Source organism: Saccopteryx leptura, chromosome 4, assembly GCF_036850995.1.
Source record: "Saccopteryx leptura isolate mSacLep1 chromosome 4, mSacLep1_pri_phased_curated, whole genome shotgun sequence".
Classification (NCBI taxonomy): domain Eukaryota; kingdom Metazoa; phylum Chordata; class Mammalia; order Chiroptera; family Emballonuridae; genus Saccopteryx; species Saccopteryx leptura.
Genome location: NC_089506.1, coordinates 158,118,392 through 158,190,480, shown reverse-complemented (window position 1 = coordinate 158,190,480; position 72,089 = coordinate 158,118,392).

The window sequence follows — 72,089 nt, the reverse complement described above, 5'->3', positions numbered from 1 at the left end:
GAGCATCAGCCCAATGTGTGGAAGTACTGAGTTCAATTCCCATCAAGGGCACATAGGAGAAGTGCACATCTGCTTCTGCACCCCTCCATCCTCCCGCTTCTCTCTCTCTCTTCTCCTCCCCTCCTGCAGGCATAGCTTGATTAGAATGAGTTGGGCCCAGGCACTGAAGATGGCTACACGGCCTTTGTTTCAGGCCCTAAAAGATGGTTTCAGTTGCAATGGAGCAAGGGCCCCAAATGGAGAGTATCACCCCCTAGTGGGCTTGCCAGGTGGATCCTTGTGGGAGCACATGGGGGAATCGGTCTCTGCCTCCCCTCCTCTCATATATATATATAAATTCATAAGAAATGAATTCAAAAGATATATGTATATAACTTTTGTTTAATTTCTAACAATAACTTGCTTTCTTCTCTTATCTCCTCCCTTTATTCTTTTAACTCTATTTAGCAGATTCCTTTCTCACTCTTCCTTCATTCTCTCCATCTTTCTCCTTCCTTTCTTGACCAAAGAAAGGAATAAAACATATAAAAATCACCATTCTCTCTTGTTTTCTCAGAAAACAACATATTAAAAGAACCACTAGGCTTTTATGGTTTTATTAAGCCCTATCTGTTAATAAAAATTTAATCAGCTCAGAGGAAGTTGTTCTTTTTGATAAACAGCAGGCTGTGTGCTTCTTCTCAGCCAAGATTTCCTACTATAAATCACCTCATTCTTTTTATTATTGCTGGGTTATTCCTTATCATCCCAGAAACCTCAAGACAAAAACCTGGTCACCAAAATCCATATGGTACAAACCACTTTAGAAATATATGTGGGTCTCAACTCTCTGGTCTGCAGTTTGGGGAAGCTACCTTAACTGCCTCATAAAATAAATGTTGAGAAATTGTTTTTCTTACTCCAAAGCAACTTCTATTAAATTTTGCACAAGGACTTTCTAGGACAAATAGCATATATCACTTCTCCCTCTCTCTCTCAGGTATATAAGAGGAAAAGGATGAAGAAAGTCACTATATAATCACAGAAGGTGAATAATAAAATCTGTAAGAAATTAGGAATTAACAAAACAGGTGTTCATTCCCAAACATTTGAATGGAGAGCCTGCATTCTCTAACATCTGTTAAGAAATGCTGGAGGTGTTTTCTCTGAAACTATGTACCCTGTTTGATCAATGTCACCCCATTAAAATTAATAAAAAAAAAAGTTGCAAATTTTTTCTAATATTCTATTTACATGTGCTTTTTCCCACAGTTTCTTGACCTTTAAATATTTTCTACATTGACCAATTTGAACTAAAGATCTACTTAATATAAAAGGTGAATAATGAGCCATGATTGGTTGGCTCAGTGGTACAGCATCAGCCTGGTATGTGGAAATCCCTGGTTTGATTCCTGGCCAGGGCACACAGGAAAACTGCCCATCTGCTTCTCCACCCTTCCCCCTCTCTTTCCTCTCTATCTCTCTCTTCTTCTCCTGTAGCCATGGCTCCACTGGAGCAAGTTGGCCCAGGCGCTGAGGATGGCTCCATGGCCTACGCCTCAGGTGCTGGAATGGCTCCAATTGCAGTGGAGCAATGCCCTAGATGGGCAGAGTATTGCCCCCGGGTGGATCCCAGTCAGGTGCATGCAGGAGTCTATCTCTCTGCCTCCCAGCTTCTCACTTCAGAAAAATACAAAAAAAAGTGAATAATGATAAGAGACTAAATTATAAAGTGAATGATGCAGAGATGTCATTCCTGTTGTTGTAGAATTCTCAAAGTGAACATGCCAAGTTTCCTGAATAAACATACTATCATTATGTGACACAAAGTTTCTGCCATTTTGCCAAATAAGATAGAAACTTCAATTCATGTCTGAGTTAAAAAAGGCAAAATGACTTTTTTAAAGTTATCAGTTTGTTTATAACCTCCCCCCACCTCAGACACACAGGTGCTAGTGCCATATATAACCACAACCTGAGCCCCATTTAGTATCTTTTCTTTTCATTAAAGATAATGTCTACATTTTCTACCACATTAATTTCCACAGTGTAATATTAGCTAAAATGGTGAGTGATCCTTTTTTGTGTGTGATTTTTTATTTGTCTTTCAAAGCATAATGTTAAATAATATTTTAATTAATTAAGTACATCTATTAATATATACAATCTAAAATTTTGTGTAAAGAATTTAACTGTTTAAAAATATAAGTTGAAAACTGAAATTTATATCAAAAGTTATAAGAGTCATGACATTATGTGAAGGTAGTACTGAAAAATAGAAAGAACGTTTTAATAAAATTAACACAATTAAGCCTGACCAGGCGGTGGCACAGTAGATAGAACATCAGACTGGGACCCAGAGGACCCAGGTTCAAGACTCTGAGGTCTCTGACTTGAGCATGGGTTTATCTGGCTTGAGTGTAGGATTGCTGACTTGAGCTTGGGATCATAGACATGACCCCATGGTCACTGGCTTGAGCCCAATGGTTGCTAGCTTGAAGCCCAAGGTTGATGGCTTGAGCCCAAGGTCGCTGGCTTGAGAAAGGAGTCACTGGCTCTGCTGTAGCCCCCTGGTCAAGGCACATATAAGAAAGCAATCAATGGACAACTCAGATGCCACAATGAAGAATTGATGCTTCTCATCTCTCTCCCTTCTTGTCTGTCTGTCTCTATCTGTCCCTCACTCTGTCTCTCTGTCACACAAAAAAGTTTTAATTAACAAAATTGTGAAAACTAAAATATTTTAAGGATTGTAAATCTTAATAATCTATGAACTAAATTATAAGTCAGGATTGAGTGTCTACAACTTAAATAAATGGTTGAAATCCCAATATCTAAAATTATCTATTGAGGGAACAAGTTCACTTAAAATTGTCAACTATGAATGTATATTTACTTTATTTTATTATTTTCTGGATATATTTATGAACAGGATGGGTTATTAAATAATCTGTTTTCAAAATTTTATATTTAAAAAAAAATCACTGTAAAATAATCAGTCTAATTTAAGGAAGTATATTTATATGTGCTTTTAATGGTCTCAAATGAAGTATGATTGTCTTATTCTTATAAAGACAAATGTTTAGTTTCAATGTCCAATCTGAAATCATATCAGAGAACTTCTCATAATCTGTTATATTAAAATTCATTAGTCCACATTAAACTCTTCCCCTCAAGTTGCTTGTTTCTCTTGAAAATTGCGACATCAGGCAACTTGGAGCCTATATTCCTTTATGGCAATAACTAGTTAGAGCTGCGTAGTGGCTAATCCTTTAAAAAGGGTTGTACACTGCAGTTGATCTTTAAAATACTTCCACTTGTTGAGTTTTGTTAGAGTATCAAAGAAGAATATACAGAAGTTATTGGATTAGGCATTAAAGCACCCTTCCCCTTTTCTAATTACATATCTGTGTAAGGCTAAGTTTTCTTTATATATATATAAGCTAAACCAATATTTCACAATAGAGTACATGTAAATATCTTCATAATGTCAATTCTGACATTAGATTCACAAAAATATATAAAAAAAGATAAATGTTTAAAAAACAAGTAAATCGTTTAGTAAAGTATGTTTGTAGTAAAATCAATTTAAAGAGACTTAATGCATGCAGCTTCACTTTCAAACCTTTCAGATAAAGGGAAGAAAATGCAAATTATACAAATAGAGAAAATTTTTTCTAATAAATAAATTTGTTAAGACTAAGACAAAATTTTTAAAATTTTCAAACTAACAGCACATTTACCAAAAAATGAATATTTAAACTAATTTGTTTTAATTTACTCAGAATAGCAGCTATGCCTTGATTACTTTCTGTCTTACTAAAATGAAAGTGTTTTCCTAAAAGTAGTCTGATTTCTATGAATTCATGCATATTCATTTCAATTATTACATCTAAGTTGAATGTGCTTCACTTTCTAGCAACCCAAGCCATTTGTTCACACATACATAAAATTCTATTTACTTACCTAACTACACTTTCCTGCTTACTATGTTTAGTTTATTTATCACCTTACTCAATTATATCCTGAAAATCATGAAAAGCACACATCTGTTTTTGATGTTTTTTTATTGTTTTCAATGCATCCATCTGAGTGTCAGAAGACTGAATAAAATATTTAAAACAAACAAAAATTAACTTTTATGGAAACAAAAAGAAACTAATAAAATATTTTTATAATTTCAACTGACATATGATGGAAACAACTGCTCACCATCTGCCTGTCGCACTTTATTTACTGATGTTATTTTGTGCAGATATTTTGCATATATTGCAAAATTTTATCATTACAATAATATAGAATAATAAACATTTTATATACATTATAGATGGAGAAAATTGAGGGTTAGCAAGTTCAAGTGGAAAGTATATAGTAAGTCAAAGATATAATACCAGATTTGGCTGACTACACACACACACATACACACACACACACACACCCCTATTATTTCTGTGATATATACAATAAATACCTTTCAGGATTCAGTTCAAGAAACAGAAACTAGTCCATGTGTTCATAAAGAATCAATTTAGTAACAATAATTAAGTCTCACAATATTACTGGACATGCTGAAGAAGTAAGTGGCAAAACCTTGTATATAGGGTCAGAACACTAAACAGAGGAATCTGAGAAATATAATTTTTAGCTTGATATACTCAGTGATACCTAGGAGAATCGCAAAGTGGATGGGAATGCTGAATTATAATGGTTTGTATTCAGCACAATATGTTATCACAATTCCTCATATAGAAGATGCACCCTTTTTCAAAAAATATGGAGTCTAAAAACTGAGTGCATCTAATGAAGTGGTTGTAGATTTTTTTCACTTGTATTTCCCACATTTTTATGCTTGTTGTCTTTGTGCTTATTATTTCACACTTGTTACCAGTATATTACAGTAGGTTATGTTTTGCTGTGTTCTGCCCAGAAATGGCTCAGGAAAGATTATTATACAGTGCTGAATTCAAGTTAAAAGTGGTCCAGTTTGCAAAAGTGAATGGAAATCATGCTGCTGAATGACTTTTCCTCCTCCAACTGAGAAATCAATCCGAGAATGGCTATGGAAAGGAGAAACCCTACTGAAATTGCACAGCAGAAGGCAGCCATGAGAGGAAATTCAGCAAAAGGCCTGATTTAGAGAGGAAGTTGAAGATATGGATTGAAGAGCAAAGGGCAATTGGAATTCCTGTGTCCACAAGGATGGTTCAGCGTGAGGCAAGAAAAATTGCTGATGAAAAAGAAGTTACTGATTTCAAAGGATGTAATTGGTGCTTCAGGGTCATGAAACAGAATGGACTTGCCCAAAAGATGCCTGAAAGCTATGAGCAGTAAGTCCTTGAATTTTATCATTTTGTCATTCAATGTTGGATGACACATCAGTTTGAGTTGGGGCAGATTGCAAATATGGACAAAGTCCCCCTTCAATTTGATGTCCCAAGCAACACAACTGTTTACAAGAAGTGGGTGAAAACTGTAACTGGAAGAAAAGTGAACATGAAAAAGTCACTATACAGTTGTTCTAGATTGTTGTGCTGACAAAACCAAGCTGTCTCCTATGATGATTTTCAAACACAAAACAGTGCCAAATGAACACATTCCTCGAGGAATGATTGTCCATGTTCATGACACGGGTTGGATGGATCAGGATGGGGTGAAGAAAGTTTGGAGAAGGAGACCAGGTGGGCTATTACCCAAACCTGCCCTATTGGTGCTTGATCAGTTCAGGGCACACATAACAAAAAACACAAAGAAGATTGCTTCAGAGAAAAAAAAAAAAACAACTTGCGGTCATACGTGGAGGCTTGACATCCCAGCTCTAACCACTTGATATCAGCATTAACAAAGCTGCCATAAGAGACAAATGGAACCAATGAATGTAGTCTTCTAGGGACAACTTGACACCAGCAGGAAGAATAAGGAAACCAACTATAGAAAAAGTTTGTACCTGGGTAAAAAGATCCTGGGATAATATCAATTTGAGATAGTTGTCAAGTCATTTAAGAAGTGTAGCATTTTAAATGCCATAGATGGAACTGAGAACAAGGCAATATATGAAGACAGTGATTCATCATCAGACACAGATGAGGACAAGCTAATGAATGAATGTTTTGACAATGATGAGGAGTTGTATAAATTTTATGATGAATAATACTTGAGTTCAATAACTTTATGTGCCATATTTCCCCAAGTATAGGATGCACGCTTTTTCAAAAAAATTGGTGTCTAAGAACTGCATGAGTCTTATACAGTGGTTGTAGATTTGTTTTCACTTGCATTTCCCACGTTTTCATGTGAATGAAGAGTTGTATTAATTTTATACTGAATAGAACTTGAGTTCAATAACTTTATTTTATACATTTTTTTTAAATAAACACATTCTTCAAGGAATGATTGTCCATGTTCATGACAAGGGTTGGATGGATCAGGATGGGGTGAAGAAAGTTTGGAGAAGGAGACCAGGTGGGCCTTACACAAACCTGCCCTATTTGTGCTGAATTAAGGTGTGTCTTATACATGGGAGCACCTTTTACATGGGGAAATATGGTCTGTATTTTTTATGGGACTTTCTTAGTCATAGAGGGCAGCAAAAACAAATGTAGCATAAATTCTGACCCCCTGTTAGATAATCAATTTACTTTGTTGAAATAACTGTATAAAAATAAGCATTAGGACACTGACATAGAGAAAACATGAGCCCGGCATATATACCGCAAGTCTTTTTTATATATATTTCATGCCAAAACAGCCTAAGCATATGCCAACAATGAAGCAGAAACATGCAATTCTTTTGTGCACCTTAGATATTTAAATACTGGAACTAGCTTATTTCTGAGGAAAAGATGAGGTTCAGTTAGTTCAAGAGGCTTTTAAAGGGAAATAATCTATTGAAATTGGGAAATGTTATAACTTCTATTTATCTGAATTTGTTATTGAAGATTCAGCAATATTTTAGGACACTTTCCTTTATGCAGCACTGCTATGGTTGTCATCTGGGGATAAAATTATAATTTTTCTACAATGTGTTTCATCTTTTGACGACTTGATCATATATAATCTATATAATTTTGGAGTTATTTAAAGGATTGATATAAAACATGAGGAATAATCAAGTTGTATGGAGAAAATTTTACAAGTTTTTTAGTAAAAGAAAAAAGTGATTTAAGAAAGAAGAAACAGCTTGAAATCTGCAACACTGGAGTCTATAAGATAAAGCAACACTAGGTACAAACTACAAAAAAACTAGGACTGCAACTCAATCCTAGATTTAGCTAAGCTATTACTCAACTATCAGAGTTACAAGATTTAGACTTTATCATTCACACACCCAATCTAAGGAAAATACCTGTAAATCCAGTAACCATTGCCACAATCACAGTGGCTTGGCCCATGCAGGTTCGTATTTGATTCAGACAGAAGGTAATGAAACAATGGAGCCAAGAACTGGTGGATCATTACATTTAATCCAAGCTTGCACCCGGCAGGCAAGAAATACACACAGTGAGAAAATACTTCCCTTTCCATTCAGAGCTCCCAAAGCCACTGACTTATCCGAGTTTCCTAGAATCAAAGGTTTCTACCTCACCAGCCTTATTCACCTCTGTTCCCCATCTTCTTCTCTCTGCTCAAACTCTGCACAAACTGGCTTCCCCTTCAGCATTCCGCCATCTTGGCTACTTCTCCTCTCCTCCACATGGCCTTTCTCTGCTCTCCTCTAGCATGGACTCCTCTGTCCCATTTTATAGTGTAGAAATCAAAACCTTTAATCCACTATACAAACAGGAAGTCTCTGATACAAAGTCACTTATCTGAGGCATAATGGGATTCCTCATGAGAGTGCACCGCCCCACATCATGCAACAACAGTGAAGGGTGTGGGGAAAAGCTTAGTGCTGAGAAGATCTTAGTATTAAAAGGGTGGGAAAGGCTTAGTCTTAAAACTAAGCTTTAGGCTATAACGACCCTGCCTGCTAATAGCCTGTCCCCCACATCCAATGCAAACTATAAGTGAGCAAACATATACATCATATTTGCAAACTTATTTAAACAACAATACCTGAGAAAGTACTGTAGTTAAAATATGAATAATTCAAAAGAAGAGCTCATTACAAAAGAAATGAAGCAATTAAAAAGAAAAAAATTAGTAATGAATACTGTATTATGTGTTGTTTAATCTAAATGACTGATAATTTCCATGAAAATTTTTCTATAATTCATTTTAAAACAATGTCAACAAAACTAACTGGTTTTCCAAAAAAAATTAGATTTGGGTTTATAAAAGATATCACCCTTATATTGTGCACTGTAACTTATCAGTTATCAGAAAAGGTGTTTGTTAAATCATAGAGCTATACCAAAATAGATTGAAATGAAATGTAAATATCATCATATCCAGTTTAAACCCTGAAAAGTTTTAATTGTTACAATCAGTTGGAATAATATGAAATATTGCTATAAAATTACAACCATGGTTCATCATTACAGGACAAGAAACATTACCTCTTATTTTAATCCACTAATGGTCATATTAGCAACCACCAGAACTTTTAGCGCAGTATAGAATCAGAAAAAAATTTCTATGCAGAATCACAAAAGTCATTTATCCTCTAAATTACATTGAAATGTAAAATATACATAGCAGTATCTAGATGGCCAAAGGCTATGTTTTCATCAGCATAAATTCCATTAATATCAATCATACTGTATAATAGGTTGATAATGATAACACACGATGTTTGATCTAAATCCAGAATACTCAAAGATAATGGCCAGAGATCAAAGTCCTAACATCAATATTTTTGGAAAAAGTCTTACTTTGAAATGAATCCAGTGGTTTCAAGACAGAAAAATGTTGTTGAAATTAGAAATAGCATTAAAGTTCCTCAGGATCCTAACTAGTAGTTCTTTAGATTCCATATTACTATGAGAATTTTAAGATGAGTGAGGAGGAAGAAAACTAGAAATGATCTTCCTAGTTCAATAATATTCAAAAGATTGCTATAAGCCTTCTGTAGCAGACAAAAGAAAATTGAAATGATTTTTATAAGAAATAACAGAAATTGATACAAAAGAGAATCCTGAGCATGAAATGAGTGTTAAGTGACTAAATTAGCCACATTTAAAAGCTTGGGTTCATACCTTATGACCCAGCAATCCCTCTACTGTGTATATACCCCAAAATCTCAGAATCATTGATACGTAAAGACACATGTAGCCCCATGTTCATTGCAGCACTGTTCACAGTGGCCAAGACATGGAAACAACCAAAAAGCCCTTCAATAGAAGACTGGATAAAGAAGATGTGGCACATATACACTATGGAACACTACTCAGCCATAAGAAATGATAACATCAGATCATTTACAGCAAAATGGTGGGATCTTGATAACATTATACGGAGTGAAATAAGTAAATAGAAAAAAACAAGAACTACATGATTCCATACATTGGTGGAACATTAAAACGAGACTAAGAGACATGGACAAGAGTGTGGTGGTTACCAGGGGTGGGGGGAGGGAGGACGCAAGAGGGAGGGAGGGAGAGAGTTAGGGGGAGGGGGAGGGGCACAGAGAAAACTAGATAGAGGGTGACGAAGGACAATCTGACTCTGGGCGAGGGGTATGCAACATAATTTAATGACAAGATAACCTAGACATGTTTTCTTTGAATATATGTACCCTGAATTATTAATGCTATCCCATTAACATTAATAAAAATTTATAAAAAATAAATAAAATAAAAAAAATAAAATAAAAAATAAAAGCTTGGGTTCAAAGCTCACCAAAGGCTTTGATAAAAATCTAGGGAACATACCATGGTAGAATTAAAAAAAAAATGGGGCAAAACCTCTGAGAGAAGAAGTATCATGTTCTTCTTTATTCAAAAAAAATATGAGTTGGCCCTGGCCAGTTGGCTCATTGGTAGAGCATTGGCCTGGCTTGCAAGATTCCTGGGTTTGATTCCCGGCCAGGGCACACAGGAGAAGCGCCCACCTGCTTCTCCACCCCTCCCCCTCTCCTTCCTCTCTGTCTCTCTCTTCTCCTTTCACAGCCAAGGCTCCAATGGGGCAAAGTTGACCCGGGTGCTGAGGATGGCTCTATGGCCTCTGCCTCAGGCGCTAGAATGGCTCTGGTTGCAGCAGAGCAATGCCCCAGATGGGCAGAGCATCGCCCCCTGGTGGGCATGCCGGGTGGATGCCGGTCGGGCGCATGCGAGAGTCTGTCTGACTGCCTCCCCATTTCCAACTTCAGAAAAATACAAAAAAAAAAAAAAAAGAAAGAAAGAAATACGAGTTGACAATCCCCTGACCTCAATGACAGCCAACAAAGTTCTCTGAAACATACTGTGACAACATGTGGATGATTTAAAAAGTTAAAACGCAAGCAAACTTATGTCACATTTGTGGCATTTTAGAGACAAGATGGTATATAGACAGTGAAGCCAGAGCCCAAGAGATCTATATTCAAACCTTGGCTTTCCAACAGACAAGGTGTTCAACCTAAGTGAGCTGTTTCTCTATTTGGGGGGAAAAAAAGTGTTTAATATCACTTAGTTTGAAAAGTTATTGTGACAATTAGTGAAAATTTTTATGAAGTGTACCTGAATACAGTAGTTTTTAAAAACAGGATCAGTAACTTGTGTTATTACATTTTTGTTTTAGTTTCTCAAAGTACATATTATTTTTAAACACATTGTTTAGTAGATAAAATATATTGCCCTTTTTTTAGAAAGTTATATATGCTGTGTGTATGCATATATAAATTATGTATTTTACATAAATATATAAACATATAAATATATAGATATACACAAACATTATAAACCTATGCTAGGATACTTGTTCATTCACAATGTCCTAAGACTTAGTATTTTCATAAATAATTCCTAAAATATAGCTCACTGTTCTTTATATTTGGCCATTTATCTACAGCTTCCGTTGTCATTAATATTTCCAACCAGAGCTACATGGGAAAAATATATGTCATTTTTTTCCTAACATGTTTTCAGAGGACTCAGAGAAGTGAGATAATATAAATAGCTCTAAAATGTTTAAGACTTATTTAACCCAGAACTTATTTGGAAAATGACGAGTATGAATAATTCTTCAATTTATAATGCTCTTTTTCATGTATGCTATTACTGCTGAAGCACTTAAAGTTATGAATATTTTATATATAAATAGAGTGATATTTTATGTACATAAGGATATAGTTAAATTACTGATCACATTTTAACTTGCCCTGAAAAAGGAATATTTCAATAGAAGGAAAAATATTGGTATAATAGAAAATAGCCTCTATACATAAAAAAGAATATCTAAGCTTCTCAAAATTACATGAGATCCACCATGGCACTTAGCTTGCCTATTCAACATAGCAGATTCTTATGTTTTAAAATCAAACATTAAAAAATCAACATGTTTTTTCCCGGGTTATGTTCAACTCTTAAATTAACATGTAAATTTAGTATAAACCCACCATATCCTGTACTGTTCCATTATGACCCCTAACAAAGCATGATGTTATTTATCAAACTTTGATACAAAGGCAGAATATATAGATAATAATTAACCCCAGTGCTAAATTAAATGAGTGACTGCTTGATTTATTCTTAGTGAAATGATCCTAATGACCATCTATCTTTTCTTCTGTATTAACTGTCAGTATCATATGCCATGCTAAAATGTTTTCATGGGAATTATAATGAAGCTAAGAAGTACATTTCTGGGACATATCTAAGTCCTATAAATAAAAGTATAGACATTTGCCCAATCTTTTCTTTTGGCAACTCTCAATCTCCATGATTTCTCAAATATTATTTAGAGTGACCTCTAACTATGAGAGATTCATTGTGGCTAATTTCCCTTCCCAGTATAAGCAACAACAAAACAGACAAAATGTATAAATGTTTTCAGATATTGTATATCAGAAAGAGGAAATAATAGATGGAAGCTCTTTTATCATCCTAGCTTTCTGCTTGGTGACACTTTCTTGACCAAGGTGCAAGGAAGATGGTCCCAAGCGAAGCATGTGAATATTGCTGAGTTGAGGAGAAAGATACTATATTTGAAAAAGATGAAAGACTAGAAATTGCTGGGCAGACAACAGGAACTGAGGTAGTAATACATATAAGAAGCTTCAGAAATCTGCACATGGATACAATTAAGTGATCCAATAAGGGAGTCTAAAAAGAGAGCAGCAAGGAAATAATATGGAACTAAACAGAAAAAAATGAAAAGGGCTATAGAAAAAGAAGAGAAATTTCAAGATACAAATGTTGAGTTTTAAAAAATAGCCTCTATGCCAATATATAGATCTAGATCTATCTATCTATCATCTATCCTCTCCCTCCAAAGTTCAAATCTTATCTATTTATCATCTATCTATCTATCTATCTATCTATCATCTATCTATCATCAATCTATCATCTCTATCTATCTATCATCTATTTATCATCTATCTATCTATCTATCTATCTATCTATCTATCTATCTATCTATCTATCTATCATCTATCTATCTATCTAATATCTCCCTCCAGTGGTTCAAATCCTATCTATCTATCTATCTATCTATCTATCTATCTATCTATCTATCTATCTATCTATCATCTATCTATCTATATCTATCTAGCATATATCAATATTAAATGATAAAGTAGATGGACTAAATGTTAATAATAAATAAATTTAAATAAAGGGCAAAGAAATTGCTTCTAAACACTTTTAGTTTGGTGCTGCCCAATTCAAACTGATGTTTGTTCAAGTAAATTCTTAGAAACGTTATTGTGCCTCTGTTTATCATTTAGCAGATGCTATGTTGGGAGAAGCTGGGTGAATGATGTGTGAAACTTCTTTGTGATATTGTTAAAACTTATAGTGTGTCCATAACTCTTTCAAAATAAAAAGTTATATAATAAAAAGCATCTTGTCATTGTAACCCTGCAGTCTACCTGAGGTCCCTCATAAAACATTAGGTTGCCTGTCTGTCAGTCCTACTGACTACACAAAATTTTGAACTTCAGTTTAGAGAAGGCAGGTTTGGCTGTAGTTCTTGTTAGTCTTGTGCATCATAAGTTTGTAATACTTAATGGTGTTCTGAAATAATTCTAGAGAAAAGGAAAATGAGTTCGGAGACCTCGTATATAGAGTAAAGATACTATCAAACACTAAAATATCAGCAATATTATCTTTTGCATTTTTTACTTCATATTTTGGAACTGTGTAATCTTAAAGATATAGATTTTAAGTGTAGAGAGAGTAACTGTTAAAATAGGACTGGTTTATTTTGATATCAATTATTTTTCATTTAAAAATCAGAGCCCATTTTTAAAATCTTTGTTAAAGTTCTAATAATGCCCTTCAAAAATAAAGAAAACTGAATATCTCTCTCAAAATAAAAATATTCATCTAAATTCAAGGCATTTTTATAACATTTAAGATATATTACGTATCTCCTAGGAAACAGTTGAGTGTGGTTGTATACGTATTTTTTTCATTTTGTTCTTTTTTAAACGAAGAAGAGAATTACAATGACTTTAAACTCTTCTGGAATCTGTCCTGTGGCTTTGAACCTTATAATTTTTAATGTGGTTAAAATGATCAGCCAGCCTAGCTATCATTAATCATGTTTATATTTATGTTCAGTTGTTAAATGGTCCCTTTGAACTAATATCTGTTAAGCCCAATCATTCACCTATGTTTGTTATCCAACAGAAACAATAATTTTATTAGAAATTTAAAATTTTTACCTTTTATTCAATGAAAAATAATTCTATCTTTTTAGACATAAAATAAGTAGTACCATGGATTTGCCTTTTATAGCTATAATAATCTTTATGCATTATTTTTTTAAATCCTTCGGAAAAAATTCTATGTCAGAAAGACCAACATTTTCTTTGAAAGTTTAGTGGAGTGAATGAATACTTATTCAAATAAAAAATACTTCTATATGACACTGTAATGAATGAAAATGAACAGTCCTAAGCAACTAAATATGACTAATCTAAGCAAGAGATTTGAAAGGGAATATTTTATATTTTCATATCAAAGATGTTTATCTGTGGCATATATATGTTGAATAAGTTTTTGTATTGTTATTTTTTCTTTTTATTCAACAAATTAATATTTACTGTTCTTGATCAACCAATGATAGCGAGTCTATGGTGGATATTTTTAAAAAATTTATTTTCAACCGCCTAATATTTATTTTCCACTGTATACAGATACACTACAAATTCAATAAAATAGAGTATAATTGAAATGGAAACACAGAGGACATGCTTAAGGCCTGGGCCCAAAAGTCTCTGGAGCAAATTCCACTTTAATAAGATAATATATTTGAATGTGAGCCTGACTAATAAACTATTCATAGTAAGCTCACAGTATTCTTTAAAGCATTATTGCTGTTTTCCAAGTCATGCCTACATGAAAAATACTGGTACTGTATTAAGACTATTAGTTTGAATAATTATTTTTGGATATTTTATAAAATTATTTAGTATTCTCCAATGCCAGGGCCTTAACTATAAAGAGGCCACACTGAATGATACACACTGCTTTCAGAGTATTGGTACAATTGCTTTCTACCCTGGTAGGAAAGTAATTTAAAATCTCTATGCTGAAATGATTACTGGGCAGAATGCTCTTGGTGGTGGAATTCAGAAGTGAAGTTCAGGAATATAATACAAACTAATTTCTTAGAAAGTGGTATTGTAGAATAATGAAGCAATGTAAAACATTTTTTTCTTAATAAAATTATAAAGTGAAATTTGGAATAAAAATTACCCTACAAAATAAAATTTTTAGTAAAAGTATAAATTGTAAAAGTTATTTATAAATTTGAATAAAAAGTATATTATAACATTTAGATAAATTTGAATTAATATAAAATTTAATAAAGCTATATAAAATTATTCAGCCATATTAAAATTTGTTTTATGATTATATTGAAATATAAAGTTATATTAAATATTAATATAATAATACTAGAACTTTAAATATTCCTTCCATTTTACATTTTATGAGTTTACATTATGTATTATTAAGGCTGTTTCTAAAGTATAATAAAAATGTTACATTTAGAAAGTCACAGAATATTTATTTGATTACTTATCCTAATAATTTTAAACAGCATTTCGGAGAAAACACATATAAAGCTTTGATTAGTTAAGGAGGGATTTAGACTAATCAATCTTAGATGACAAATTAGCACTCTTTGTTTAGAAACTTGGAGAATGACCACAAAGATAATTTAAGTGAAACCGGAATGGTAAAGAATTCAAAGATGGCAAACCAGGCAAGCAGATATCCCACCTGCAGTCACCCAGGACTGAATTAGATTACAACTACATTTGACAACAATCATCTTGAAAAACCAACTTTGGACTAAATGAAGAGCAGTTCTGTTGGGCAGATAAAATATATTATGCTCACTTTGTTAAAGATGGTGCTGCCCACATAGAAGCCATCGCCCAGGTGTGTTGAAGGCGGGCTGTGGGCAGGCAGGATCCTTGTAGCCTGGGGCTTGGTTTTAGGACTAAGCCTTTCCCACCCTTTTGGATGTGGGGTGGTACAATCCCATCATGACTCAGAGAAGTGACTTTGTATTAGAGACTTCCCTATTTTTGTATATTGGATTAAAGGTTTTGATTTCTACACTATAAAATGGGGGCAGAACAGGAGCTTGTTCTCTTGGTTCCTGAGATTAACATTAGAGGAGAGAGCAGAGAGGAGAGCAGAGAAAGGCCATGTGGAAGAGGTCAGAAGAAGCAGCCAAGATGGCAGAGTGTTGAGTGAGAAGCCAGTTTGTGCAGAGTTTGTGCAGGGAGAAGGAAGGAGATGGGGAACAGAGGTGAATAAGTCTGGTGAGCTAGAAACCTTTGATTCTAGGAAAATCGGATAAGTCAGTAGCTTTGTGAGCACTGAATGTGAGTGGGTTTTGGAGTCCAGTGTGTATTTTTACTTGCCAGACAGGTGCAAGCTAGGATTAAAGATAATGGCCCATCAGTTTTTGGCTCTGTTGTTTCTTTACCAAATGTCCGAATCCAGTGCGAACCTGCATGGGCCAGGTGGCTGTGATGGTGGCCTTGGCTACTGGCTTTACAAGTTGGAAACCAAAGAGTCACAGACACCACATCAGACTCATAGGAAGGGTGGAGACATGAACAGGGCTGCCACACTCCCAGGAGCTGCAGCAGGAGGGAGGGAAGGTCCAGAGAAACTCTTACTGAAGAAGGTTCACCCTGAGAGGGGAAGGTCCTAAGCCACAGGCTGGGTATCTCAGAGTGAGAACTTAGTAAGTATTAAAAATGAAATGGAAACCATAGAAAAGAACCAGTCAGAAATAGCAAATACAATATCAGAAATGAAGACAGCACTAGCAGGCTGAATGAAGTGGAGGATCCAATTAGTGATGTAGAGGACAAGATAAATGTAAGCACAAAAAGTAGAGAAGAAAAAAAACAGAGAGGCTCAAAAAACTGAGAAAATTCTAAGAGACCTTTGTGACAATATAAAGAGGAAGGAAGACTTCTAAGCTCCTTTTGTGTGGCAAGCATCATCCTAATTCCAAAACCAGGTAAGACACCACAAACGAAACAAAACGGGGTACATATCTCAATTTAAAGTAAAGGCCGTATATGACAAACCAACAACCAACATCATACTCAATTGGCAAAAATTAAAAGCAATCCTCTTAAGATCAGAAATAAGACAGGGGCATTCACTTTAAGCACTCTTATTCAACAGAGTTCTGAATGTCCTAGTCACAGCAATCAGAAAACAAGAAGAAATAAAAGACATCCAAATTGAAAAAGAAGAAGCAATACTTGTTATTTGTTAATGACATGATACTGTACATAAAAAACTTTGAAGTCTCATCCAAAAACTACTAGACCTAATAAATGAATTTGGCAAGGTGACAGGATATAAAATTAATATTCAGAAATCAGTGGCATTTATATACACCAAGAATAAACAGTCAGAAAGAGAAAATAAGAAAACAATTCCCTTTGCTATTGCAACAAAAAATAAAGTACCCAGGAAAATATTTATCCAATGAAGTAAAAGATTTATACTTTGAAAATTATATGATATTGAAAAAGAAATCAAGGAAGACACAAAGAAGTGGAAACATATACTGTGTTCATGGATAGAAAGAATAAACATTATTAAAATGTCCATACTACCCAAAGCAATTTATAGATTGAATGTAATTCCTATTAAAATACCAATGACATACTTCACAGATCTAGAACAAATATTCCAAAAATTTATCTGAAACCAAACAAGAACCCTAATAGCCTCAGCAATCTTGAAAATAAAAAATAATGTGGGAGGTTTCACACTTCCTTATATCAAGCTATATTACAAAACCATTGTACTCAAAACACCTTGGTACTGGAATAAGAACAGGCATACAGATCAATGAAACATAAGAGAAAACCCAGAAAATGCATGCCTTTATAATAAATGAATATTTGACTGAAAAGGCAAGAGTATACATTGGAGCAAAGACAGTTTCTTTAATAAATGGTGCTGAGAATATTGGACAGATACATCCAAAACAACCAAAACTAGACTACCAATGTATGCCATTCACACACAAAAAAAGAAACTCAAAATGGATAAAAGACTTAAATGTAAGTTACAAAATCATAAAAATCTTGGAAGAAAGCATAGGCAGTAAACTCTCAGATATCTACTGTAGCAATATTTTTGCCAATATATCTATGCAGGTAAGTGGAATAAATGACAAAATAAACAAATGGGACTATATCAAACTAAAAAGCTTTTGCACTCAAAAAAATCATTAACAAAATAAAAAGACAACCCACTCAATGGAAGAATATATTTGCTGAAACATGTGATAAGGGGTTAATCACCTCACACCAGCCAGAATGGCTCTCTTTAATAAATCAACACACAAAAAGTGCTGGAGAGGGTGTGGAGAAAAGGGAATCCTCATGCACTGCTGGTAGAAATGCAGACTGGTGCAGCCACTGTGGAAAACAGTATGGTGTTTTCTCAAAAGATTAAAAATAAAACTACTTTATAAACCAGCTATCTTACTTCTAAGAGTAGTATATCCTAAGAATCCCAAAATGGTACTTCAAAAAACGATATGCACCCCCATGTTTATGGCAGCATTGTTTACATAGCCAAGTTCTGAAAACAGTCCAAGTGTCCATCAGTGGACAAGTGGATAAAAGAGCTTTGGTACATTTACATGATGGAATACTACACAGCTATACAATGAAGAAAATCTTATCTTTTGCAATGGCTTGGAAGGAACTGGAGATTATTATGCTAAATAAAATAATCCAGGTAGAGAAAGATAAATATTATATGATTTTTCTTATATGTGGAATGAAATGAACACAATAACTGGAGAACAAAATAGAAATAGAGGCAGGGTCACAGGGAGAAGATGGGCAGCAGTCAGAGGAAACAGAGAATAATGAATGGAATCAAAGAAGGTGAAAGGATTAGCCAAATTATATATACATAACACAGATATACACAACAGGATAGCAAGTACCAGAATGAAAGAGGGGATGGAGGTAAGGGGAGGGTTAGCAAAATGGGTGAAATGGGAATAGAATGAGACTTTGCATGGGGGCATGATGTGGGGTTTGTGGGTGTTTTATGAGTAGGACACTTGAAACCATGTCAGCACAATAAATTAAAAATAACAATTAAAAGAAAAAACGGAATGGTAAAATTGATTGTAATTTTATTAAATTATAAAGTATATTCTTGTTTATGGCTTTATCCAAAAGCTTTTTAAATTGCTTATTAATTGTATATAAAGTTGAAAGTGTTATACATTGTTTTAATTAGAAAACATGTAAGCATTTTTTTTCTTATCTTTATCACTTAAGTACTTCTAACATCATTGTGAAATTGTAAAACTTGTTTTCTAGGCCCAAGTGTTCTAAACAATATATCAACAGTCTTAAGCTTAATGTTTTTACTTGGAAAATACAATCTGCATTTATTAAAACTCTCTAACAGTTGATTCAAAGATGATGATGAAGTAGGCAGACGTTCCAACTGCCACCTCGCAGGACCAAATTGGATTACAACTTAATTTAAGAACAATCATCTTAAAAAACCAACTTTGGATGAAGGAATAGAACTCTATAACTAAGGATCACAGAAGAAGCCAAACTGACGCCAGTAAGAAGGGCAGAGATACGGAAAAGGCTGCCCCGCTCCCAGAAGCAAGGGGTGGTTGAAGTTCCGGAGGGACGCTCACTGTGGAGAGGGTTTCCCTGAGAGCTGTAGGTGCTCAGTCTCAGGCCTAGAGTCTAGAATAGGTGCCCAGACAGAACTGGTAGTGAAAAGAGCTGGGTTTCTGTCTGCAAAAATGAGACTGAAATTTCTTAGACTCAGACCCTGTCTTAAGGAGTTTGTGCAAAGAAATCTCCTTCACAACCACTTACCAGGGCTCCAGCAGGGAAGAGCTGAGAGGACTAGAGTTGCGTGAAGAGAGTGTAAAGTTAGAGGCCCAGGGAGAGACACTGTGGGAGACGAAAATCGGAACCCCTGTGCTGAGTCATTCTCCAGTACTGCAGTTGTCATCTTTTTTGGGTGGAGCAATCCTCTCTGCATGGCACCAGCCTAGGGAGAAGGAATTGCTTTACCCTTGGGAGTCTTTCCTGCTCCAGTCATGGTGTCTGGCTTGTGCTGAGAAGCCAGGAAGCAGAGGTGCATCAGTGACTTAGTTTTCTGGTGTTGGGGCTGGAGCTTCTCCAGTCCCCATGCTCTAGAGTCTAAGACTGATAATTCTACCTCATGGGAGACCCAGTAGAAACTGTCAGGAGAGCAGGCAGACCACACATCTGGGTCTCAGAGTCCAGACTCACTGGACTCCTGGGGCCACACCCTACTGAGATCTGTGAAAAGTCAGGACAGACTGGCAACTGAGCCAAAGGGGTGGTGCCACACTCACCATCCTTTGTAATCCCTAAATATCTGTAGGAGCTCAATTCTAGCAGAGATTTTTTCATCTGCTGAGACCAACTGGCAGCAAGCAAACAGACATAGGCTGCAGGAGGCAGCACTCAGGGAAACTACCTCCAGTACCAGTGTGGGTAAAAGCCAGCCTAGGTGTGCAGCTTGGTATTTCCATGTGCACATGGATCGAGTAGAGGCAACCACAAACTCTGGATTGCTTGTAGCTCCAAGAAGGTTGCTGAGGACCAGTCACAGGCAGTGTGTCCCACTGGTCTGCATCAGGTTTCTTTCAGAGAGGCCCAGGGCTGGCACATCCAGGAGCCAGCTGTGGAGAGCATTAGTTCAGCAACTAACAACCCTTGCTAGAGTGGTATCCATAGAAAGGTCTTCTTACACCTGGCCCAGCTGAGGCGAATTTTGCTCTCTGTAATCAGTACCAGCACAGTGGTTCATGTGTATTGGATAGGGTGTTTCTTCACAGTCAGCCAGCCCAGGTGCTGTATATCCTGCCCTGATGGGCTAGATTCCACTGGAGGGAAGGATGAGAGGCTTGGAGCATGGACATTTAATGTGTGGATACTTGTGAGTCTACAGTGTTACCTTGAGATACGAATTTAATTTGTTCTGTAACTGAGCTCGTAAGTCAGTCAACTCGTATATCAAACTGCTGATACTGGACCCATGCACCAACGTGCCAACTAGTGACAGCTTCCCAAATCACAATTCATAGCTTGAAATTTCACTCAGATCTCAAACAAAAATATGGACCAAGTTGCAGTTTGTATCTTTAAAAAATTTGTATGTCGGTCTGTTTATATCTCAAAGTACCACTGTATTATTAGATCTGGTCAAGGGGCTTAGCCACCTATGAGGGGTGGTAGCACAGTCAACCCCAGGAAAGGACTCTCTCAGTCATTCTCCCTGAAACCAGGGGCTTACAGGCTGAACCAACTTCTGCAGAGAGGACTGTCAGCCACACTCAATTTGAACCTGCTGCTCACCTTGTTGGGGAGAAATAAAATTTGATTATCCAGCAGTGATTGAGGATTTTGGCTCTGGAATAGGGGCCACATTCCCCATATTGAGCTACTGACCAAGAGACTTCTGAAATAGGGGGTCCCACTAACATTGGATTCCCAAACACAACTGCCCTAATCAAACAAGGTTGTAACCTGAAGAGAGATTGGTTTGGTAAGGTTAGTCTGGGCCCACTCTATAGTCTTACTACAGAAGACTCTGTGGGAAGATCAGGCAACTGCAAAAAAAAAAGTGGAGCAGCTGAAAAATGCAGGCAAATCTTACAGAGCTTGGGGATTTTATGGAGCTGCTCTCATATATAAGCTGGAGGAAGCTGATCTGTATACACAAGTTGGCCTCTCCCACACTATCCAGAACAGTAACTGCAGACAAGTAGCCCACAGCAGGTTACAAACAATGGCTGATGCCAACCCAAAATATGGAAACAACACAACTGGTAGTGAGTGGAAGACAGCAACAACCCTAGACTCAATGAGGTACACAAGCAGCACATCCAAAGGAGGAGTCTAGCAGGTATCAGACACTGGAGAATAAATCCGCCCAACAAGACAAAAATTGCCCAGTGCATAATACACAAGATCAAGGTTGACCCTTTGAACTAGCCAGCCTAAAGGAATAACCATACCCACAAAACCAACAAAAGGTCAAGCTGCATGCAATACTGACAGACAACAGGAGGGAAATAGTACCCTCAAAAAGCATTCCTAGAGAAAGGGAAACAGGTGGCCTGGAGGTCAGTGTCAACGAGCCTATCTTCCTAATAAAGAAAATACAAAAAGTTCAAAGTTATACAGTGCTACCATATACAAAACCAAAATAGGAAGACAGAGAAATATGACCAAAATAAATCAACAAGAGAAATCCCCAGAAAAGAACTAAATAAAATGGAAATAACCAAACTACCAGATGCGGAGTTTAAAATAATAATTTTGGGGATGTTCAAGGATCTTACAGCAACAATGGATGAACATAATGAGCACCTAAATAAAGAGATAGAAAGTATCAAAAAGGACATTAAAATTATAAAAAAGAACCAGCAGAAAAGACAAATACATTATCAGAAATGAAGGAGGCACTAGAAGGAATCAACAGCAGGCTAGAGAAAGCAGAGGATCGAATCAGTGATTTAGAAGACACAATAAACATAAGCACAGAAGTAGAGCAGCAAAACAAAAAGAGGCTCAAAAAGACTAAAGAAGTTCTAAGAGACCACTAAGACAACATGAAGAGAAACAACATCTGTATCATAGGGGTTCCTGAAGGAGAAGAGAACAAACAAGAGATATGGAATCTGTTTGAAGAAATCATAGCTGAAAAATTTCTTAAATTAATCAAGGAAAAAGTTACAAAAGTTCAAGAAGCACAGGGAGTCCCATTATAAAGGAACCCAAGGAGGCCTACACCAAGACACATCATAATTAAAATGCCAAAGTTAAGAGACAAAGAAAAAAAAGCTCTATGAGACAACCAGTTAATTACCTACAGAGGAGCAACCATAATGATGCCATCTGACATCTCAAGAGAAACACTTGAAGCCAGAGGGATTGGCAAAAAATATTTATAGTGATGCAAAACAAGGAACTACAACAAAGAATACTTTATCAAACAAGGATATCATTTAAAATTGAAAAAGAAATAAAAAAACTTCCAGGACAAAAAAAGTACTCAAGGAATTTATTACAACCAAATTAGTACTGCATTAAATGTTAAGGGACCTGTTGTGAAAAGAGGAAACAAAGAGAAAAAAAAAGAAATCAAAAAGAGGAATGTAGATTTACAAAATATAATGGCAAAAAATAAGTACATGTCAGTAATAACCTTAAATGTAAATAGATTAAATGTTCCAATAAAAAAACATAAGGTAGCTGCATGGATAAGAAAACAGGACCTGTACATATGCAGTCTAGAAGAGACCCACCTCAGAAAAAAAGATACACATAGACTGAAAGTGAAAAGATAGAAAAAATATTTCATGCAAATGGAAATAAAAAAAATCTGAGATAGCAATACTTATATCTGATAAAATAGACTTTGAAACAAAGGCTACAATAAGTGATAAAGAATACTACATAATTGTACAGTGATAAAGGGAGCAATCCAACAGAAGGATATATAGCCATTGTAAATATTAATGCACCTAATATAGGAGCACCTAAGTATATAAAGCAGATTTTTTTTGTATTTTTCTGAAGCTGGAAACGGGGAGAGACAGTCAGACAGACTCCCGCATGCGTCCGACCGGGATCCACCAGGCACACCCACCAGGGGGCGACGCTCTGCCCACCTGGGGGCGATGCTCTGCCCCTCCGGGGCGTTGCTCTGTTGCAACCAGAGCCACTCTAGTGCCTGGGGCAGTGGCCAAGGAGCCATCCCCAGCGCCCGGGCCACCTTTGCTCCAGTGGAGCCTCGGCTGCAGGAGGGGAAGAGAGAGACAGAGAGGAAGGAGAGGGGGAGGGATGGAGAAGCAGATGGGTGCTTCTCCTGTGTGCCCTGGCCAGGAATTGAACCTGGGATTTCTGCACGCCAGGCCGATGCTCTACCACTGAGCCAACCGGCCAGGGCCTATAAAGCAGATTTTGATGAACATAAAAGGCAAGACTGACATCAATACCATAATATTAGTGGATTTTAATACCCCACTAACATGAGTGGATAGATCCTCCAGACAGAACATTAACAAAGAAACAGCCTTAAATGACACACTAGATCAACAGGATTTAATAGATATCTTCAGCCTGACCTGTGGTGGCGCAGTGGATAAAGCGTCAATCTGGAAACGCTGAGGTTGCCGGTTCAAAACCCTGGGCTTGCCTGGTCAAGGCACATATGGGAGTTGATGCTTCCAGCTCCTCTCCCCTTCTCTCTCTCTCTCTCTCTTCCCTCTCTATAATGAATAAAAAAAAAAAAAAGATATCTTCAGAACTTTTCACCCCAAAGTAGCAGAATATACATTCTTTTCAAGTGCTCATGGTACATTCTCTAGGATAGACCACATGTAAGGATACAAAACAGTCTCAATAAATTTAAAAAGACTGAAATCATATCAAGCATCTTTTCTGATCAAAATGGCATGAAACTAGAAATCAACTACAACAGAAAAACTGAAACTTGGAGGCAAAGTAGCATGTTATTAAATAACAAATGGGTTAACAATGAGATCAAGAAAGAAATCAAAAATTTTCATGAAAGAAATGAAAATGAACATACAACAACTCAAAATTTAGGGGACACAGCAAAAGCAGTCCTGAGAGGGAACTTCATTGCATTACAGGCATACCTTAAGAAGCAAGAAAAAGTTCAAATGAACAACTTAACCCTGCATCTAAAAGAACTAGAAGAAGAACAAGAAATATAGCCCATGGGAAATAGAAGGAAGGAAATAATAAAGACCAGAGCAGAAATAAATGACATAGAGGCTACAAAAACAGTGCAAAAAGATCAATGAAATCAAGAGCTGGTTCTTTGAAAAGGTAAACAAGATTGACGGACTTTTAACCAGACTCATCAGGAAAAAAAGAGAGAGGACTCAAATAAAATTGGAAGTAAAAGTGAAGAAGTAACAACTGACATTGCAGAAATATAAAGAATTGTAAGAAAATACTACAAAGATCGATACATGAAAAAAAAGGGATAACCTAGGTAAAATGGATAAATTCCTAGAAACATATAATCTTTTAAAACTCAATCTGGAAGTATCAGAAAACCTAAACAGACTGATTACAACAAATAATATTGAAGGAGTTATCAAAAAATTCCCAGCAAAAAGAAGTCATCGACTAGATGGATTCACAGGCAAATTTTAACAAATATTAAAAGAGGAAATAACACATATTCTTCTCAAGCTAATTCAAAAAATTCAAGAGGAAGAAAGACTTCCAAGTGCCATTTATGAGGCAAACATAATTCCCATTTCAAAACCAGGTAGACACTACAAAGAAAGAAAACTATAGGCCAATTTTCCTGATAAAATTAGATGCACAAATTCTCAATAAAATATCTGGATCCAGCAATACATGAAAAAAATCATACCTCATGATCAAGTGGGATTTATGCTGGGGAGACAAGGCTGATACAAAATTCACAAATCAATGTGATTCACCACATAAACAAAAGAAAGGATAAAAATCACATAATAATATCAATAAATGCAGAAAAAGCATTTGATAAAATCCAGCACTCATTTATGATAAAAATTCTCAGCAATGTGAGAATACAGGGAACATACTTCAACATGATAAAGGCCATCTATGTCAAGCTAAGGGCCAACATCATACTCAACATGCAAATATTAAAAGCAATCCCCTTAAGATCAGGAACAAGGCAGGGGTGCTCCCTTTCACCACTCTTATCTAACATAGTTCTGGAAGTCCAAGCCACAGCAAACAGGCAAGAAGAAATAAAAGGTATTCAGATTGGAAATAAAGTAAAATTGTCATTATTTTCTGATGACATGGTACTGTACATAGAAAACCTCAAAGTCTCAGTCATAAAACTACCAGGCGTGATAAATAAATTCAGCAAGGTAGCAGGATATGAAATTAATATTCAAAAATCTGTGGCATTTTTATACACCAACAATATACTGTCTGAAAGAGAGATTAAGGAAAAAACCCCTTTTGCTATGGTAGCAATAAAAATAAAGTACCTAGCAGTAAATTAAACCAAGGGTGTAAAAGACTTGTACCCAGAAAATTATAAAACATTGATAAAAGAAATCAAGGAAGATAAAAACAAGTAGAAGCATATACTGTGTTCATGTATAGGAGGAATAAACACCACTAAAATGTCTATATTACACAAAGCAATCTGTAAATTCAATGCAATTCCTATTAAAATACCAATGGCATACTTCAAAGATATAGAGCATATATTTCAAAAATTTATATGGAACCAAAAAAGAACACAAATAGCCTCAGCAATCTTGAAAATGAAGAATAAAGTGGGATGTATCACAATTCCTGATATCAAATTATATTACTATTATTATACTCAAAACAGCTTGTTACTGGCTTAAGAACAGACATACAGATCAATGGAACAGAACAGAGAACCCAGAAATAAAAATGGTGTTAGTAAAGTTGAAAAGGTACATATAAAAAAATAAAACGACACCACCAACTTACACCATTCACAAAAATAAACTCAAAGTGGATAAAAGACTAAAATGTAAGTTGTGAAACCATAACATCTTGGAAGAAAACATAGGCAGTAAATTCTCCAATATCTCTCATAGCAATATTTTTTCCAATATATCTTTACAGGCAAGTGAAATAAAGAACAGGATGAACAAATGAGACTATATCAAACTAAAAAGCTTTTGCACAGCAAAAGACACCACTAAGAAAATAAAAAGACAACCCACATAATGGGAGAGCATATTCGCCAATACATCTAATAAGGGGTTAATAACCTAAATTTATAAAGAGCTTCTAAAACTCAACACCAGGAAGGTAAAAAATCCAATTAAAATTAGGCAAAACAACTGAATAAATATTTCTCCAAAGAGGACATATAGATGGCCAATAGGAATATTTAAAAATGTTCAACATCACTAATCATTAGAGATGCAAATTAAATTTAATGCAAATTAAAACCACAATGAGATATCACCTAACACCTGTCAGAATGGCACTCATTAACAAATCAACACACAATAAGTGCTGATAAAGATGTGGAGAAAAGGAAATCCTCCTGCACTGTTGATGGGAACGCAGACTTGTACAGCCACTGTGGAGAACTGTATGGTGTTTCCTCAAAAAATTAGAAACAAAACTGCCTTTTGAACCAACTATCCCACTTTTAGAAATATAGCCTACTACCAAATCACTGATTCAAAAGAAGATATGCAATCTCATGTTTGTTTACAATAGCGAAGATCTGGAAACAGTCCAAGTGTCCATCAGTGGATGAATGGATTAAAAGCAGTGGTACTTATACATAATGGAACGCTACACAGCTGTGAAAAAGAAGAAAATCTTACCTTTTGCGAAGGCATGGATGGACTTGGAGACTTCTATGCTAAGTGAAATAAGCCAGGCAGAGAATGACAAATATCATATGATCTCACTTATATGTGGTGTCTAATGAATAAAGTGAACTGAGGAACAAAATGGAGTCAAAGATGGAGTCACAGGGAGCAGAGGGACAGCTGTCAGAGGGAGGGGGGATAAGGAGATGGGATCAGAGAAGGTGAAGGAATTAGGCAAATAATATATGCATAACACATAGATAGAGATAACAGGACAGCAAATCTCAAAGGAAGGGGACAGGGGGAACAAGGGGGTGGGGTGAGGAATTTATATTTATTGAGATCCTTGAATTCATGTTACAATAAATTAAAATTAATAAAAAAATTAAAACAAAAAACTTTTTTTTTTTTTTTTCCCTTTACAGAGACAGAGTGAGCCAGAGAGGGATAGACAGGGACAGACAGACAGGAACAGAGAGAGATGAGAAGCATCAATCACCAGTCCCCCATTGCGCTTTGCAACACCCTAGTTGTTCATCGATTGCTCTCTCATATGTGCCTTGACCACGGGCCTTCAGCAGACTGAGCAAACCCCTGCCGGGGCCAGTGACCCTGGGTTCGCGCCGGTGAGCTTTTTGCTCAAACCAGATGAGCCCGCGCTCAAGCTGGCGACCTCGGGGTCTCGAACCTGGGCCCTCCGCATCCCAGTCCGACGCTCCATTCCACTGCGCCACCACCTGGTCAGGCAAAACAAAAAACTTTTAACAGTGATATTAAAATTTTGTTCATTCCACTAATATCTTAGAATATCTGAGGTGTATTAAAAGGCTTTTGCTCTACACAGAAAAAAAATGATTTAACAATGGAATTAATCTTGACTCTTCTTTAGTAAATTTATATTGAGTTTTTCAGACTTCTGGTGATCATTTGGTTATGTAAGGTGTGATTTACTAAGAGTGATTTAGTTACTTTAAAACATCTGCTGAATTTATAACTCAGTAACTGAAATATGTAACAAATATTTGTGTGTTTATTTTTTTGGTGAAAACAAAAATTAAAAACAAAAAGTGTTGCCCTGCCCTCTCAGCGGTAGAGCGTCGGCCTGGCGTGCGGGGGACCCGGGTTCAATTCCCGGCCAGGGCACATAGGAGAAGCGCCCATTTGCTTCTCCACCCCCCCACCCCTTCCTTCCTCTCTGTCTCTCTCTTCCCCTCCCGCAGCCAAGGCTCCATTGGAGCAAAGATGGCCCGGGCGTTGGGGATGGCTCCTTGGCCTCTGCCCCAGGCGCTAGAGTGGCTCTGGTCGCGGCAGAGCGACACCCCGGAGGGGCAGAGCATCGCCCCCTGGTGGGCAGAGCGTTGCCCCTGGTGGGCGTGCCGGTTGGATCCTGGTCGGGCGCATGCGGGAGTCTGTCTGACTGTCTCTCCCCATTTCCAGCTTCAGAAAGAAAAAAAAAAAAAAAAGTGTTACCTGGACTTGATATATTTGGATATTTTACAAGTAGTAGAAACTTTAAAAACTATTCTTGAACAGTTCATTATTTGTGCGCATTTTCTCTGTCAGACAATTTGCTTGCTCAGTCAATTGCTTTTATACACCTGGATTCTCTGAACTATCTTTACCAATAACTTTCTTATATAAATATAAATATATATATAAATTTTTTTTACATCACAGCAAGCATTTTGTACTAAGTGGTACAAAATAGCAAATCCAAACTACGCAGGGCAAAGTAGCTGCATTCACAATTCACAACAACTCTGAAGACTAGCTTTCCACCTCCCTATTTATCTCTGTCACTGGAATTCAAACACTGTCATGTTGGTTAGGAAAAGCCAAGAAGAATTACCTACTGATTTATATCGCCTGTTCTAGTAAAAAGCTGAGAAATTACACTGCAAAAAAGCTTAGATAAGTAAGAGAAGGCTGAATATCTCTTCTCAGTCATGAATAATCTATAAGTTCACATCCTTCTGAATCATGGAATGCTTATCAAGCAATCCTGCCAGACCCTGTTGAGTCCAGCATTCATCAGCATCAAATAGAAAGGATTTAATTGGAGAGCCTTTAGCTAACCTCTTTCTTTGATTCTCCTTATTTCATCAACAGTGCTTAAAAACAAACACATACCACAGGAAACCAATCAGATCATTTTGATATCATTCAAGCTAATATTACAATATGTTGTGGTTAATCAGTTTTTATTTATTCCAGAATTCTGTCTTGTTCATTAACCGTTGTCCTACACAAAAGTCACATGATTTAGACACCTACCCATAAGAAAAACAATTTTTGGAAATGTGTTTATTATCTTTGAATATGTTAACTATGAGTGTAGAAAAAATCATATAAACTCATATTTAAACAAACCAAGCAGATAATATACATTTAAATGGCTTATCATAGGAAGTTATCCTATTGTAAGATTTTATTGATAGTGGGTTTCAGGTAAAATGATAGACTAAATATGTACTAAACTGTCTGTGTTCAACATTTGTTATGGCTTTTCTTTATATTTATCATTTTTAAAAATTCTCCATAAGCACTAATCATAAAACTAAAAACAAAGTATGAAACATAATGTATTTCTCATAAACCAAAGGCAACATAACAGGTATATGAGTAGATTACCAAATGACAAATAGAATTTTCTGATATTTTTAAATAAGGTAATAAGGGTTAGTAGAATATAGATTAATGCAAATATTTATTCACTACTAACAGCATAAATCAGTGCAATTATTTTAGAAATATTTCTAGATTTTTTAAATAAAATTAAGTATGTGTTTAAAAGGCTTACTTCCAGATGCAGTCTCCAATGGGTTCAAGAGGATGTCCTTAGCTTATTTATGATAGCAAAAGCTGGAGACCCCTGAACCACCATCATAAGGGAAAATAATAAAATGTGTTATGTCCATCTAGATTGATACTGTTATGCTTAAAATATAAAATGGACATTTATAAAATTAGAAAACTATTAAGCATAGTTTGACATATAAGCAAAATTGTAAAGTAAACATATATTTTTGAGAATATTATCTGCAGATATACCATAATATATTAATAAGATTCTTTGTGTAGGTTATGGGAGAGAATTGTATTGGCAGAGAGTGAACAAAGGAAAAAATAATTAAACCCAATAAGTAAGTCTGTAACATTTTACATATTTATAGTAATGATATGCCAGTAACTGAGGAATTTAATTGACTCAATACTCTCTATAAGAACAATAATTAAAAATTAAATATCAACAAATTAAACATTGATGTTTAGCTTATAAAAAAGTTTGCAATATAGGTCATCCACTAAAATACAGAAAGTCACCAACAAAGTTTAACTTGTTCTTTAAAAAAAGCATATCATTTGTCAATAGATGTTATCCACTTTATAATAAAATTTGTAATTTGAAAGTAAATAAAGCTGTTCATAATTGGGTACATTGAATACTTGAAATAAATATAAAAATAACCAAAGTTTAATGATTTCATTATAGTCTGTATAAAAATAAGAGGGAGAAATGTGGTTTTGAATCTAAGAGCAGCATGTGACTGTCTCTATGGTCACCTGTTAGAACAGGTGCCCTGAGAAATGACCCTCTCAGAAGGTCTATCCCTTCAGGGTTGTTAGAGCAATCCAACTACCACAGCTCAGTGACATTAGCCGCTAATATCACACCATTATTTTCATTTTTAAAATGAATTTTAATTTATTGTATTAACATGGATTCAAGAGTCCCACTGAATATAACACCCTCACTCCCCACATCCATGTCCCTAATTACATTCCTTTTGCCCTCGTCCCCCTAACTCCCTCCCCTCTTCCCTCCGGAATTTGCTGTCCTATTATCTGTATTGCTCTGTATTATATATATGTAATTTCAGAAATCCCTTCACTTTCTCTGATCCTATCCCCTTATCCCCCTTCCCTCTGATAGCTGTCACTCTGTTCCCGGTGACCCCGCCTTTGCCTCTATTCCATTTTCAGTTCACTTTGTTCATTAAATTCCACATATAAGTGAAATCATATGATATTTGATTTCTCTGTCTGTTTTATTTTAATTAGCATAATGGTCTCTAGGTTCATCCATGACGTCGAAATATAAGATTTCCTTTTATTTCATGGCCATGTATAATTCTATTGTGTATATGTACCAGTGCTTTTAATGCACTCATCCACTGATGGACACTTGGGTTGTTTCCAGATCATGGCTATTGTTAACAATGCTGCCATTAACATGGGGGTGCATTTCTCCTTTTGAATCATTGATATGGTATTCTTAGGATATATTCCTAATAGTGAGATAGCTGGGACAAAAGGCAGTTTCATTTTTTATTTTTTGAGGAAATGCTGTACTATTTTCCACAGTGGCTGCAAAAGTCTGCCTTCTCACCAGCAGTACAGAAGGGTTCCCTTTTCTCCACACCCTCGCCAGCACTTCTTGTGTGTTGATTTGTTAATGAGCACCATTCTGACAGGTGTGAGGTGATAACTCATTCTGGTTTTAATTTGTATTTTTCTGACAATTAGTGATGTTGAACATTTTTTTGTATACCTATTGGCCATCTGTATGTCCTCTTTAGAGAAGTGTCTGTTCTGTTATTTTGCGAATTTTTTAATTGGATTGTTTACCTTCTGGTATTGAGTCTTAGAAGTTTTTTTATAAATTTTGGTTATTAACTCCTTATCAGACGTATTGGCGAATATGTTCTCCCATTGTGTGGGTTGTCTTTTTATTTTGTTAATGGTGTCTTTTGCTGTAAAAAACCTTTTTAGTTTGATATAGTTCCATTTGTTTATTTTGTCCTTTATTTCACTTTCCTGTGAAGATATATCAGTAAAAATATGGTTACAAAAGATATTGGAGACTTTATTGCTATGTTTTCTTCCAAGATGTTTATGGTTACATGGCTTACATTTAAGTCTTTTGTCCAATTTGAATTTTTTTTATCAATGGTGTAATTGGTGGTCTAGTTTCATTTTTTTGCTTGTATCTGTTCAATTTTCTCAACACCATTTATTAAAGAGACTGTCTTTACTCCATTCTATGCTCTTATCTCGTTTGTCAATTCTCAATTGACTATAAAGGTGTGGGTTTATTTCTGGGTTCTCTGTTCTGTTCCATTGATCTGTATGCCTGTTCTTATGCCAGTACCAAGCTGTATTGTGTATAATGGCCTTGCAGTATAATTTGATATCAGGAAGTGTGATACCTTCCACTTTATTCTTCGTTTTCAAGATTGCTGAAGCTATTCATGTTCATTTTTGGTTTCATATAAATTTTTGAAATCTCTGTTTTATATCTTTAAAGTATGCCATTGGTATTTTGATAGAAATTGCATTAAATTTATAAATTGCTTTGTGTAATATAGACATTTTAATGCTGTTTATTCTTCCTATCCATAATTACAGTATATGCTACCACTTATTTGTATCTTCTTGATTTTTTTTATCAATGTTTTATAATTTTCTGAGTACAAGTCTTTTACATCCTTGGTTAAATTTATTCCTAGGTACATTATTTTTTGTTGTTGCAATAGTGAAAGGTATTATTTTTCTTAATTTCTCTTTCAGACAGTTTATTGTTGGTGTATAAAAATGCAATTGATTTCTGAATATTAATTTTATATCCTGCCACCATCCTGAATTCATTCATCAGGTATTGTATTTTTTTGATGGAGACTTTGGGGTTTTCTATGTACAGTATTATGTCATCTGCAGATAATGATAGTTTTACTTCTTTTCCAATTTAGATGCCTTTTATTTCTTCTTCTTGTCTGCTGCTGTGGCTAGGACTTCCAGAACTATGTTGAATAAGAGTGGTGAAAGGGGGCACCCCTGCCTTGTTCCTGATCTTCAGGAGACTGCTTTTAATTTTTGCCCATTTACTATGATGTTGACTGTGGGTTTGTCATAGATGGCCTTTATCATGTTTAGGTATGTTTTCTGTATTCCCACTTTGCTGAGAGTTTTGATCATGAATGGGTGCTGGATTTATCAAATGCTTTTTCTGCATCTATTGAAATTATCATGTGATTTTTCTCCTTCCTTTTGTTTATGTAATGAATCACATTGATTGATTTGCAAATATTGTACCAGCCTTACCTCCCCAGAATAAATCCCATTTGATCATGGTGTATGATTTTTTTCATATATTGCTGGATCTGGTTTGCTAATATTTTGTTGAGGATTTTAGCATCTAAATTCATCAGGGATATTGACCTATAATTTTCTTTCTTTGTGTTGTCTTAGCCTGGTTTTGGAATAAGAATTATGCTTGTCTCATAAAAGGACTTGGAAGTCTTCCTTCCTCTTGAATTTTTTGAAATAGCTTGAGAAGGATAGGAGTTAGTTCTTCTTTGAATATTTGGTAGAATTCACTTGTGGAGCCATCAGGCCCAGGACTTGTATTTGTTGGGAATTTTTTGATAACTGTTTCGATCTCATTTGTTGTAATAGGTCTGTTTAGGTTTTCTGATTCTTCCGGATTAAATTTTGGAAGATTATATGTTTCAAGGAATTTGTCCATTTCTTCTAGGTTGTCTAATTTTTTAGCATACAGTTTTTCATAATATTTTCTTACAATGCATTTCTGTTGTGTCTGTTGTTATTTCTCCACTCTAATTTTTAATTTTATTTATTTAAATCCTCTCTCTTTTTTTCTTGGTGAGTCTGGGTAAAGGTTCATCAATCTTGTTTACCTTTTCAAAGAACCAGCTCCTGTTTTCATTGATCCTCTGTATTGTTTCTTTAGCCTCTATGTCATTTATTTCTGTTCTGATCTTTATTGTTTCCTTTCTTCTACCACCTCTAGGCTTTACTTGCTGTTCTTTTTCTCATTCTTTTGGATGCAGGGTCAAGTTGTTTATTTGAGCTTTTTCTAGCTTCTTAAGGTGTGCCTGTAATGCTATGAACTTTCCTCTCAGGACTGCTTTTGCTCTGTCCCATAAATTTTGAGTTGATGTATGCTCATTATCGTTTGTTTCTAGGAATTTTTTATTTCTTCTTTGATCTCATTTTAACCAATTCATTATTTAATAACATGCTATTTAGTTTGCAACTGTTTGAGTATTTTTCAGTGTTTCTGTTGTGGTTGATTTCTAGTTTTGTGTCATTGTGATTAGAGAAAGTGCTTGATATGATTTCAATCTTCTTAAATTTGTTGAGACCATATTTGTGTCCTAACATGTGGTCTATCTTAGAGAATGTACAATGAGCACTTGAAAAGAATGTATATTCTGCTGTTTTAGGGTGAAATGTTCTGAAGATATCTATTAAATTGAGTTGATCTAGTATGTCCTTTAGGTCTGCTGTTTCTTTGTTAATTTTCTTTCTTGAGGATCTATCTAAGGATGTTATTGGGGCATTAAAATCCCCTACTATTATAGTATTGCTGTTGATCTCACCCTTTAAATCCATCAAAATCTGCTTTATATATTTAGGTGCTCCTATATTAGGTGCGTAGATATTTATAATAGTTATATCTTCCTGTTGGATTACTCCCTTTATCATTATGTAGTGATCTACTTTATCTCTTACTATATCCTTTGTTTTAAAGTGCATTTTGTCTGATATAAGTATTGCTACCCCAGCTTTTTTTCATTTCCATTTTCGTGAAATATTTTTTCCATTCTTTTATCTTCAGTCTATGTGCATCTTTTGTTTAAAGGTGTGTCTCTTGTAGACAGCATATGTATGGGTCCTGTTTTCTTATACACGCAGCTACCCTATGTCTTTTGATCAGATCATTTAATCCATTTACATTTAAGGTTATTATTGATATGTAGTTGCTTATTGCCATTTTATTCTTTAAAACTTTATTCTTCTTTCGCTATATTCTTTTTCTCCTTTGATCTGTTTACAACAGGCCCCTTAGCATTTCTTGCAGCCTTGGTTTGATTGTAGTGAATTCTTTGAGTTTTGTTTTGTTTTGTTTTTGTCTGGAAAGCTCTTTATTTCTTCTTCATTTTAAATGATAGCCTTGCTGAATAAAGTAGTCTTGGTTGTAGGTTCTTGTTCTGCATAACTTTGAATATTTCCTGCCATTCCCTTCTGGCCTCAGGTGTTTCTGTTGAGAAGTCGGAAGTCATCCTTATGGGGGTTCCTTTGTAGATGATAACCTATTTTTCTCTAGCAGCTTTTAATATTTTATCTTTATCACTAAGCTTTGGTATTTTAATTATAATGTGTCTTGGTGTAGATTTCTTTGAGTTTCTCTTTAATGGAGTTCTCTGTGTTTCTTGAACTTGTGAGACGTTTTCCTGCCTTAATGTAGGGAAGTTTTCAGCTATGATATGTTTGAATAAAGTCTCTGTCCCTTGTTCTTTCTCTTCGTCTTCAGAAACCCCTATGATGCAGATGTTATTTCTCTTCATGTTGTCACAGAGCTCTCTTAGAATTTCCTCAGACTTTTTGAGTCTCTTTTCTTTTTTCTGCTCTGCTTCTCTGCCTTCATTTATCTTGTCCTCTAACTCACTAATATGATTCTCAGCTTCATCCATCTTGCTTTTAATTCCTTCCATTGTGTTCTTTATTTCTGATATTGTATTTCTTATTTCTGACTGATTCTTTTTTATTATTTCAATGTCCTTTTTTATATTTGTTATCTCATTATTTAGGTGTTTGTAATGAGCATCTATTGTTGTTCTATGATCTTTGAGCATCCTAACATTTGTTATTTTTAACTCTTCATTTGGTAATTTGGTTATATGTGACTCATTCAGGTCCTTTTCTGGGGATTTCTCTTGATTTATTTATGTTGCATTTCTCTGCCTTCTCGTTTTGTCTGTGTAAAAGAAAGTTTTGGCCACTGGGGTCCACTGGGTGTGGCCTCTGTGTTCCCTAGGTGTGGTTCATCTGCAGGCCCACCACCCCTTCTGCTGCTGCTCCCTAAGGTGTTCTGGTATGGGCATTGCTGGTGCCAGCCCACTGGCGCTGTTGCTGTGGTTTCCGCCTCTCCTTCACGGGAGTGGCTGTGATCACATGCTCAGGTGTACAAGCCTCTGTGGCCTTGGCCTTTGCTCTGCCCACACGGGTGGCGTTATGCTCAGCCCTGAGGGCGGGGGTGAACACCTTTGCTCAGCTGTGGGCCTTCACCTGATTCCGGGCTTTCGCCCCACCCCTGCAGGAGAAGCCCACTCGTGGGATGGCTGCAAGCCTTGGCTCTACAGGCCGGGTGGGACTGCACCTGTTCTGGGCTTTTGACTCCACCCCTGCGGGAGGAGCTGCCTCCCAAGTCAGGCCAGAAGCTTCAGTTCTGTGGGTGGGACAAGGCTGTTCTCCTGTGCCCTTAATCAAAGGCGTGTCTCTGCCCCTTCTGGGGCTCCTGCCCTTCCCCTGCAGGCTGCCCGCAGCTGGGCTTGACCACTTTTGCAGGTCCCTTCCTTCCCAGCTGGGCAAGACTGAGCTCACACCTGGGCCTCAGTGGTGGCCAGTCAGCTTCCGCCTTTGCCGACAGAACCGCACTTCTGCATCCCGCTGCCGCCTGCCCTAGGGCGTGCCCTCAGACATGTAGGTGGTGGTGCTGCAGCTCAGCCCCTAACTCTCATTACTGTATTCCTGAAAGCTCCCTCCTTCTAAGCAACTCTGCTCTGAGTGCCCCGGGAAAGCTTATTTGGCTGGTGTCTTGCTTCCCTTTGCTGGTATTGCTGTTTCCAGGGGAAATATTCACTTCAGATTTGGGGAGTGACTCGTCCCAGGGGTTAGGGTGGCTGTCTCTCAAAATACTTTTCTCTGTGCCTCCCAGATTACACTCTCTTCCTGCTACTCCAGTCCTTTCCTCTCTCCCTGTCCCCCAGAACCCCAGGTGAGTGGTTGTGTGAGATATTTCCTGTGTGGTCCCTTTAAGAAGAATCCTGGGTCTGAGAAATCAGTCTCTTTCTCACAAACAGTATCTTGACTTATTTCCAGCAAAATACTGTCCATAGGCCTCTTTTAGGCCCTGGGACTGCAGGCTGGGGCTTTGTTTCTGGGACTCAGGACCCTCCCCTCTCTGCTGAACTCTCTTCCCACCACACGAGTCTTTCCCGGCTGCCGTTTGCCCCGGGGAGCTGGGCAGCCCTCTCCACATTTCCACATTTCTGTTTTTCCTACCAGTCTCAGTGTTGCTTCTTCGGTGTTCCTTGGTTGAAGAGTCCTCTTAGTTTAGCCCAAAGTTGTTTTTTTCAGATGATGGTTCTTAAAATTAGTTTTTAATCCACTTTGGTTATGGAAGGTGGAAGTTGGTATGTCCACCTACTCCATCGCCATCTTATCTCTCTGCTAATATCTTCTTGAGAATTTCAGCATCTAAGTTCATCAGGGATATTGGCCTATAGTTTTTGTTCTTTGTAGTGTCTTTACCTAGTTTTAGAATGAAGATAATGCTTGCTTCATAAAAAGAGCTAGGAAGTCTTCCTTTCTCTTGAATTTTTTGAAAGAGCTTCAGAAGGAGAGGTATTAGTTCTTCTTTGAATGTTTGGTAAAATTCACCTATGAAGCCATTTGAACCAGGGCTTTTATTTGCTGGGAGTTTTTTGTAACTTTTTCAATTTTATTTGTTGTAATCAGTCTGTTTAGGTTTTCTAATTCTTCCAGATTGAGTTTTGGAAGATTGTATGTTTCTAGGAATTTATTGATGTTACCTAGGTTATCCAATTTTTTGGCATATAGATCTTTACGGTATTTTTTTTTTACAGTCTTTTGTATTTCTGCTGTATCAATTTTTATTCTTCACTTTCATTTCTAATCTTATTTAATTGAGTTATCACTCCTGTTTTCTTTATGAGTTTGGTTAAATATTTGTCCATCTTGTTTACCTTTAAAAAAAACCCTGCTCTTGGTTTCATTGATATTTTGTATTTCTTTGTAACCTCTATGTCATTTATTTCTCCTTTGATATTTATTATTTCCTTCCTTCTACTTCCTCTGGGCTTAATTTCTTGTTCCTTTTCTAGTTGTTTTAGATACAGGGTTAAGTTGTTTATTTGAGCTTTTTCTTGCTTCTTAAGGTATGACTGTAATGCTATGAAGTTCCCTCTCAGGACTGCTTTTGCTGTGTCTCATAAATTTTGAGTTGTTGCATGTTCATTTTTATTTGTTTCAAGGAGATTTTTTTTATTTCTTCCTTGATCTCATTGTTAACCCATCCATTATTTAATAACATGCTACTTAGCCTCCAAGTGTTTAAAATTTTTTAAATTTTTTCATTGCAGTTGATTTCTAGTTTCATGCAATTATAATCAGAAAAGATGCTTGATATTATTTCAATCTTTTTAAATTTATTGAGACTGCTTTGTGTCCTTACATATGGTCTATCCTAGAGAATGTACCATGAGCACTTGAAAAGAATGTGCTGCTTTGAGGTGGAAGGTTTTGAAGATGTCAATTAAATGCAGTTGACCTAGTGTGTCACTTAAGACTGCTGTTTCTTTATCATTTTTCTGTCGGGAGGATCTATCCATTGATGATAGTGGGGTATTAAAATCCCCCATTATTATTATATTGCTGTCAGTCTTGCTGTTTATATTTGTCAAAATCTCCTTACTATATTTACGTGCTCCTATATTAGGTGCATATATATTTACAATGGTTATATCCTCCTGTTGGATTGCTCCCTTTATCATTATGTAGTGACCTTCATTATCCCTTATTATAGCTTTTGTTTTAAAGTCTATTTTGTCAGATATAAGTATTGCTACCCCAGCTTTTTTTCATTTTCATTTGCATGAAATACTTTTTTCCATCCCTTCACTTTTAGTCTATTTGTATCTTTTTTCCTGAGGTGAGCTCTTGTAGACAGCATATGTATGGGTCCTGTTTTTTTTTTTTTTATCCATGCAGTTCCTCTATGTCTTTTGATTGATGCTTTTAATCCATTTACATTTAAGGTTATTATTGACATGTACTTATTTATTGCCATTTATTCTTTAAACCTACATTCCTCTTTTTCTTGATTTTTTTTTTTACTTTCCTTTTTTTAAAGCAGTGTTCTTAACATACTGCTTTGGTTGTAACAAATTCCTTCAGTCTTTTTTTGTATGGAAAACCTTTTATTTCACCTTCAATTTTAAATGATAGCCTTGCTGGATAAAGTATTCTTGGTTGTAGGTTCTTCTTTGCATCACTTTGAACATTTCTTGCCAATACCTTCTGGCCTCAAGTGTTTTTCTTGAGAAGTTAGATTTCATTCTTATTGGGGCTTCTCTGTAGGTAATTAACTGCTTTTCTCTTGAAGCTTTTAGTGTTTTTTCTTTGTCTCTTAGCTTTGGCATTTTAATTATGATATGTCTTGGTGTCGACCTCCTTGAGTTCCTCTTTAATGATACTATCTGTGCTTCTTGGACTTCTGTGACTTTTTCTTTCATCAATTTTGGAAACTTTTCAGCTATGATTTCTTCTAATAGTTTTTCTATCTCTTGTTTGTTCTCTTCTTCTTCAGGAACTCCTATGATGTGGATATTGTTCTCCTCATGTTGTCACAGAGGTCTCTTAGAATATCCTCAGCTTTTTTGAGCCTCTTTTCATTTTGCTGCTCTACTTCTGTGCTTATGTTTATCTTATTATTTAAATTACTGTTTACCATATTTATGCTCCATTAAATGCACCTAACCATAAGGCACTTCTAAGGTTTTAAGGAGGAAAATTAAAAATATATATATTCTGAACCAAATGATGTGTTAAAGTATTTAATAAATTGTACCACAATAATATTTCAACAATGTGAATTCAACAGCAGTATTAACAACCATTAACACTATTATTAACAAATGAGAAGAGATTTTAATGTTCAAATACACTTCTTGTTATCCCCGAAATGCAGAAATTCATCATCGCTACTGTCAGAATTTAAGAAGCTCAGTTGCTCACAATCACTGGTATCACTTTCTTTGTTATTTTTATATATGATACCATCTTCAGTGCCATCTAAGGCATTGCTAATGCCACATTTTTTGAGTGACTGAACCACAGTTTTATTCTTAACTGACTGCCATGATATTTTCAGCCACTGACAAACTTGAGTGACAGTGGGTCTCTTCATTCATCCAGTTGGTGTCAGATCATGATTACCAGCAGCCATCCATTTGTTCCACTCTTCTCAAATAAAGACTTTAAACAGTTTGTTGATGGAAACGTTGAGAGGTTGAAACTAGCTGGTAAGACCCCCAGGAATTACAGCTGGATGAGTTTTCACTTATTTAAATTTTTTGTGGTTTTGCTAATATGTGCTCTAAACTGGTTAAGCACTAATAGGACAGCAAGTGATGTCAGCACTTCACACAGAGCTCCAGCAGCTGCAGCACAGCCTTCCACTACTGCAGCATGCCTTTCACGTCTGCCCTCAATGATGCCAGATGAATGTGCCCACACAACATCGCTCACCTTCCCTCCTGTGTTGCATGCAACTGTGGAAACTGGAACCAGAAAATCACTCAGCAGTTGCCAGAATTCTACAAGCCACCATGGTGGGTATGATTACAATCCCACTGGTGCTCATTTTACATATGTTTACTGGTGCAGTGCCCTGCAGCAGCTAAAAAGAATGAACATTTGCTTTATAAGATGCATAAGCATTTCCTCCTCCACTTTTGGGGGGAAAAGGCGAGTCTTATGGAGAGAAAAATAATGTAGATACTCTGCCTCATACAGCCTGATGTTTATTCCTTCTAATGCAGTCTTCATTTCTGATATTGTATTTGTCATTATGACTGGTTCTTTTTTATTATTTCAATGTTCTTTTTGATGCTTGCTATCTCTTTACTTAGGTGCTCATTATGTCCATCTATTGTTCCTCTAAGTTCTTTGAGCATCCTAAATATCATTATTTTAAACTCTGCATCTTGTAGTTTGGTTACTTCCATTTCATTTATTGATAGTTCTTTTTCTGGGGATTTCTCTTACTGATTCATTTGGGTCGCATTTCTTTGTCTACCCATTTTGTCTGCATATAGACTCCTTCTTTGGTTGTGCTGCTTATGTAGCTAGCTGAGTCTAGGGTTTGTGCTATGTGCTACCAGCTACCAGTTGTATTGGTTCTAAATCTTCTTCAATTGGTGTCAGCTGTTGTTTGTAACCTGCTCTGGGTTACTTGTCTGCAGCTACTCTTCTTTTTGCTGTTTGTGTCTGCGTTTTCTGTAACTGGGTATTTGGGAGGGGCAACATGTGTATAGGGATCAACTTCCTTCTGTTTAGAGGTGACAGCAGTTCCATAAAAGCCACAAGGTCCATAGATTTGCCTCCACTTTTCAGCTGCTCCACCTCCTCTTGCAGCTACCTGGTCTTCCCAGAGTCCTCTGTAGAAATACTGTAGTGTGGGTACAGAATGGCCTCACCCAACCAATGAGTCTGTTGGTGGCTAGCTTGTTGCGTTAGGGCACTTGAAGTTGGGCATACAATGTTAGTGGGATCCCCTACTTCAGAGGTCTCTTGGGAAGTAGCTCAGTACAAGGATTGTTGCCTCTACTCCAGAGCTTAGTCCCTCAGCCACTGAAATATACTCAAATTTTATTTATTCCCAACAAGGTGAGCAGCAGGTTCAGGTCAAGTGGGGCCAATAGTCTCCTCTGTAGAAGTTCTTACAGCTGGTAAGTCCCTGGTTTCAGAGAGAATGACTGAGAGAGTCCGCTTCTGGGGCTTACTGTACCCCCAAGAAAGTGGCTAAGCCCCTCAACCAGATCCAACAATAGGCTCTCAGAGACCCACACTTTGAATGCTCATGCTTCAAGCCTTTCTCCCTTCCCCCTTTAAGATCTAGCTGAGTAGGGTAGGATATTCAGCAGCCAGGCCAGCTGACTGTGAAGCTCTACTCTATCAAATGCACATGAGCCACAGTGCCAGTGTTGATCACAGATAGCAGATGTTGGCTCAGCTGGGCCAAGTGTGAGGAGCTCTTCCTTAAGATACCACTCTAGCAAGGGTTGTTATGTCCTGAACCCATGCTTTCCATCACTGGCCACTGGATGTACCAGCTCTGGGCCTCCCTATCAGGAACTGAGTGCAGACCAGTTGGAGACACTGCCTGTGACTGGCCCTCAGCAACCATTTTGGAGATACAAGCAATCCAGAGTTTGTGGTGGCCTCTTCTGGGCCCAGGTGCACATGGAAATACCAGTTGCACAGCTAGGCTGGCTTTTACCCACTCTGGGCATGGGGGAAAGTCCACTTAATGGGTTAAGATTCCCTGAGTCCCTCCTTCTGTAGCCTCTGTCTGCTGGCTGCTCGTTGGGCTTGGCCAATGAAAAAAATCTCTGCTGGAGTGTACAGCCTACAGCAATTAAGAGATTAGAAAAGGTGGTGGGTGTGGTTCCACCCTCTCAGCCCCAGTTCTCAGTCTGTCTAGACTTTTTTACATAACTCCTTTAGGGTGTGGCACCAGGATTCTGGTGGATATGGCCTCTGAGACCCAAAGGTATAGTCTGCCTGTCCTCTGAACAGATCTAACTGAGTCTCCCTAGAGGTGGAAGCACCAGTCTTAGCCTCAGGAGTATGGGGGTGAGAAGGGGGCAGAGCTCCAGTCTCAACACCAGGAAACTGAATCAATAATGTGCCCCTGCTTCCTGTCCTCTGAAGAACCTTTCACCCTGACTGGAGCAGGATAGATTCCCGAGGGTGAAATAGTTGCTTTTCCCCAGGTTGATGCCACTCAGAGGGGATTACTCCACCCAAGAAAGATGGTGACTGTCGTATAGGAGAATGATTCAGCACAGGGTTTTTGGTGACCATCCCCCACATTGTCTCTCCCTGAGCCTCCAACTTTACATTCCCATCACGCTACTCTAGTCCTCTCAGGCCTCCCTCTTCCAGAGCCCTGGGTAAGTGGCTATGAACAAGATTTTCTGCATGGACCCTTTAAGACAGACCTTGTATTTCCAAGAGTTCTGTCACTTTCTCACACACAGAAACACAGCCCTTTTCACCTCCAAATGTTGTATGGGCACCTCTTCTTGGCTCTGAGGCTGTAGGCTGGGGCTCCAAGCCTGAGGCTGAGCACCCAGACCTATCAGGGTGACCCTCCCCCCAATGAGAGTCCCTCCAGACCCTCAGCCTCCCTTCACTGAGGGGCAGCTATTTCTGTCTCTGTCCTTCTTACCAATTTTGGTGTGGCTTCTTCTGTGATCCTTGGTTATAGACTTCTCTTTCTTTAGTCCAAAGTAGGTTTTTCTTTTTTTTTTTTTTTTATATAATTTTATTTTTTTAATGGGGTGACATCAATAAATCAGGATACATATATTCAAAGATAACAAGTCCAGGTTATCTTGTCGTTCAATTATGTTGCATACCCACCACCCAAAGTCAGATTGTCCTCTGTCACCTTCTATCTTGTTTTCTTTGTGCCCCTCCCCACCCCCTATCCCTCTTCCATTCCCCCCTCCCCCCCCATAACCACCACACTCTTATAAATGTCTCTTAGTTTCACTATTATGCCCCACCTACATATGGAATAATACAGTTCCTGTTTTTTTCTGATTTACTTATTTCGCTTCGTATCATGTTATCAAGATCCCACCATTTTGCTGTAAATGTTCCGATGTCATCATTTCTTATGGCTGAGTAGTATTCCATAGTGTATATGTGCCACATCTTCTTTATCCAGTCATCTATTGATGGGCTTTTTGGTTGTTTCCATGTCCTGGCCACTGTGAACAATGCTGCAATAAACATGGGGCTGCATGTGTCTTTACGTATCAATGTTTCTGAGTTTTTGGGATATATACCCAGTAGAGGGATTGCTGGGTCATAAGGTAGTTCTATTTTCAGTTTTTTGAGGAACCACCATACTTTCTTCCATAATGGTTGTACTACTTTACATTCCCACCAACAGTGTATGAGGGTTCCTTTTTCTCCACAGCCTCTCCAACATTTGCTGTTACCTGACTTGCTAATAACAGCTAATCGAACAGGTGTGAGGTGGTATCTCATTGCCGTTTTGATTTGCATTTCTCTAATAACTAAAGAAGATGAGCATCTTTTCATATATCTGTTGGCCATTTGTATTTCTTCCTGGGAGAAGTGTCTATTCATATCCTCTTCCCATTTTTTTTATTGGATTGTTTGTTTGTTTGTTGTTGAGTTTTATGAGTTCTTTGTATATTTTGGATATTAGGCCCTTATCTGAGCTGTCGTTTGAAAAAATCATTTCCCATTTAGTTGGCTTTCTGTTTATTTTGTTATCAGTTTCTCTTGCTGAGCAAAAACTTCTTAGTCTGATGTAGTCCCATTCATTAATTTTTGCCTTCACTTCTCTTGCCATTGGAGTCAAATTCATAAAATGCTCTTTAAAACCCAGGTCCCTGAGTTGAGTACCTATGTCTTCTTCTATGTACTTAATTGTTTCAGGTCTTATGTTTAGATCTTTGATCCATTTTGAGTTAATTTTTGTACAGGGGGAGAGACTGTAGTCCACTTTCATTCTTTTGCATGTGGCTTTCCAGTTTTCCCAGCACCATTTATTGAAGAGGCTTTCTTTTCTCCATTGTGTGTTGTTGGCCCCTTTATCAAAAATTATTTGACTATATATATGTGGTTTTATTTCTGGACTTTCTATTCTGTTCCATTGGTCTGAGTGTCTATTTTTCTGCCAATACCATGCTGTTTTGATTGTCGTGGCCCTATAATAGAGTTTGAAGTCAGGTATTGAAATGCCCCCAGCTTCATTCTTTTTCTTTAGGATTGCTTTGGCTATTCGGGGTTTTTTATAGTTCCATATAAATCTGATGATTTTTTGCTCTATTTCTTTAAAAAATGTCATTGGAAGTTTGATGGGAATTGCATTAAATTTGTATATTGCTTTGGGTAATATAGCCATCTTGATTATATTTATTCTTCCTAGCCAAGAACAAGGTATATTCTTCCATCTCATTATATCTTTTTCGATTTCCCTTAACAATGGTTTATAGTTTTCATTATATAAGTCCTTTACATTCTTTGTTATGTTTATTCCTAAGTATTTTATTTTTTTTTGTTGCAATCGTGAAGGGGATTATTCTTTTGAGTTCCTTCTCAGTTGTTTCATTGTTCGCATATAGAAAGGCTATTGACTTCTGTATGTTAATTTTGTATCCTGCGACCTTACTGTATTGGCTTATTGTTTCTAGTAGTCTTTTTGTGGATTCTTTGGGGTTTTCGATGTATAGTATCATATCATCTGCAAAAAGTGATACCTTTACTTCTTCTTTTCCGATATGGATGCCTTTTATTTCTTTGTCTTGTCTGATTGCTCTGGCTAGAACCTCTAGTACCACATTAAATAAGAGTGGAGAGAGTGGACAACCCTGTCTTGTTCCTGATTTAAGGGGGAAAGCCTTCAGTTTAGTGCCATTTAATATGATGTTAGCTGATGGTTTATCATATATGGCCTTTATCATGTTGAGATATTTTCCTTCTATACCCATTTTGTTGAGAGTCTTAAACATAAAATTGTGTTGTATTTTATCGAAAGCCTTTTCTGCGTCTATTGATAAGATCATGTGGTTTTTGTTCTTTGTTTTGTTGATATGGTGTATTACATTAACCGTTTTACGTATGTTGAACCATCCTTGAGATTCTGGGATGAATCCCACTTGATCATGATGTATTATTTTTTTAATATGTTGTTGTATTCGATTTGCTAGTATTTTGTTTAGTATTTTAGCATCTGTATTCATTAGAGATATTGGTCTGTAGTTTTCTTTTTTTGTGCCATCCTTGCCTGGTTTTGGTATAAGGGTTATGTTGGCTTCGTAAAATGTGTTTGGAAGTATTGCTTCTTCTTCAATTTTTTGGAAGACTTTGAGTAGAATAGGAACCAAGTCTTCTTTGAATGTTTGATAAAATTCGCTGGTATAGCCGTCAGGGCCTGGACTTTTATTTTTGGGGAAGTTTTTAATGGTTTTTTCTATTTCTTCTCTACTGATAGGTCTGTTTAGGCTTTCTGCTTCTTCTTGACTCAGTCTAGGAAGGTTGTATTTTTCTAGGAATTTATCCATTTCTTCTAGGTTGTTGAATTTAGTAGCATAAAGTTTTTCATAGTATTCTACAATAATTCTTTGTATATCTACGGTGTCCGTGGTGATTTCTCCTCTTTCATTTTGGATTTTGTTTATATGAGTTCTTTCTCTTTTTTCCTTGGTAAGTCTTGCCAAGGGTTTGTCAATTTTGTTGATCTTTTCAAAGAACCAGCTCCTTGTTCTATTAATTTTTTCTATAGTTTTTCTGTTCTCTAATTCATTTATTTCTGCTCTGATTTTTATTATCTCCTTTCTTCGGCTGGTTTTGGGTTGTCTTTGTTCTTCTTTTTCTAGTTCCTTAAGGTGGGAAGTTAAGTGGTTCACTTGGGCTCTCTCTTGTTTGTTCATATATGCCTGAAGTGATATGAACTTCCCTCTTATCACTGCTTTTGCTGCATCCCATAGATTCTGATATGTCGTATTGTCATTTTCATTAGTCTGTATATATCTTTTGATCTCTGCACTTATTTCTTCTTTGATCCATTCATTTTTTAAAAGTATGTTGTTTAGTTTCCACATTTTTGTGGGATTTTTTTCCTCTTTTTTGCAGTTGAATTCTAGTTTCAAGGCTTTATGATCAGAAAATATGCTTGGTACAACTTCAATTTTTCTGAATTTGCTGATGTTGTTTTTGTGGCCCAACATATGGTCAATTCTTGAGAATGATCCATGTACCCTGGAGAAAAATGTATACTCAGTCACTTTGGGATGAAATGTCCTGTAGATGTCTATCATATCCAGGTACTCTAGTGTTTTGTTTAAGGCCACTATGTCTTTGTTGATTCTCTGTTTGGATGACTGATCTAGAGCAGTCAGCGGTGTATTGAGGTCTCCAAGTATGATTGTATTTTTGTCAGTTTTTGTTTTAAGATCAATAAGTAGCTTTCTCATATATTTTGGTGCTCCTTGGTTTGGTGCATATATATTAAGAATTGTTATGTCTTCTTGATTCAGTGTCCCCTTAGCCATTATGAAATGGCCATTTTTGTCTCTGAGTACTTTTCCTGTCTTGTAGTCAGCATTATCCGATATGAGTATTGCTACACCGGCTTTTTTTTTGGATGTTATTTGCTTGGAGTATTGTTTTCCAGCCTTTCACTTTGAATTTGTTTTTATCCTTGTTACTTAGATGAGTTTCCTGTAGGCAGCATACAGTTGGATTTTCTTTTTTAATCCATTCTGCTACTCTGTGCCTTTTTATTGGTGAGTTTAATCCGTTTACATTTAGTGTAATTATTGATACTTGTGAGTTCCCTATTGCCATTTTATATCTTGCTTTCTGTTAGTTTTGTGTCTTGTTTGATCCTTCTCTTTTGTTTTTCTATCTTTTGTTTTTATTTGGTTGTATTCCATACATCTTTCTACTGTTGCTATCTTTTTTATCTCATGTGCTTCTGTGGTGGTTTTTTCAATGGTGGTTACCTTTGAATAATGAAAAGGGTCCCTACCCTGTTCATTGTAGCGAACTATTTTGTGAGTACTTTTGCACTCCATCGTCCTTTGCTACTGTTAATCTCCATCTTCTCCCCCTCTTTCTTTTTGTTGTTGTCACAGTTTAAATTTGGTTTTATTGTGTTCTTCTTGGAGCTTTTACTTGTGGCTCTGTTTTTTTTTTGTTCTTTGTATCTGATTGGAGAACCCCCTTTAGTAATTCCTGGAGTGGGGGTTTTCTGATGATAAATTCCCTCATCTTTTCTGTATCTGTGAATGTTTTTATTTCTCCTTCATATTTGAAGGATAGCTTTGATGGGTATAGTATTCGTGGCTGAAAGTTCTTCTCTTTCAGGACTTTAAATATTGGGGTCCATTCCCTTCTAGCTTGTAGAGTTTCTGCTGAGAAATCTGATGATAATCTAATGGGCCTTCCTTTATATGTTGTATTCTTCTTTTCCCTGGCTGCCTTGAGAATTTTTTCTTTGCTGTTGGTTTGTGTCAATTTCATTATGATGTGCCTTGGAGTAGGTTTGTTGGGGTTAAGAAAACTTGGAGTTCTGTTTGCTTCTTGAACTTGAGGCTTTAGTTCTTTCCACAGGCTTGGGAAGTTCTCATCTATTATTTGTTTGAGTATGTTCTCCATTCCATTTTCTCTCTCTTCTCCCTCTGATATACCTATTATTCTTATGTTATTCTTTTTGATGGAGTCAGATAATTCTTGTAGGGCTATCTCATTTTTTTTAATTTTTGAGTCTCTTTCTTCTTCTCTCTGTTGTGCCTCAAGTTGCTTGTCTTCTATTTCACTAATCCTCTCTTCTATCTGACCTGTTCTATTAGCTAAGCTTGTTACTTCGTTTTTCAGCTCGTGAATTGAGTTTTTCATCTCTGTTTTATTTGTTTTTATAGTTTCAATTTCCTTGGACATATATTCTTTGTGTTCATTGAGTTGTTTTCTGAGCTCCCTAAATTGCCTTTCTGTGTTTTTTTGTATATCTCGGAGGATTTTTAGGATTTCTATCTTGAATTCTCTGTCATTTAGCTCCAAGGTTTCCAATATATTAAATTTTTTCTCCATAGATTTTTCCTCATCTAGCTGTGTTACCTCTCTTTCTTTTGTATCCATGATATTTGATTTTCTCTTCCTTAATGGCACCTGAGGGTGGTTTTGTTGATAGTATTAATGAGATTTAATAAAGAATAAAAAGTTTAAAAAAATAATAAAAAAAAATCGAAGAGTTGTTTTTTTAAAAAAAAATAATAATGAAATAAAGAAAAATAAAATAAAATAAAAATTTAAAAAAAAAAAAAAGGAAATTATTCCCCCCCTCCTTTTTTCCTCTCCTCTCCTCTCCCCTCTTTCTTGATAAAATCTTGTGGTGAACTGTGAATTATAACAAACAATGCCTGTGATGGAGGGCCTGAATTGGGGAAAAGAAATAAAGGGGCAAAAAAAAATAAAAAAAAAAAAGAAAGAAAAAAGAAAAAAAAGAGCGTATGGACCCACAAAAAGCAAATAAGGAAAAAATTTGGGTCAAGAATAAAATGATTTGCTTTTAGGTGTTGGTTGTCTAAGAGTTATGATGAGAGGATTAAGAGGAAAACGGAAAAATAGGGGGACAAATTAAAAAATTACTATTGTATTTAGTGGAACAAGAACTAGATAATATGGAGAGCCAGGGATGGGAGCACTGTTAGTGAGTTAAAAAGGTGAAGTAAAAACCCCCCAAAATGCCACAAACATAAGTTTGAGTCCCAGATAAGATAATTTGTTTGTTATTGAGGTTTGAATGAGAGGAGATGTAAAGGAGAAAGGAAGAAACTAATATAGAGGGAGAAAAGAAAGAGAGAGAGAGAAAAAAAAAAGAGGGAACCACTAAAAGAAGAAAAAAGAAAGGAGAGAGAGAGAGAGAGAGTTAAGGGTTTTGGAGTGCAACCCTCATAGAGAGAAAGGAAGAGAAGAGAAAAGATAATGGGAGATGTAACACTTATGGGTAGTGTAGTTCAAGGAGAGGAGAGAGTAAGACCGGTAGAGAGTTAATCGTCCAAATTGGAGGAGGAAAAAAAAAGTATCAAGAATGAAGATAAGAGAAACAAACGAACAAATATAATAAAATGGGATAGGTTATAAAGTCTGCAGATTATTCTTGATTTTGAGAGGTTATCTTCTTGCTTTTTCTTTTCTCTCCCTCTTCCTGGTCGGTGACTCTGTACCCCGGGTTTTGCCCCTTTGCCACGCTCAGGTGGAGGTTTGCAGTTGATAAGTCTCTATGGCAATGTCATGTATTGTGCTTCAGTCTCATTGGCAGTCGAGGCTATTAGCATTTATAGGCTCCGACAGTGAGAGAGTCCGTGTTCCTGGGCCTTTCTCCTAGTCTTTCCTTCCTCAATTAGTAACCTGATAATCCAGCTATGGGGTTGCTGCTGCCTCTGCCTGGATAGTAAGAGGCTCAAAGAGCTGGCAACTCCCCACTCTATTTCCACTCAGCACAGGGCTCTGGGTAAGGCTCAGTCAGTCAGAGCTGCTAGCATAATCAGGCGGGCTTTCCGGCCATTCAAAGACCTCTGGCTCTGCCACTCTGTCCAGTAACACAAGCGGGCGCCCACTTCCGGGGCTCTTGGAGGAAACTCTCACTCACTGGCTGCGCGCGCAGACCAGGATATCCGGCCAGCAGTCTCATGCTCTGAGTGAAACCCCCAACCGCAGGGAAAAGTTGCAGCGTTGGAATTGAGTCTCGCTCCGTCCCCATGCGCGGCTTTTGCAAGGCGCTGGGGCGGTCCGAGATTCCGCTTTGGCCCACACAAAGGCCCCTGACTCTGCCCCTCTGTGCGATAACACGGGCGCGCACTGCGGAGGCACTCGGAGGAATCGCTCACTCCTTATCTGCGCGCGCAAACCAGGATATGAGGCCGGCCGCGTTTCCCTCTGAGTGAAACACCCTCCAGTACGGAAAATCTCCATCATTGGAATTAGTTCTCATTCCCTCCCATGCGTGGCTTTCCCAGGGCGCTGGGCCTGCCCAGAGACTCTGCCCTCGGCCCACAGAAAGGCCTCTGACCCTGCCTATCCGTGGGGCAACAGGGGCACCCACTTCCGGGGCTTAGGAAGAAATCTCTCGCCCACTAACTGCGCACCAACCAGGAGACCGGGTAAAATTTCCGCGCCGCTTGTCTTTCTTTGTTTGGGTTTGGCGCGAGTGTTAGCTTGTATTGCCTGGGTTGCCACAGGATCAGACTTTCCTCGGCTTGGATCTCCGTGCCACAGCCTGGTTCGGCCGTTTGTGTCGCGGCCTGGATGTATTCACCCCCTTTGCCCGCCTCAGTTTCTATATTCACAGTTACCAGAGAAAGCCGCCCTGTTTAGGTTAGTGAGGAAGGCGGAGCATTTCTTACTCCCTATTTCCTTCGGGGTTTGGTTATATATTTAGCCAATTTTTCACTCAATCATACCTTTGGGTGTATTGCGAAGCATCTGGAAGCTCCAAGTATAGGTTTTTCTGTTTCTGGTTGAAGATCTTGTTGAGTTTTGGGGGAGATTTATCGGTATCGCTTCCTACCCCGCCATTATTCTGACGTCATCCCGAAAGTAGGTTTTTCAAGAAGATTGTTCTTAAATTATGTTGTAGTCCAGTTTGGTCCTGGGAAGTGGCAGTTGGAATGTCCACCTACTCCATCACCATCTTGAATTCAACCATTATTTTCATTTGCTCTTTTCCACAAACTTTGTGATTAGATTTTCCATGTACATTTACCAACCAATTTTCTCCAAATTATCTATTACAAGTTAAATTTTTTGCCTCTAAAACTTATCACATAGGCATATCATGTAAAGATTCACCAGAATGACTCAACTAGGCAATTTATACCTGATAGAGCCCATCCTTAGCAGAGTGTGTGACTGTCATTTTTGTGTGTAGATACAGAGAATACTGACTCTTCATTCTAGTATAAAATGATTATTGAAAAATATTCAAACAATACAGAAAGAAATAATAAGATAAAAACTAAGTATTGTCAAGACATAATGATCCTTTGGACACATATCAACTCATACTTAAAAGTGTGTACTCTTCATATATTTGTCAGACCTGTTAGCTGTTAGTTTTTCTAAAACAATATATATATAAATCTGTAAGGTCTTTTAGACAGTTTCATAGCATTTCGTCATAAAAATTCATGACATGAAAATATTTTAGTTTGAAAATTTTATTTTTTTGTTTTTTATTTTAATTTAAAGCTTTTCTTTATTGTGTTCTAATTATATTAAAAAAACTTTGTATTTAAGGCTGTGTATGTTTAAATGTTCATGCATAGAAAAATTCTGTGTTTTCATAAAGACTGTTTGAAAAATATATAAACTTCCAAAGATAATTTTTCTTTTTAAAATGCTAAAGGCACTTTAAAAATGAAAACCAGAAATTTATCATCTTAGAGGTTTGTAGGTCAGGAGTCTGGTAAAGTTCTCACCAGAATACAATCAAGATATCAACAGGGCTGTCTTTCTCTCTGGAAACTTAGGAGTTAATACATTTCCTTGCTCATTTAGGTTGTTGGCAGAACTCAATCCTTTGTCATTGTAGGATCAGACCCTTGTTTCTCTGCTGGCTATCAATTCAGCCTCAGGTTTTAGGTACCACCAAAACCTGGTTCCTTAACTCCTGATCCCCTTCATCCATTTTTAAAATCAGCACAGTGGATTGATTACAAGGCTTTATTCCGTTCTCACCAACACTACTCTAGACTGAACCAAAATGAACAGTCACCTCTGTTTCTGACTGATATATGGCTTCACACACTCAGGTTAGAGAGGCTGAAAGAGACAAAAAAATATATAGTGTATTTTACATAGCATATACTTAACATAGTGTTTATAATGTTCATATCATTTATGTTAAATAAATGCATTCAGACTGGAAGATAAAAGGTTAATAAAAAGTTATTTTTTAACTGAAAAAGTTTATTAGATTTTTTTGTGGTGACATTGATTAATAAAATTATACAGGTTTCAGGGAAACATTTCTATGATACATAATCTGTATATTGTGTTGTGTGTTCACCACTGTCTATATCTCCTCTAACCTCCTCCACCTCCCAGCACCTCATTTACCCTCCTGCAATCACCACACTGTTGTCTGTGTCTATGAATTCTTTTTCTTTGCTTAATCTCTTTGCCTCTCTCATTCAGTCAGGGAAAGACAAGTACTATACAATTTCATTTACATGAGGAGTCTAATGAACAAGCTAAATTAACAAACAAAATAAAAACAGACTCATACATATGGAGAACAAACTGTTAACTGTCAGAGGAGATAGAGGTTGGGGGCTGGGTGTTTTGCAAATAGAGAAAATATTTTAAAAAAACAAAACAAAAAAACACCTCATTTCCAAGATTGGTTTAATTTCCAAAATGGCAGTGTTTGCTTGGAAATTACTAGATTAATTACTAAAAAATCACAAAATTTCTTTTTGGGGTAAATAAAAGCTTCATAGTTATAGAACTAATAGTTCAGTTATATAGAAATAAATACTATTGCATACTGTAACCCTGAGTTTGTGCTACTGAACTTCATGAGAAGTAAGCTAAGAAATGTAAGGAAATTCATTTAGGTTTCAAAAAGATTATTATGCAATCATAACCACCACACAAACAAAAAAACCCTACATAGAAAAAGTATCTTAAATATTGGTGATATGTAATCTCTCTGACAGTTTGAATAGCTAACAGAATAGAATGTCTTAGTAAAGAAGAAATACTTTTCCTAAAGAAACACTTCAGGTTGTACATTTGGTGAGTCTGGGAAAATTGACAGAGACAGTATTTTGAGGAAACAACAAAACTGAAGAACCCACAGGATTAGAACAGACATTCAGATGGCTTGGAGTACACAGGACCAAGAGACTGCTGAGTCCTGTGGAGTCCACAAAAGCAAAACAGTTATCATATCCCTCTCAGATCCAGATGACTCAGCATGTAGAATTTTTTATAGGAAACTATCATCTAAAGAAGAATTCATGGTAATGTAAGGTCATTTTCCCCCAAAGAGAAAATAGCTTAGTATGTAGCAAAAGATTATGGACTATAGTGAATGTTTATAGAAAAAGCAAACTTGCTTCTCCCTCTATTCTTTGTGGGTTTTGGGCAAGTAGATGTCAGGAGACAACTTCATATAATTTATAAGGAAACTGAAATAAAGAAAAGCAGTGTCTTACATACCATGTGAAACATGAGTAAACAAAATTAAACAAAAATAAAGGAAAATAAGGAAATAAAAACTTCAGTGTCTGCACACCACCACTACTGCCATTTTCTTTTGAATCTGAAATAGCAGGAAAATGTATTCCAAGGTATCTATATCCCCAAAACTTGTGGCTAAGAGTAGAAAAGTCAGCCTGAAGAGGCCTCTCTATTAATAAAGGTAACTGTACTGACAGGGTGATGAAAGAACAAATGTGAGAACAACTCAACCAAAGTCCTTTTCTAGAAGAGAGAAAAAATAATGAAGAAGGGGAACTATAGAATTGACTGATTAACCACTGGAGTAGAGAGAGAGGGAGGGAGAGGAAGAGAAAGGAGAAGACAGAGACAGGAAGAGTCAGAGATCTGTTTTGACCTTAAGTTGTCAATAATTTTCTAATAAAAAAAAGAAACTGGGACCCAGTACTTAAGTATATTTATGAAAGTAAAATTTTACTTTGGCAATTTGTGTTTGCAAACTATGAACTTTGCACCTGCTCTATCACTGAAGACATCTCGATACACTAATGACCATCTTATAAAGTTAGTACCACTATGTGAAAGCAGCATTAAGTTGTTCCTGTCGTGCTCCCGTCAGCAGCACATATTCTAAAAATGAAAGTTGTTCCTCGTGTTTTCATAATATTTGAACAAAATAAAATACTAGGAAAAGTACCAAAATAGAAGGAAAGAGAATAAAAGAGATAGCTCTCTGTATTTAAATTTTGCAATAGGGTAACTTGTGAAATGGTGAAAATCTCATCCATGTGTGCTTGAGTAAAAGGAAAAGAGAAAAAATGTATATGATAGCCACTACCTAAACTTTAGTTATTAACCTTTTAGAAGGACAGCGAATAAAATAGATGATTTTTCAAAGTACAATCTAGGGCTGTCATTCTATCATACTGTGGCTCTTTGATGTCAGAATGCAATCCAGAGCTTTTGAAGTATATTAGAAAACCCAGTACAACTTGCTGTCTCCTGGGCCACAAGCCAACATGAGGCTTATGAAAGAAAGTGTCAAGGATGGCATTCACTAAGATGCAAAAATCACCCAAAGAAAGAGATGAAAGAGCAAATAGATAGTGAAAGATACATTGGGAAGGTAGGTAAGTAGTGAAGATGTACAAAACTCAGGCAGAAACAACTTGAATTAAGATGGCATACATGAGTGTGCTTATCTGATTTTATCCATTTCAGATTTCTGTACAGGTATTTAGAGTGTTAATAGACAAGTCCATTTCAGATGTAGTACCAGGAACTACAGAACTGTGTCTAGAGAAAATGTTTTGAAAAGAGTGCTATAAAAAAAAAAGCCTTATTGAGAATGTAAATCCTAGAAATAAAGTGTGTATGTGTGTGTATGTGAGAGAAAGAGAGAAATGCAACCTCATATATGAGGTCACTGGCATCATCTATCCTTTAAATAAATATTTATGAGCACCTACTATAAACTAGGCACAAGGCCATATACTGCAAATAAGTAAGTAAAGAAAAAAAAGTCTTTCTCCTCCCAAACCTTAACATATATACCCCCTACTTTCCCCCACTTTCTGTACTGCAGTGGGGCTTACGCTCACAGACAGTGTCATCCTGGCTCGCATGTCACTAGGCTCCAGTCTAGGTCTTGTCACAGCAAGAAGGAGGAAAGAGAAGTCAGAGTGTTTCTTGCCATCTTTCTCTACTTCCGGCTGTATTTCCAATGGAGGCTGGCTGCAGATCTTCAGTGGTTCACACTTCTTCCAGAGAGCCCATCTGTGCATGGCCCCATAGGGAAACCACGGACTCACTACCCATGTTTTCAGCTCTCATTTGGTGTCCTGAGTTTTGGGTTCTCCTAGCGCCACATTTTCCTTTGGTCCCTCCGGAGACCAGTTGCTGTTCATAGCTTGGTAGCTTTGTTATCCTCTGTTTGGCTTCTCAGCTTTTCCAAAACCTCTATTAAATTGTCATGCAAACTCTTTTTCTGTCATCATCCCAACTCATCCCTGCCTAATATGAAAATTAAATTAATTGGGATTAGGATCTAGGATGATATGAATACATCCTAGGGGACTATCTTATTCTTAGGTCAAGGAAATGTCTCTTAAGTCAACTGACATTTATGCTGGGACCTGAAGATGAATGGACATCAGCCAGTTACAAGAAAAGGAAGATTTCAGACCTGCCAATTGCATTCTCAGGATTACTGCACATATACGCATGTGTGTGTGAGCATGTAAGTGTGGTGAGAACATTTAAGATCTACTCTTTTAACATATTTCATGTATTTAATACATTATTAACTTTAGTTAGTATGCTGTACATTAGATGTCTAGAACTTATTCATCTTCTAATTAAAAGTTTGTACCTTATGACCAACATTGCCCATTTCTCCCAATCCCTCGTAACCAACATTCTATCAATATTCCCTGTTTCACTAAGTTCAATGTTTTCATTACACATATAAGTGATATCATGTAATATTTGTCTTTCTTTGTTCAGTATATTACATTTAGCATTATGTCCTACAAGTTCATCTACATTGTCAGAAATTACAAGTGTTTCTTATTTTTAGAGGCTGAATGATATTTAAATTTAGCTATTGGGTTTCAAGAGTTGTGTGGAGGTAAGACAGGACTGACAGAGGTCTAAATATAATGTAAGGACAGCAAGTGAGGAGTTTGAACAATGAGAAGTTGGAGAGGCATAGACAGGTAAAAACCTTTGCATTGAACCTCACTAAGGAAGTGAAGAAAGGTTATTGCATGTTAATCATTACAAAATCTCTGTTATGATTATTTTTAATACTTATCCTTTATTTTCTTGCCCTGGATAACTAAATGGCTCACACCATCAACTCATTCAGGTATGAACTCAAATATCACTTATTTATTTCTTCATCCTGTTTAAATTTTAGACTCAGCAAAGCATGACTTATTCTTTTTTCTGATATTTTTTTTCCCTTTCCTTAAAGATTGTAATCAGTAATAAAGCAGTTTTTTTTTTAACTCTCTGTGCTTTGTTGCTCTCTTTTCAGGACCTTATCAATGATATAAAAATATAGTTAAGAATTTAATAAGTATTTTTAATTGAATTTAATTATCTGCTCATCTTTTTGTTTCTGACAATAATTTTAATGAGCCATTACCACTAAATACTTAGCCTTTCAAACAATAGAAAGTCACAATTCACTTTAAGTAAAATCTGTTAAGTGCTTTCCACAGAGACTTTATTTCCCTATAGATGTTTTGTAATATGCCAACAGTTCCCCTGTTTGTGGCAGGAACAGTGTCTGTCTGTGTGCCTCTCTATCCTGAGGGCCCTTCTACTTCAGTGCTCTTTGCCGTCTTAAGTGTAAAGGCCAAATAGTCTTCTCTCATTTCGAGTCTGAACAGAAAGTGGGCTTCCCTTCTTATGTAAGGCCTTAATATTTCCTGTGTAATCCCAATAATAGAAAACCCAGAGTGACGTCACGGAAATGGCGCCGTGAGCAGCGTGACCAACAGATCTCCCCAAAATCACAACAAATTTATCAACTAGAAACAGGAAAATTTATCCTCGGAGCATTCCGGAGTTCCACACAAACTGAAAGCGAAAGGACTGTTATCATTTGAATCTGAGAGACGAGGGTGTGGAGGAAGCTACCGCAGGGACGTTCATTCAAGCCGCGAGGAAGTGCGCCTGTGGTGAGTCAGCCCACACTCGGGAGCCGCGAGCAGCAGCCGCGAGCAGCCACAGGCGCGCACCCGGTTCGATTGCAGAGCGAGCACCGCCCACACTCCGGAGCGGCGAGCAGCCGCTGGCGCGCCCGGTCCGGTTGCAGAGCGAGCACCGCTAACGTTCCCAGCGGCCCACGCACTGCGAGTGAGAGTCACCAGCCACCGGTGCCCGGAGCACCCCATTTGCACGTGTAACCTGGGCATTCCACGCGCCCAGAGCGCCCTGCTGGCCCGCACACCCAGGGTGCCCCATCATCCTGCGCCCGGTGCGCCCCAGCCGCCAGCAGCGGGGGGAGCGGGAGAGGCCCCAGGGCGGTATTCCCTACTTGGGAGATTCTCTCCGTGGGCGGGGCACCTCACCCAGCCATTCAAGCTAACAATCAAGCGTTGGGGGAGGGGGCACGCAGGCAGCCTGAAATACCTTCGGGAGCACAGCTGCGACCCAATCACTGAAATTAGCTTAACCCATGAAATCTGCGCACCCTCGGTTCTAATTGATAAGATCTCTCTCAGTTCAGCGACCCAAGACAAGAGGCATGATATTTTTTAGTGCCTCTCACTAAAGGGGCGGGGGCAACTTCTGATTGATAGAGCCTCCATATTCAGGGATAAACGCTAACAAGAAGGACTTGGCAGATAATAAGATCTATACTACACTAGTCGCAAGCAGAGACTAGTGCCTCTTCTTCCCAGCCGAAACAGGCTACAAAGTGTGGAAAGCCTGGGTTGAGAGGTCCAACTGAATGCTAGGCGCTGAACAGTCACCTTGACAACAATTGACTCCCACCCCTGCCTGATTACACTGGAGGCCCTGACTGCCAGAGCCTTTCCCAAAGCCTTGCACTGAGTGGGGATAGAGTGGGGATTTCCCAGCTCTTTGAGCCTCTTACTCCCCAGGCAGAAGCAGTTGCAGCCTTATAGCTGGATCACCAGGCTGCTAATTCAGGAAGGGGGGACTAGGAGAGAGAATCCACAAAAGCAAACTCTCTCATCGTTGGACCCTGCAAACGCCAACAAGCCTTGACTACCAGCAAGACTAAAGCCAATTATATGACATTGCCATAGAATCCCATCAACTGCAAATCCCTACCTAAGTGTGACACAGGGGCAGAGCCTGGGGTAGAGTCACCGACCAGGAAGAGGGAGAGAAAAGAAAAAGGAAGAAGTTAACATCTCAAAATCAAGAAAAATCCACAGACTTTACAACTTGTTCCACTAATTTTTTTTTTGTTGTTGTTGTTGTTTGTTTCTTCTATCTTATTGCCTTTATTTCCTCCACCTCGGTCCTTCTATTCTCTGCCCATCTTATGCTTCCCTTTTCTTGAACTACACTACCCATAAGTGTTACATTTTATTTCTCTTCTTCATCCTCACCCTCCTTTAAGGTTACACTCCAAAACACTTAACTCTCACTCTCTCCTCTTTTGTTTTATTTTGTTTTGCTTTATATTGTTTTTTTCTCTTCCTTTTTTATTTCTTCCTTTGTTTTTCTCTTTTACTTATTTTTTCCTTTCTATTCGTTTTTTTTTTTCTCGTTTTATTTTCATCCCATTTAATCCTCAATCACGAACAAATTAGTTAATTTGGGACTCAAGGCTTTTTTTGGCTTTATTTTTCTTTTTCGCTTTTGTTTTTGTTTTTTTTCTTGCTTGATTATTTTTGTGGCATTTTGGGTCCTCCCAGCCCAAGGTCTCCATTGTATTTAGTCTTCGCTCCACTTAATACAAGAGATTTTTACTTATCATTTTTATTTTTTTCTTCTTTATTATTCTTTTTTTTTGTCCTTTTTTCTGGTTCCCTCTTATCCCTCTCATTATATCTCTTAGTTGACCATCACTCACAAGCAAATCATCTTATGCTTGTCTAAGATTTTCTTCTTTTTTTTTTTTTTTTTTGCATTTAGTAGGTCCCTACTCCCCTTTTTTTTGCCCCTTGAACTCTTCACCCCAAATCAGGCCCTCCATTATAGGCACGATATTTCCCTGAGGAGGGGAGAGGAGGGAAAGAGAAGAAAGAAAAAAAGGGGGAAATAATAAATTATTACTGGGTTTTTTTGTGGGGTGTTTTACCTTTTTTTTTTTTTTTTTTTTTTTTTTTTTTTACTTTTTACTCTTTATTAATTCTAATTAGTGCTATCAACAAGACCACCCTCAGATGCCAATAAGAAAGAGGAAATCGAATATTATGGATACAAAAGAAAGAGAGGTAACACAAATAGATGTGGAAAAATCTATGGAGAAAAGACTTAACATATTGGAAGTCTTGGAGCTAAATGACAGAGAATTTAAAATAGAAATCTTAAAAATACTCAGAGATATACAAGAAAACACAGAAAGGCAATATAGGGAGATCAGAAAACAACTCAATGAACACAAAGAATATATTACCAAGGAAATTGAAACTATAAAAACAAATCAAACAGAAATGAAAAACTCAATTCACGAGCTGAAAAACGAGGTAACAAGCTTAACTAGCAGAACAGCCCAGATTGAAGATAGGATTAGTGAAATAGAAGACAAACAACTTGAGGCACAACAGAGAGAAGAAGAAAGAGACTCAAAAATAATAAAAAACGAGAAAGCCCTACAGGAATTGTCTGACTCCATCAGAAAGAATAACATAAGAATAATAGGTATATCAGAGGGAGAAGAGAAAGAAAATGGAATGGAGAAAATACTCAAACAAATAATAGACGAGAACTTCCCAAGCCTGTGGAAAGAACTAAAGCCTCAAATTCAAGAAACAAACAGAACACCGAGTTTTCTTAACCCCAACAAACCCACTCCAAGGCACATCATAATAAAGATGACACAAACGAATGACAAAGAAAAAATTCTCAAGGCAGCCAGGGAAAAGAAGAGTACAACATATAAAGGAAGGCCTATTAGATTATCATCAGATTTCTCAGCAGAAATTCTACAAGCTAGAAGAGAGTGGACCCCAATATTTAAAGCCCTGAAAGAGAGGAACTTTCAGCCACGAATACTATACCCATCAAAGCTATCCTTCAAGTATGAAGGAGATATAAAAACATTCACAAATTCAGAAAAGATGAGAGAATTTATCAACAGAAAGCCCCCACTCCAGGAAATACTAAAGGGGGTTTTCCAACCAGATTCAAAGAACAAAAGAAAACAACACCACAAGTAACAGCTCCACCAAGAACACAATAAAACCAAACTTAAACTGTGACAACAAAGAAAAAAAAGGGGGGAGAGGATGGAGATTAACAGTAGCAAAGGACAATGAAGTGCAGAAATACTTATAAGATAGGGTACTACAATGAATATGGTAGGTACCCTTTTCATTACTTAATGGTAACCACCCTAGAAAAAACCACCACAAAAACACTTGACTTAAAAAAGGTAGCAACAGAGGAAAGAAGTATGGAACACAAACAAACAAAAACAAATGATAGAAAAACAAAAGAGAAGAATCAAACTAGATACAAAACTAACAGAAAGCAATTTATAAAATGGCAGTAGGGAACCCACAAGTGTCAATAATTACACTAAATGTAAATGAATTAAACTTACCAATAAAAAGACACAGAGTAGCAGAATGGATTAAAAAAGAAAATCCAACTATATGCTGCCTACAAGAAACACATCTAAGCAACAAGGATAAAAACAAATTCAAAGTGAAAGGCTGGAAAACAATACTCCAAGCAAACAACACCCAAAAAAAAGCAGGTGTAGCAATACTCATATCTGATAATGCTGACTACAAGACAGAAAAAGTACTCAGAGACAAAAATGGCCATTTCATAATGATTAAGGGGACACTGAATCAAGAAGACATAACAATCCTTAATATATATGCACCAAACCAAGGAGCACCAAAATATATAAGACAGCTACTTATTGACCTTAAAACAAAAACTAACAAAAATACAATCATACTTGGAGACCTCAATACTCCGCTGACGGCTCTAGATCGGTCATCCAAACAGAGAATCAATAAAGAGATAGTGGCCTTAAACGAAATACTAGAACACCTGGATATGATAGACATCTACAGGACACTTCATCCCAAAGCGACAGAGTATACATTTTTCTCTAGTGTACATGGAACATTCTCAAGAATTGACCATATGTTGGGCCACAAAGACAATATCAGCAAATTTAGAAAAATTGAAGTTGTACCAAGCATATTTTCTGATCATAAAGCCTTGAAACTAGAATTCAACTGCAAAAAAGAGGGGGAAAAACCCACAAAAATGTGGAAACTAAACAACATACTTCTAAAAAATGAATGGGTCAAAGAAAAAATAAGCGCAGAGATCAAAAGATATATACAGACAAATGAAAATGAAAATACGACATATCAGAATCTCTGGGATGCAGCAAAAGCAGTAATAAGAGGAAAGTTCATATCACTTCAGGCCTATATGAACAAACAAGAGAGAGCCGAAGTAAACCACTTAACTTCACACCTTAAGGAACTAGAAAAAGAAGAACAAAGACAACCCAAAACCAGCCGAAGAAAGGAGATAATAAAAATCAGAGCAGAAATAAATGAAATAGAGAACAGAAAAACTATAGAAAAAATCAATAAAACAAGGAGCTGGTTCTTTGAAAAGATCAACAAAATTGACAAACCCTTGGCAAGACTCACCAAGGAAAAAAGGCACAGGACTCAAATAAATAAAATCCAAAATGAAAGAGGAGAGATCACCACAGACATCATAGATATACAAAGAATTATTGTAGAATACTATGAAAAATTATATGCCACCAAATACAACAATCTAGAAGAAATGGATAAATTCTTAGAACAATACAACCTTCCTAGACTGAGTCATGAAGAAGCAGAAAACCTAAACAGACCAATCAGCAGGGATGAAATAGAAAAAACCGTTAAAAACCTCCCCAAAAATAAAAGTCCAGGCCCAGACGGTTATACTAGTGAATTCTATCAAACATTCAAAGAAGACTTGGTTCCTATTCTACTCAAAGTCTTCCAAAAAATTGAAGAAGAAGCAATACTTCCAAACACATTTTATGAGGCCAACAAAACCCTCATACCAAAACCTGGCAAGGATGGCACAAAGAAAGAAAACTACAGACCAATATCTCTAATGAATACAGATGCTAAAATTCTAAACAAAATACTGGCAAACCGAATACAACAACATATTAAAAAAATAATACATCATGATCAAGTGGGATTCATCCCAGAATCTCAAGGATGGTTCAACATATGCAAAACGGTTAACGTAATACACCATATCAACAAAACAAAGAACAAAAACCACATGATCTTATCAATAGATGCAGAAAAGGCTTTTGATAAAATACAACACAATTTTATGTTTAAGACTCTCAACAAAATGGGTATAGAAGGAAAATATCTCAACATGATAAAGGCCATATATGATAAACCATCAGCCAACATCATTTTAAACGGCATAAAACTGAGGACTTTCTACCTTAAATCAGGAACAAGACAGGGTTGTCCACTCTCTCCACTCTTATTTAACGTGGTGCTAGAAGTTCTGGCCAGAGCAATCAGACAAGACAAAGAAATAAAAGGCATCCATATCGGAAAAGAAGAAGTAAAGGTATCACTTTTTGCTGATGATATGATCCTATACATCGAAAACCCGAAGGACTCCACAAAAAGATTATTAGAAACAATAAACCAATACAGTAAGGTCGCAGGATACAAAATTAACATACAGAAGTCCATAGCCTTTCTCTATGCCAACAATGAAATATTAGAAAACGAACTCAAAAAAATAATCCCCTTCACGATTGCAACAAAAAAAATAAAATACCTAGGAATAAACATAACAAAGAATGTAAAGGAACTATATAATGAAAATTACAAAGCATTGTTAAGGGAAATCGAAAAAGATACAATGAGATGGAAAAATATTCCTTGTTCTTGGATAGGAAGAAAAAATATAATCAAATTGGCCATATTACCCAAAGCAATATACAAATTTAATGCAATTCCCATCAAAATCCCTAAGAGATTTTTTAAAGAAATGGAACAAAAAATCATCAGATTTATATGGAACTATAAAAAACCCCGAATAGCCAAAACAATCCTAAGGAAAAAGAATGAAGCTGGGGGCATTACAATACCTGACTTTAAACTATATTATAAGGCCACGATAATCAAAACAGCATGGTATTGGCAGAAAAATAGACACTCAGACCAATGGAACAGAATAGAAAGCCCAGAAATAAAACCACATATATATGGTCAAATAATCTTTGATAAAGGGGCCAACAACACACAATGGAGAAAAGAAAGCCTCTTCAACAAATGGTGTTGGGAAAACTGGAAAGCCACATGCAAAAGAATGAAACTCGACTACAGCCTGTCCCCGTGTACTAAAATTAATTCAAAATGGATCAAAGACCTAAATATAAGACCTGAAACAATAAAGTACATAGAAGAAGACATAGGTACTAAACTCATGGACTTGGGTTTTAAAGAACATTTTATGAACTTGACTCCAATGGCAAGAGAAGTGAAGGCAAAGATAAATGAATGGGACTACATCAGAATAAAAAGTTTTTGCTCAGCAAGAGAAACTGATATCAAAATAAACAGACAGCCAACTAAATGGGAAATGATATTTTCAAACAACAGCTCAGATAAGGGCCTAATATCCAAAATTTACAAAGAACTCATAAAACTCAACAACAAACAAATAAACAATCCAATAAAAAAATGGGAAGAGGACATGAATAGACACTTCTCCCAGGAAGAGATACAAATGGCCAACAGATATATGAAAAGATGCTCAGCTTCATTAGTTATTAGGGAAATGCAAATCAAAACTACAATGAGATTCCACCTCACCCCTGTTAGATTAGCCATTATCAACAAGATGGGTAATAGCAAATGTTGGAGGGGCTGTGGAGAAAAAGGAACCCTCATTCACTGTTGGTGGGACTGTAAAGTAGTACAACCATTATGGAGGAAAGTATGGTGGTTCCTCAAAAAACTGCAAATAGAACTACCTTATGACCCAGCAATCCCTCTACTGGGTATATACCCCAAAACCTCAGAACCATTGATACGTGAAGACACATGTAGCCCCATGTTCATTGCAGCACTGTTCACAGTGGCCAAGACATGGAAACAACCAAAAAGCCCTTCAATAGAAGACTGGATAAAGAAGATGTGGCACATATACACTATGGAATACTACTCAGCCATAAGAAATGATGACATCAGATCATTTACAGCAAAATGGTGGGATCTTGATAACATTATAAGGAGTGAAATAAGTAAATCAGAAAAAAACAAGAACTACATGATTCCATACATTGGTGGAACATAAAAACGAGACTAAGAGACATGGACAAGAGTGTGGTGGTTACCAGGGGTGGGGGGAGGGAGGACAGGGGGAGAGTTAGGGGGAGGGGGAGGGGCACAGAGAACTAGATAGAGGATGGCGAAGGACAATCTGACTTTGGGCGAGGGGTATGCAACATAATCTAATGACAAAATAACCTAGACATGTTTTCTTTGAATATATGTACCCTGATTTATTAATGTCATCCCATTACCATTAATAAAAATTCATTTAAAAAAAAAAAAAAAAGAAAGCTAAAATTTTACCTGTAGCTTCTGCTTTAACTGCATCCTACAAATTTTAGTACATTGTATTTTTATTTTCATTCTAATAAACATATTTTCTAATTTAAAAAAAAAAAAAAAAGAAAACCCAATACATTAGCATTTGTGCTCCCTGTTACCACTCATCTAGATAAGTAGAGACAAGGATTGAATCTTAATTGGAGCTTTATTCAGATTACCAAGGATCTGAGAAGATGGGGGTTATGTACCCTAAGAACTGTCTTAACATCTCATCTCAAGCCAACCTTTATTAGAACGGTAAAAAGGGAAAGAAAAGGAGTTTGGAATTTAGGGAAAAGTTAATTAGATCAATGTTGCAGTCCAGGGATTTTTGTAGCATTTCTTTATCTTCTGACCAATAATTCTTCATCTACATCTTTGTCAGCAGATATTCCATCCTTGCAGCACCAGGCTTAGATACCATCTTAGCTGCTTGCAGATCTCTTGGGCCTAGGCTGGGGCACACAAGTGGATTGCCTGCCATCCTCCTAAGTCAGATAGGCCCATTTATGTATCCAGATCCTGGATCAAAGGTTGTTTTTTTGTTTGTTTGGTTGGTTTTTTTGGTATTTTTCTGAAGCTAGAAACGGGGAGAGACAGTCAGACAGACTCCCGCATGCGCCTGACCAGGATCCACCCGGCACGCCCACCAGGGGGCGACGCTCTGCCCACCAGGGGGCGATGCTCTGCCCCTCCGGGGCATCGCTCTGCCTCGACCAGAGCCACTCTTGCGCCTGGGGCAGAGGCCAAGGAGCCATCCCCAGCGCCCGGGCCATCTTTGCTCCAATGGAGCCTCGGCTCTGGGAGGGGAAGAGAGAGACAGAGAGGAAGGAGAGGGGGAGAGGTGGAGAAGCAGATGGGCGCTTCTCCTGTGTGCCCTGGCCGAGAATCGAACCCAGGACTTCTGCACGCCAGGCCGACGCTCTACCACTGAGCCAACCGGCCAGGGCCTGGATCAAAGTTTTTACTTGGATTAATCATTAGGCATATTGATTATAACTATAAGCTACTATTACTAAAGCTAACATTTTAACTCTTGAGTTCTTCCTATTATTTCCCAATGTTAGCTTTAACAATCTTATTTCTATGAGATTAATTTCACATGGAAATGATCATTTTGCTCTTGAGCATGTATCTTAGCATTAGAAAGCCTCATAGGGGGACATTAATCAATGCAGCTGGCCCTGAGGTCAGCCTTGGAATTGTTTGCCTGGTTTTCCTGCTTTTCTGGGCCTGGAGCTAAAACAGAACAGAGGCCTTGATGTTATCCCTATGGGTTAATGCTTAAGCAGTATTCTCTGACCCCGTGGTCATTTTTCTGCCAAGGGGATCTAACTGGCATGACCAGCAATACACTAGTGAAGAAAAGGTTACTATGGGGTGAGGTCCTTGTTCTCCAAATTTTGCCCTTTGCTAGGCACCTGGGGCTTCCCACCTTGGTGACCTTCTGTATTTGGCTTATAATGCTTGCTTTGCTCATGTCCTAATACATCTGCCTAAACAAATATTTCTTGAAAAAAATTTGTATAATCAGCTTGGCATGTTGCCAAAATAAAACCAAAGATAAATGCAGAGATGTCCTATAGCAATTACATTTTATTTAATATATCATGAACATTTTAATAACTCTAAATATACTAATAAAATACTATTTTCCTAGTTACACATTATTTTATGACACAGATCTATTGGTCCATTGTCAGGAACAATATCTGTGTCTGTGGGGTAGGGAAGAGACACATAAAGCGGGATTGGGAAGAAAAGAGGGAAGAATTGGATGCAGTTGAATAGAAGCTTCAGACAACCCCAAACAAGATCAGAAATGAAGATGGCCTTTTAGAGAAGTCCTGAATCAAGTCACAGGACTAGGCATCTGCAGTCCCCCATTAGTCATTACTGAATGAAGGCCACTGCCCGGGAGGGATCCTCAAATTGTGGGTAGCTCCACTCCCTTTAGACAAAGGCATTTCTGGACGAAGCACTGGATTGACAGTCATCATCACTCAACATTCCTGGTTTCTAAAGAAGTGAGTGTGTTTTGGTTGCACAACCACTATCCACTACAAACCTTATATTTATTTGTGGGATTAACAAAAGAAGATACAATAGAAATAAATTAGAAGTACAAGGAAGAGCAGGATTTCTTTCTCTGAGGTAAATAAAAGATGGGTATAAAATGGAACAAATGGGTCTAAGAGTACAAAAATTGTAGATATTATAATATTTTTTGATCTAGGAGATATAAATAATTGCATAATATTTGTATGTGATCTTAGAAAAAAACAAAGTTCTGGCCCTGGCTGGTTGACTCAGTGGTAGAGCATTGGCCTGGCATGTGGATGTCCTGGGTTTGATTCCCGGCCAGGGAACACAGGAGAGGTGCTCATCTGCTTCTCTACGCTTCCCTCCTCCTTCCTCTCTATCTCTCTTTTCCACTCTCGCAGCCTGGGCTCCATTGGAGTAGGGTTGGCCTGGGTACTGAGGATGGCTCCATGGCCTCTGCCTCAGGTGCTAGAATGGCTCCAGTCGCAACAGAGCAATGCCCCTAGATGGGTAAAGCATCACTCCCTAGTGGGCTTGTAGGTGGATCCCAGTTGGGCAAATGTGGAAGTCTGTCTCTCTGCCTCCTTGCTTCTCACTTCAGAAAAAAAAAGTTCTGTTCAATTGAAATAAGAAATTATTAGTATGATATATATGAAATAATTAATATATTTTAAATAATTATTAATAAATACTTTTTAAAAATTTTTATTTAGAAAATTAAATATAAGAGGGTGACATTGATCAATAAGAGTACATAAGATTTCAGGTAAACATTTCTATAACATTTGAACTGTTTATTATGTTGTACACCCATCACACAAAGTTAAATCATTTTCTGTCACCTTATATTTGTCCCTCTTTACACTCTTTCTCAACCTCTTATTCTCCTCCTCTAGATCTCCCTCCCCCCGGTGACCACTTTACTTATCTATTTCCATAAGTCTCAGTTTTATATTCCACTTATGTGTGAAATCATAGTTCTTAGCTTTTTCTGATTTACTTATTTCATTCAGTATAATGTTCTCAAGTTCCGTCTATGCTGTCATAAATGGTAATATGTCATCGTTTCTTATGGCTGAGTAGTATTCCATTGTATATATGCACAACATCTTTTTACAGTCCTTTATAAAGGAACACTTTGGTTGTCTCCATGTCTTAACCACTGTGAATAATGCTGCAATGAACATGGGGCTGCATGTGTTTTTACATACCAATGTTTTTGAGTTTTGGGAGTAGGTAACAAGTAAAGAGATTTCTGAATCACATAGTAGTTCTATTCTTATTTTTTTCTTTATACAGGATGGGATCGGGAGGACTCATTGCCAAGCTGATGGCTTGCAAGAACGAGCCTGCACCCCAAAACACTTTATTTAAAGTGCAGAGAGTAAAGCTATCTGCATAGCAAAGAGATGTTTGATACAAAGTTACATTTGAGGCAAACAAAAAATTCTCCCAAGTGCAGAAAACCCCCCACCATGCATAACTTCTTAACTTCACAAAACAAAGGGTAAATGGAAAACTGCCTCTAGTCTCTTCAGGACATGGGAAATGGGACTAGTAGAAACCATCAGCATTATAGCTAACATGGAGGTGTGGGGAAGGACACTGTTAGTCAAGTAAGTTTGTAAATATCTATGTTTTCTCACATATAGTTTGCATTGGGTGTGGGAGACAGGCTGTAGGCTGATAAGTTCTTTATAGATTAAGGCTTGTTTTTTTGTGTGTTTTTTCTTTTTTTGGTCTAGTAGCTGCATTTATTTATTTATTTATTTATTTATTTTATTAATTTATTGTGTTTACATATATTCTAATGTCACCCGTGTTCCCCAGTACATCCCCCCTTTCTCTCTCTCCGTAATGCCCTCCCCACCCCTCCAGGATTTGCTTTTCTGCTCTCATCCCATCCTATCACCATATCATCCATCCCCTTTCCTTCTGTCCGCTTTCCTTCTGGATCCTTTGATCCCGCCTCTGTCTCTATTCCACTCCTCAGTTCATACTGTTCGTCAGATTCCTCATATGAGTGAGGTTATATGATATTTTTCTTTCTCTGCCTGGCTTATTTCACTTAACATAATAATTTCCAATTCCATCCATGTTGTCACAAAAAATAATGTTTCCTTCTTTTTCATAGCCCCTAGTATTCCCCTGTGTATATGCACCACTGCTTTTTAATCCACTCGTCCACTGACGGACACTTGGGCTGTTTCCAGGTCTTGACTATTGTAAGCAATGCTGCCATAAACATGGGCTGCATTTCTCCTTTTCAAACAGTGCTATGGTGTTCTTGGGGTATATTCCTAAAAGTGTGATGGCTGGGTCAAAAGGCAGTTCAATTTTTAATTTTTTGAGTAATCTCCATACTGTTTTCCACATTGTCTGCACCAGTCTGCATTCCCACCAGCAGTGCAGGAAGATTCCCTTTTCTCCACATCCTCTTCAGCACTTATTCTGTGTTGTTTTGTTGATGAGCGTCATTCTGACTGGTGTGAGGTGATATCTCATTGTGGTTTTAATTTGCATTTCTCTAGTGATTAGTGATGTTTAGTATTTTTTTATATACCTATTGGCCATATGTATGTCCTCTTTAGAGAAGTGTATATTCATTTCTTTCAACCATTTTTTGATTGGACTGTTTATCTTCCTGATGTTAAGGTTTGTTTTGTTTTGTTTTGTTTTTGTTTGTTCTTTTGTATTTTTCTGAAGCTGGAAACGGGGAGCAGTCAGACACACTCCCACATGCGCCCAACCGGGATCCACCCAGCACACCCACCAGGGGGCGATGCTCTGCCCATCCGGAGCATCGCTCTGTTGCGACCAGAGCCACTCTAGCGCCTGAAGCAGAGTCCGTGGAGCTATCCCCAGCACCTGGGCTATCTTTGCTCCAATGGAGTCTTGGCTGCAGGAGGGGAAGAGAGAGACAGAAAGGAAGGAGAGGGGGAGTGGTGGAGAAGCAGATGGGTGCTTCTCCTGTGTGCCCTGACCTGGAATCGAACCCAGGACTTCCGCACACCAGGCCGACGCTCTACCACTGAGCCAACCGGCCAGGGCCCTGATGTTAAGTTTTACAAGATCGTTATAAATTTTGATTATTAACCCCGTATCAGATGTATTGTCGAATATGTTCTCCCATTGTGTGGTTTGCCTTTTTATTTTGTTCATATTGTCTTTAGCTGTGCAAAAGCCTTTTAGTTTGATATAGTCCCATTTGTTTATCCTGTCCTTTATTTCCCTTGCGCGTGGAGATAAATCAGCAAATATATTACTGTGAGTGATGTCGGAGAGCTTATTGCCTATGTTTTCCTCTAGAATGCTTATGGTTTCATGACTTAAATTTAAGTCTTAAATCCATTTTGAGTTTATTTTTGTAAATGGTGTAAGTTGGTGGTCTAGTTTTATTTTTTTGCAGGTAGCTCACCAATTTTTCCAACACCATTTGTTAAGGAGACTGTCTTTACTCCATTGTATGCTATTACCACCCTTGTCAAATACCAATTGTTCATAAAGGTGCGGGCTTATTTCTGGGTTCTCTGTTCTATTCCATTGATCTATATGCCTGTTCTTATGTCAGTACCTAGCTGTTTTGAGTACAATGGCCTTGTAGTATAACTTGATGTCCAGAAGTATGATACCACCCACTTTATTCTTCTTTTTCAAAATTGCTGAGGCTATTTGTGTTCTTTTTTGGTTCCATATGAATTTTTGGAACAATAATTCTATATCTTTGAAATATGTCCTTGGTATTTTAATAGAAATTGCATTGAATTTTTTAATTGCTTTGGATAATATGGACATTTTAATGATATGTATTCTTTCTAGGCATGAACATGGTATATGTTTCCACTTGTTTGTATCTTCCTTGATTTCTTTTATCAATGTTTTATAATTTTCTGAGTTCAAGTCTTTAACCTTCTTGGTTAAATTTACTCCTAGGTATTTTATTTTATTTATTTATTTGTTGCAGTAATGAAGGGGATTATTTTCTTAATTTCTCTTTCAGACAGATCATTATTGGTGTATAAAAATGCCTTTGATTTCTGAGTATTAATTTTATATCTTGCCACCTTGCTGAATTCATTTAGCAGGTCCAGTCGTTTTTTGACTGAGACTTTAGGGTTTCCTAGGTACAGGATCATATCGTCAGCAAATAATGATAGTTTTATTTCTTCTTTTCCAATTTGGATGTGTTTTATTTTCTTTTCTTGTCTGATTGCTGTGGCTAGGACTTCCAAAATTATATTGAATAAGAGTGGTAAAAGGGGGCACCCCTGCCTTGCTCCTGATCTTAAGGGGATTGCTTTTAACTTTTGCCCATTGAATATGACTTTAGCTGTGGGCCTTTCATAGATGGCCTTTTTCATATTGAGGAATGTTTCGTGTATTCCCACTTTGCTGAAGTTTTGATCATAAATGGGTGCTGGATTTTATTGAATGCTTTTTCTCCATCTACTGATATTATCATGTGGTTTTTCTCCTTCCTTTTCTTTATGTGATGAATCACACTGATTGATTTTCAAATATTGTACCAGCCTTGCCTCCCCAGAATAAATCCCACTTGTCATGACATATGATTTTTTTCATGTATTTCTGGATTCAGTCTCATCATATTTTGTTGAGAATTTTAGCATCTAAATTCATCAGGGATATTGGTCTATAGTTTTTTTGTTTATTTTTAATTTATTTATTAAATTTAATGCAGTGACATTGATAAATCAGGGTACATATATTGAGAGAAAACATCTCTAGATTATTTTGACATTTGATTGTGCTGTATACCCCTCCCCCAAAGCTAAATTGTCTTCTGTCACCTTCTATCTGGTTTTCTTTGTTAATTGTTAAGCTGCTCTATAGTTTTCTTTTTTTGTGTTGTCTTTGCCTGGTTTTGGAATCGGAATTATGCTCACCTCATAAAAGGAGCTTAGGAGTTTTCCCTACTCCTGAATTTTTTGAAATATCTTGAGAAGCATAGGAGTTAGTTCTTCTCTGAATGTTTGGTAGAATTCTCCTGTGAAGCTATTTGGCCCAGGGCTTTTGTTTGTTGGGAATTTATTGATAACTGTTTCTATCTCATTTGTTGTAATCAGTCTATTTAGGTTTTCTGATTCTTCTAGATTGATTTTTAAAATATTATATTTTTCAAGGAATTTGTCCATTTCACCTAGATTGTCTAATTTTTTG